The sequence below is a fragment of the Panicum virgatum genome, chromosome 8K (genome assembly GCF_016808335.1).
Source record: "Panicum virgatum strain AP13 chromosome 8K, P.virgatum_v5, whole genome shotgun sequence".
Classification (NCBI taxonomy): domain Eukaryota; kingdom Viridiplantae; phylum Streptophyta; class Magnoliopsida; order Poales; family Poaceae; genus Panicum; species Panicum virgatum.
In genome coordinates, this window is record NC_053143.1 from 29,887,722 (window position 1) to 29,959,810 (window position 72,089).

The window sequence follows — 72,089 nt, forward strand, 5'->3', positions numbered from 1 at the left end:
CCCTCTGATATTAAGGAACAATTCACCTAGTAATCACTAAGCTCAATTCGGATTCCATGGGGGTGATATGCTCAGGTATTCAGAGTGATGTCAACCAGGAAAACTGAGTGTCCAGAGAGGGTGTATTTTGAGTATAACTCTCAACCCAGACGTCAAATATTTTTCAAATTTTTATGGTAAGCTCATCACTTAGTTGTCTACAACTTTCATGTTGAACGATTTTTAGTTTGAACAACTTATAAAGGTCGAAAAATTTCAGTTGTATAGACTGTTCAGAGTTAACAGTTTTACACAGGGTTGATCCAAAAATACAAATACCAGGCTAGAAGGCTTCAAAAATTCTCAAATTTTTACAGCAGCTTGATAACTTAGGAAACATCATTTAGTCTTACTACCCCAAGTCGATTTGAGTAACTTATCAGAAGGTTAAAATTCGTGGAAACCAGGTGGCAGACTTTCTGGATACTCCCTAGGATAGTGTTTTAACTGATTTGCTTGCGATTTCCCCAGAGGTTTATTTGCTAATCTTTTTGAGAATGAATGCAGAACCTATACGTCCTCACCAAGGAAAAAATCGCCAAGTAATCTTGGTCTTACGCAATGACTTTGGTGGCATACATATTACGTCTCTCACTATATAGCTACTCGATATAGCTAGATAGCCTGTAATTCGAATTCAAGTTAGCGTACCTGCAGAAGATTGACAGCATATAAAATGAACCTCTCGTGCCAGCACTCACGAAAGCGTCCCCATACATTACCGATCATTATAGAATCGGCATCCATACTATTACCGCCGTATGGACAACGTTAAGCATACGTTATCGAAACAACGTATTGACTGAGTACCGTTTTTGACGGGGAATTGAATTCCAATTTCGAACCATTACTCCCCATATACTCAACCGAAGTTGGTATATGGGCAGCAGCTCAAGTAGGCCACTGCTTGAGCTCCAGCGTTCGGCTCGCATCACCGACGGGAAGGTCAGACTCCCTCAGCTGACTGAGTAAGCATACCTTCGTGGCGATGATGTAGTTGCAGAATTTAGATTACAGAATTTAAATACTGAAAAGTAATGTGCTGGAAGTTAGCCATACAAAATAAGCCACCTGATTATACCCATAAGATCCCATAGGGCTTTACGTCCTAGACTTGTCCTTGGAGATCCTAAACTCTTTCAAAAACTTTAGTAGTTTTGAAGTCAAGTTTCGATTTATTGTTTTGAAAACCGAGGCTGTCATCTCTGGTAGGCTGTCTGCGAGCTCTGATGCCAGCTGTGGCGGAACCACCCAAAACTACTGGGCCCGGGTGCACTGATCTTCGTTGCTAAGCAACTCTGACCCAATTTCGCACTCACCGGTAGTTCCTCGAGTGAAGCCTCGACAAAAGCCACGCTATTCCAGGATCAGCAGACAACACTCACACGAAGGTGAGCCCAGAGATTACAACACAAACCATTTCATACATCTCAGAGTGATTGCAGCGGAAAGAAAAATTTATTACAAACCATGTTCAGAGTAGCACCGTACTACGGAGTTCCAACTACTCAATTATTTAAGTCTCATGTTCAGCGGAAGCATTAAAGGATAACTAACGAAATAACGTGACGCATCGGTAAAGCCCGTACGAATGCGTCACTCAGCGGGAGGGTGATTAGCACTAGCTGAAGGGCCATCCCACTCAACCGACCAACCCGGAGGCAGAGTACAAGGCCAAGTAAGACTCGCAAACAGATCTTCAAAGTTAGTACCTGAAAAACAGTGCCACAAGCAAGGCTGAGTATACTAATACTCAGCAAGACTGACCCGTCTCCGGATATAACATAGTCCGATAACTAGACATGCAAGGCTTTTTGGTTGGTAGGGTTTGTTTGCCAAAAATGCCGCTAAGTGTTGATCCTTACTTTCAGGTTTTACTTAGCCAGATTCTAGTGGAATTAACCATTCTAAATTTGCAACTAACTCTACTCAAACATGGTAGAGCAACCATTTAATCAACCAGCAATATTATCATCATCCTGTTCCACTTGTTACTCTATGTGACCGAAATTATTAAGCAATCTCATGCCGTGAGAGGCGGACGATTCCGAATCGAATTTCAACCTGGCCAGGGGAACCTAGACCACACGCATGGGGATTGACTTCGCTCCCGCCCACGCTACTTTTCCCCTTTCTTTCCAGTCCGTGGATCCGGGTCACCCTCCCCGACTACAGAGTCCGACCACTCTGCACCCGTACGTCGCGACAAAAACATAAACCCTACTTCTACCAAGAGGGTGAATGGTCGTTCCACTCGCCGGTCCAATCAGGTACTTAAGCTTACCGATTACCATATTTCTCGGTATGTGGCTAGTACTTTCAAACGCTTAACGAAATGAGCCACACACCACGACCTTAGCCATTTTTGACTATACCAGCGGGGTATCACCACTACACAACCCCGCCCGTTGTCCTTACATTTCAACAGGAATTAAAGTCAGTACAATTCCTATTTGCTCGCGAGAGGCAGGAAACCACTCGACTTCTACCGTACCTATTTAGCATGGCAACTAGTCGATAAAAAGATCCGGTATCAACATAGGTTCCTAGGGATCATGCATCTATGGTTTTCGATCAACGCCTAGAAAACTTAAATGCAGAAAAACAAAATATTACAGTACATTAATAAATAGATAGCTGAATGATAATTCGGAAAATAGTGGGATTATGCTTCGGGGCTTGCCTTCTTGGGCACTGTCAGGCAGAAAAACTTCGGGGGCTTGGCCCAGGTCTTGAGACAAGTTAGTACAGTTCAGATTAATCTCCTGCTCCGCACGAGAGTCCGCGGGCACCAGTTCGTAGTCTCCGTCCGCGAGATTAACCGTTTCTATATGCAATGCAAGATTATGAGTTATTCATGGATAACAATTTCTTTCTTTCACGATAAAGTTGTAGTCCACGTAAGTTATTTTAGTGCCGATTTCACATTTCATTGCATGGGCAATCGTTTATAGAGTAGTAAGCATAACTATAGTTTTTCATGAATGAGTGGGGTTTTGGGTTTTCATTTTTAATTTCAACACATAACATGCTTTCATTATTTCTTAACATCACAACTACTAAAGAGCTAGTGATGAACACTAAAGTAACTCAGATTCAAAATAAGTAATTATGGTATAGATTTCAACATTTAACCATAAAGCAAAAACTATAACTAATCATGCAAATGGATTACTCTAGTTACTTCATATTTTTGTACAGAATGTTCCACATGGATTCTGATGCTACAAATTTTATGCAAGCAACTTCAAAGCATAAACTCAGTACTGAAATTTTTCCAGATTTTATACACTTATATAGCAGAGGTGATAAAAAGATTAAAAACGGCAAGCCATTAACAAAGATTAAATCTACAGAAAGTTTTACTAAAGATTTGCTTCTCAAATTTTTACCAGAGACTAGTCCTGAGTTAAACATACTCCAGAAAATTTTTCAAGATTTAACTCACTATGATAAATTAGTTATTCAGTTAATTTAACATGAGTTTGCATGAATTTCTCAAGATGCATCTGACCAGTATTGCATCTGAACTTTTTATCACAGGTAGAACATACTCTAAACAAGATCATGCCCAAAAATAATGACCAGAAACATTGCAGATTACTCAGAACAAAAATAGTAAATCTAGCCCTAAGATGTTAAGCATGATTATTCACCAAGGCAAAACTCTGTAACTGCAGCTCAAAATTTTTAGACAGGAACAAAGAGCTAAAAAGAGACTCCAGAAATAAACATGGATTTTTCTAAGCATAAGAACTATATATGAGGAATTAAGTTGATTAAACAAGCATAAATCATGGTATACAGCAAATGAACTCTAATAAATTTGAAATTTAGAGATTTGCAGGAATTCAGTGGTACAAGGCTGTAGTAAAATTTTCAGAGCAAGTTCATGCACATATTTTCCAGAATTAAATCGAGATTGCTAACAACAGATTAGAGAATCTTGATTGTTCTAACCTGATAACTGTTTTGGTTTGGTGTCATCTTTTTACTGTGATCTTGGCATCCCATTAGTTATAACATATCCAAAAATCAAGGTCATCTGATGAGCAGAACTTCATGAACATGCATAAGGTGATTTTCTCAATCTTTTCCATAGATTAAATTCGGTTGAGTTTCTGCAAATGTGAATGTTACAAAATTTGTAGATTTTGTTACAAGGATTCCAGATCAGTTGAGTTTGCATTTTTCCGATTTTTCTGTGATTTGTTTCGCATTTTAGAAGTTCACTGGTATACACTGTAAAACTTGCAGAGACACCCTTGAACGAAAAAAAGAAATTACAACCGGGTCCTTCGCCGGCCTTCTCCGCCGTGGCATCTTGCCGGTGGTGTTCTGCGGTGCAGGGCTTACCGGGGCTGCCACGGGGAGGCGCGTGGGGGAGAAAGGATCGAGGAACACCTACCCTGGTCGACGTTCGAGCGATTGGAGCACAGGTTCAAGCTCGTCGGCGTTGATGGCGGGTCGGTTGTTCGGTTCGCCGGCGCTGGAGGCGAAGGAGGGCTCGGGGTAGGGGAACAAGGCGCGCACGAGCACCGCGTGAGCTCGTGGATGCTTCTGGGGTAGCTATCGGGCTCGGTCTTCCCCGGAGCTGGCCGGTCCGCGGTGAGCCCGAGCTCGCCGGCGGCGGCGCAAAAGGGGAACGGCGTCGGAAGGGGGTTTGGGCTCGATTCCGCGCGCGTGGAGCGTAACTGGGAGGTGGTGAAGCTATTGCGGTGGTCGGAGGGGGCAATGTGGGGCTGGGCTAGCCGGTCCGCGCGAGCTGGATCTCGGCGGCCATGGCGGAGCGGCGGGAGGAGGAAGAAGGGGAGAAGGGGCGCGACTGCGGGGGTTCTGGGGGTCTTTATAGGCCACAGAGCTCCTGGGTGGGGAAAGGAGTGACTGGGGGCGGTCGATTCGGCCTGGGCGAGTCGACGGCGAGCGGGCGGAGCTGCAGCGGCGCTGCGCCGGCCGGGGGTATCGTGGCGGCTCGGGAAGGGGTCTGAGACGCGTGTGCGCGCGAGGAGGTGCCAAGGGGCGGGCCAGGTGGCGTTAAACGGTTTCCCCGGGTCCATTTGGCCGTGGGCGCGCGGTGGACGAAGTCCACCGGCGGCGTACGGCGGGCGGCGGGAAAACAGAGCACCGGGAGAGAGAGAGATGGAGATGGGGGCTCTTTTGTGATTTCTGAAATTTCCAGGGACCTCTCGGTAAACTAAAATTTTCTCCTAATTAGAGGGCTCAAATGGAAAAGTGTTGAATACCATTTTTGCATAACTTTTCAAGATCTACAACTTTTGTGTTATGCAAATTTTCGTTTGAAACTCACATTTTGAACTATTGGTACATTTACATATTTACACAAAAGGGCTTGAGTTTTATTCAGTTTTTGACTTGAATTTGGCTGAAGTTCAATTGAGCACATGTCAATTGAAACACCTCTCATGAGCCAACAAAAATTTTGTGCACATTTTTGAATTAAATTTTGAGTAGCTTTTCACTCCTTTTTCTTTTTCCTTTAATTTCTTTTGTATGATTTGTCTTTTATTTGATCCTTTCTCTTTAAATTAATTTCTCAAATTTTTCTTTTAACTTTAACTAAGGTACATTGATTGGATTTAAAGGTACTGACACCTGAGGTGTCACAGTAATCGGCTCATGCTGGAGTTCCAACAGTACCTGAAGAACGGGCAGTGCCAGTGGTCGCGTATAGCCTGGCGCCTCCCCAACGTCCTTCCCGTGCGTTGCTCGTACTCGTCTTCTTCCGATTCACGTCGGCGGCGCAGGTTGTACTGGTACTGGTATTTCTCCAGAAGCCGATTAGAAGTTGGAAGCTGATTGCGGATGTGACGTACTTGCTCTTCGGTCACATGCTGCTGTTCCAACTCGTGTTCCTTCTACGGCCGCTTGCCAGAAGCGGCCTCTCTCCTCTGCTTGTCATGGCGGCGCATAGGTCCCACCATGTTGATGTGGAATGCCAAGTTCTGGCCCTTGAACCCGAAGTCTGACAGTTCCACCACGTTAGCTTGTGGGAAGGGCTTCGTGTCCACCTTCATAGTGTGCTGAGCCAGGATTAATCGGCCTTGCTCGATAGCCGATTGGATCTGGTGACGCAACTGCTTGCATTCACCAGTGGCATGAGTAAAAGAGTTGTGCCACTTACAGTATAGCCTTCCCTGCAACTCTTGTGCCGTCGGCAGCTTGTGATTTTCTGGGAGCTTCAGCTGTTTTTCTTTGAGGAGCAGGTCGAATATCTGCTCTGGTTTGGTTACGTCGAAGTCGAAGCCCTTTACAAGCCCCTGCTGCTTGATCCACTTGCATGGGACAGGATTTGCCCCCCGGGTCCACTCTGCCACGGCTACTTCTTGCTCTTCACCCGAATCGTCAGATTCTTCAGCTTGTGCCATGTTTACATGGCGCTTGAACTTGTCCTGGTACAGCTCAGGATGATAATGCTCGTATGCGGTAAGCTTCTGCACAAGATGAGCCAGAGATGTGAACTCCAACTGGAAATCCGCATCCTTGATCGGCTTAGCAAGTCCCAGGACGGCCAGATCGACTGCCTCTTTCTCTGTGATGCGTGACGAGTAGCATCGATTCTTGACCTCCCTGAAGCGATGTATGTACTCTGACACGGTCTCTCCTCGCTTCTGCCTGACTTGAGCGAGGTCGGCAATTCCGGCTTCTGCAGCTTCCGAGTGGTACTGGGTATGGAATAGATCTTCAAGCTGCCTCTATGTCCGAATCGAATCCGGAGCTAGCGACGCGTACCACCCAAAGGCTGGGCCTGTAAGGGATTGGCCGAAGAACCGGACCCTCAATGGATCCGACACAGAGATCATCCCAAGCTGCGTTAAGTATCGGCTCACATGCTCGATGGAGCTGGCTCCCTCCGACCCGTTGAACTTGGTGAACTCAGGAAGCCGGTACTTGGGTGGCAGTGGGATCAAGTCATAGTCGCTTGGATACGGCTTGGTATAGCCGATCGTCTTTCTCTTGGGCAGGATGCCGAACTGGTCTCTGAGTATTGCACTGACCTGCTCCACACTAAGAATTCCTAGGGCCGATGGCTGAGCACTCGTACCAGTAGCGTACTTTGCCAGCCACGCTTGTTTTTCTGCATCTGCTCCAGGAGCTCCTGGGTTCACCATCTGCACTGAGCGTGCTGGACTGACGCTGTCAGGGATGTAGGCGCACATGTAGCCGTACGGAATCTCCTTAGGTGGCTCGGTGAGGAATTGGCCTTCTCCAGGATCACCGCCAATCTTGTGGACGACGTAGATCGGCGAGCTGTGTGGTCTTGGAGCTGCAAATGAGAATGGCAGTTGCGGTCTAGAATGCAGTGCCGCTTCCTCTGTATGACTCCCCAGGGTTGGCCCCGATGGAGAGTACTGGTTCTTGATTATCTCCTGGATGACGCGGTGCGCCATGCGCTCAAGCTCGTTCATCAGGCTCTGAGAGTGCCGATGAAGCGCATGGGCCACCATGTAGTTCATCTCCTGACGCAGGGCTCTGGTGCATTCTTCAGATGGTACAGACAGATCCACATTGTCCAGAGCGCCTTCTGGTGAGAACCCCTTCCACTTGATGCCATGGTTGCGAGTCCTCTCAAAAGAGCCGATGAGATCGGCTTCCAGCAGAGCTTTGATCTCGTCATACTTCTTCCTGTGTTCAGGAGGAAGCTCTTCATATGTGACGGGCTTGGGAGCGGGTTCTTGATCTTGAGCTCCGGTCATCATTGAGATGGATGTTGTTGCAGAACGTCCCACCAGGCGTGCCAGAATGTGTTGTCGACCGAAACCCACCGGCGAGCAACGACGGGCAAGACGAAGAGCCGGGAGGTCGCTAGGGCGCTAGAGGCACTGCTCCCTCATCGACGGCCCGCAATTTCCGTCACGCGCCCGGAGGAGGTGTCGAAACCGGGCGTGCCACCTGATCTATACCCGATCAGGAGGGTGCAGACGTGCTCCGAACAGTTTCCTGCATACAAAGACACGTGTAAACATAAGTCCGAGCCGTGGTCGGCTCCCCGGGACGACTCTTGCATCGGCTTTGAAGAGCCGATCGAGTCCCGGTGTCAGACGGGATCTGATTGTATCCGGATATGATAAGTAGAGCAAATCACTATAAAACTGCTTCAGTCAAATCTAATTGATCTAACCCACGATGGTAACAGCTTCACTGCTAGATCGGAACATCCTACACGTGACTAGGCCTAGCGAACGTAACAGACAACTAAACCACAACCTAAAACAGAGGCCTAAGAACTAGCAAGAGCCGATTCCCGGAACAATCCCTATCAAGGTCAAGATAAAGCATCTACTACGCCACCGGATCGTCCAATCCGTTTGCAAGGCCTAACCTAGCAGATATTATGCCAACTCCTAAGATAAGAGCAAACCATAACAGATCGGATCTACTAAACATAAAAGAAGCAGGGTGTTGCCTCTGTGTGACTAATTCTATGCGACAAGAACTAGCAATAGATTGAAACATGATTGCACAGAGACAACATGATGTTCGTAGATGATAAGCAACAAAGCACAATGGATCTACTAAAAGCCATTCTACAAACATCATGATAATTAGTACTACTCGCCGTCAAAAATGCTTCAGTACGAGTAATACCAAGGTAAAAGTAAGAACAATACTGCCCTGATCGCAAGAGGCGATCAGGGCAGCATGGCACTTACTTGGATGAAACCCTAGAGTTAGGGGTGGCGATGCGCCGAGAGTTGTTGTTTGCGAGTCGTGATGACGCTCTCCTTCATGAATAACAAAAGGTACATATTTATAGTCCGGAGACTTGGGAAACAATCTAAACTAATCTTGTCCCGATTGGACTCTATCTCTAACCTTAAACTGCATCTAAGGATACACGGCCAATATGGCCCAGACGCTCACGCAGGAGCCAATTTACAAGCCTTCCTCATCTTCTGCTTTAAGCCCATCTTGATTTCGGCCCATAAATTAACCCTGTTAATTTATGGCGATAACAATTTCAGCAAGTCAAACAACAGAGATGGGAGCCGCCTCCTGAAGATGTGTATAAGATCAACACTGATGGGGCTTTTAGAGCAATTACAAATCAAGGAGGTTGGGGTTTTGTTGTGAGAAACAGAGTGGGTGATTTTCTAGAAGGTGGTTGTGGTAATCTGCGCAGGGTGGCCTCCTCTTTTCAAGCTGAAGCTCTTACTGTCTTACATAGTGCGGTGAGAGTTTCGCAGCTGGGAATATCAAGAATCATCCTTGAGACTGATGCATCTGACTTGGTCAGGGGTCTGACTTCTACTGATCTTGATCAAAGTGTGGATGGCAGCCTACTCAAGCAAATCTGGGATTTCATTGATTCATCTTTTGATCAGTGTGTCATTCGGCATTGTCCGAGAAATTGTAACAAAGTGGCAGATTGCCTTGCAATGTATGGGGCGAGTGAGGTTAGCTCTGGTTCAGCTGTGTTCATGAGCCAAGTCCCCTCTTTTGTTGCCAACTGAGAGGATCGGGTGCTCTACCCTAAGATGGGGAGGGGGTGAATTAGGCTCTCTAAAAACTTAGACCTATGGCTCCAACTAGTTTGCACAAAACTTAAACTAAAACAAGCTATCTAGATGTGCAACTATGGTTGTTCTAGTGTGAAACCCCTATCCCAAAAGAGTTTAGCAACATATAGCCTTTCCTATCAAGAAACTACTCTATGAAAGTAAAGGCATACAAATTGCTAGTATGAAATGCGGAAGCTTAATGAGCGGGGTAGGAGATAGCAAACTCTTGACGCGGGTGTTTATCCCGTGGTTCGGTTAGCCACAAAGGCACACCTACATCCACGTTGTTGTAGCACTCACTAAGAGTATTGCTACTCGGCCACCAAGTCTCTTCCGTGAACACAATCACAGTCACCTTGGCCCCGGGTTCCACTAAGGAGCTTCTCCACAAAGGATAGGGGTCTCCACGTCCCTCGCACAAAGTGTCATTGCCGCTCCACACCAAGTCAGAGGGTCGATAACGTTGCCGGCGAGCTTCACAGCTCCAAGGGGCCGGCGCACCAAGTTCTTCTTTTGGTTCACTGGAGAACCACAGCACAAGGGCTGAAGGCCTTGCAATCTCACTCACTAAGAGCTAATCCTTTACACAACACACTCAAAGTGTGCTAAGGGCTAAGGATATGAACACTAAGCTCTTGGATGGCTTGGAGTGGTTCTTGGCTGTGTATGTGACTTCCTTGTACTCAAGCCAAACTTCAAATGGCTGGGGGATGCCATATATATAGGCCTCCAAGTCGTGGAGCCGTTGCTCCAACGGTCAGCAGAAATCTGCGTACCATTGGATGAACCGATGCTTCTGCCAGGGATGGCATCGGTTCATCCGGTCACTCTAAGCAACTGAAGTAGCCGTTGGCTTCACTGACACAGTTGCAGCGACCAGGGACCATCGGTTAGACCGATGCTTAGGGTGTCGGTTCAACCGGTCACACACAGCAACTGGACTAGCCGTTGGGCCTCCCTCTTCTACTGACGTCAATACACTGATGCCTCGCCGGTTCAACCGGTGCTGAAGACTTGGCTCATGCGCGCTTGACATTGTCTCTGGACCCCTTCTCAAGCTTCTTCACCATGTCTTCACGGTTATCTTGAGAAGGTTGGACATTGCTCTCTATGTCTTTGCCCTTCAATCTATACAAGTCCTTCATGACGCCATGGCCGACTACTTGACCAAGATGAAAGGTCTTGTTGACGACATGGCCGCGTCGGGAAAAACCCTTGACCATGACGAACTGGTGTCCTATATTTTCACAGGTTTAGATTCAGAGTACAACCCCATTGTGTCCACGATTCTGACGAGGTCTGGTCCAATCTCCATTGGAGAGTTGTACTCTCAACTTATGAGCCTCGATCAACACCTGGATCTGCAACGCGGAGGTTCAACGTCTTCTGCCAATGCCGCCATGCGTGAGCGTGGTTGCGTGCCCTCGCGTGGCCGCGGCCATGGTGGATCATGAGATTGCGGCAGCAATGCGCGGGGCCGAGGCTACAACAACACCACTCAGCCTCGCAACAATCAAGGAGGATCACGACCACCCTGCCAGATTTGTAACAAGGAAGGCCACAACGCCAAATGGTGATGGTATCGTTATGAATACGACGAATCCACAGAGAAGAATGCGGTTGCAGCCGTAAACTCCTATGATGTGGATCCCTACTACTACGCTGATTCAGGCGCAACGATCACATCACGGGTGAACTTGACAAGCTTGTCGTCAAGGAGCGCTACAACAGCAATGATCAGATCAAGACAACAAATAGAACAGGTGTGGACATTACTCATATTGGTCGTGCAGTTGTACACACCCCTAAACAACCTTTACTTCTTGAAAATGTCTTGCATGTTCCACAAGCCTCCAAGAATCTTGTATCTGTTTATCGTCTTGCTGTTGACAATCATGCCTTTTTGGAATTTCACCCCCATTTTTTCTTGATTAAGGATTAGGCAACGAAGCGGGTGCTCTTGCACGGCAAGTGTAAGGGTGGGCTTTCTCCCCTCCCCAACACAACCATTCGACATCATGCCTTTCTTGTGTCCAAACCAACAGTCTCCAGGTGGCACAACCGTCTCGGACACCCCTCCTATCCAATAGTTCAGAAAGTTATTAGTGGTTTTAATCATTTTTGTGTTAGACGAGAGAATAAAGACTCTGTCTGTGATGCCTGTCAACAAGGCAAGAGTCATCAGCTTCCCTATGTTAGTTCATCAAGTCGGTCTAGGTTTCATCTCCCATTAATATATTCGGATCTATGGGGTCCAGCCATTGATTTGGTTGGTCGGAAACAATACTATGGCAGATTTATTGATGATTTCAGCAAATTTACATGGATTTATTTGTTAAAGCACAAGTCTGAAGTTTCCCAAAAATTTCATGATTTTCAGAATCTTGTTGAGCAATAGTTTGGTCGTAAAATTATCTCTGTCCAGTCTGATTGGGGCGGTGAATATGAAAATTTGAGTTCTTTTTTTACTTGCGTTGGGGTTACGTATCATGTGTCTTGTCCTCACACCCATCTGCAGAATAGACCTACTGAAAGAAAGCATCGTCATATCGTTGAAGTTGGACTTTCTTTGCTAGCACATGCCTCTATGCCTTTAAAGTATTGGGATGAAGCCTTCCTCGCTGCCACTTTTCTTATTAATCGCACACCCAATTGACTCGGGATCTCCGCGGGGAGAAAATTATCGATCAGCAGGAGCTGATGCGATTGGCTGAGCAGAAGCAAGCTGAAAAAATACTATGAGATACTATTGTATACATAAAAAGGAGAAAGATAGAAAAAGGGATGCTTCCAGTATCCATAGTTTGGAGTTCATTGGCCGATGAAGGGACCGGTGTCTGTTGAATGGGTGATTCAGGTGCATCAGCCGATTGGAGGGAAACAGTCTGAAAACAAAAAAAAGGTATTTAAATTTTTGTTGGCTGATAAGATTATTGTGAAATTAATGGATTACCTCAGGAACATTGGCCGATGGACTGGCATCTGAAACTTCTCCAAGAGATCCTGAGACTGGCACCTGATTGTCTGATGAAGGTTCTTGGGTTGCACTTCTGGACGATTCAGCAGTTGTTTCAGCTGCTTGAGAGGAGGGTTCTGCATGTTGTTTTACAGGAAGTGTCAGATAAAATCAATACAAATAGATGAGTCACAAAGTGAATATACCAGATTAGGCGATTCAGAAATAGTTTGAAGAGCTGGTTCTTCTAAGATAATTGGCAGGCGAGTGGAGGCCATTGTGCTCTTGGATGGTTGCTTCTGCACGGCTTAGCGTTTTGGCGCCTTGGATATGGTTGTCTTCGTCTTGGTGCGTTTTTGGCCACTAGTTTCGCCTCTCAAAAGAACAACTGGGGTCGGGGAGTCGAAGCCGATGAGGGACTCAATAGACGGCCAAAGATAAGAGATTTGTCGACCGCTATTGCTCACGGAAGGGGCTTCATCAGAGTCAGACTGCATAAAGAAAGATGGACTTAATATTTGCAATAAATCAAATGAAGAAGTACAAAGAAAGGAGAAATAGATACCTCAGCCATTGGAACAGACAATGGTAGCCTGGACAAATATGTTGTGGTGCTACAACACATAAGGTGTCGCCTCCATTCCAACCACCACGAAGCAAATAACTCAGAATAGGAAGGGCTCAGCACGATATCAACGAAATCTTCTAGAGGTAGTTCTTGAGTTAAGTTAAGCACAACATTGTATTCCGAGAATGAATTGAGAGGGGCTCTAGGCTTGACTTTATCGGCGAAAAAGAGACCAATCGGCAGTTGGCCGAGTCCTAACTGACAAACAGCTGTTGATGGATAATAGAACTCATAAGAGATTTGCTGTCAGACTTCCATTCCAATATTAATGGGCAGAATGCAAGGACTTATACAAGCTGCAAATATCTTGGCCGATATGGTATCACTCAATGGAGTATCGGCTCTTAAAAGAAAAGGGATTTCAAAAGCATTCATATCTGAATATGGTTGTCATTAGGGATGCCTTTATGGAAGATCTGGAACCATCTAGCCAAGTCATCAGCATTAAGCAATTGTCCCGGGGTGGCCGATACCGCTTTCTCCAAGAGAGGTGCATCTGCAGCGAATCAGCTGAGCTCCTTCTGTGTAATAATTCGGAAAGCTGAGGGTTTGGAGGTCCAAACCAGCAATCATGGAAGTGTAAAGATGGAGCCATAGTTGGAGGAACCACCAGGGGCCATGCAAGTTGCCCATCGGCTCATCCTTAACCATAAAGGCTGATACTTGATCTAGCATAGAATAAGTAGCTCCCAAAAGGTATTTACCTAATGGGATTTTGTTACCACTAGATAGGTACTCGGTCAAATGTTGAAAAGAATTTGAAGGGCTGATCGGAGAGCCACCAAAAACGAAGTATTCTAGCCACATCATCAAGAAGGCAGAATGCTCACGATCTATCACTGGCCCTGATCTGCGGTGGGTCTCGATGAATCTTTTCCATATGGCGTCCTTGATTGCGAGCTTGTGGCTTGGAGAAATTTTAACAGACCAAGGATAGGTTTCGTTAGACACATTCAAATCCATCAGCATGAATATGTCCATCAAAGTAGGAGTCATCTGGCCATGGCCAAACAGAAAAATGGTTATGGAGTTGGACGAGAAATAACAAACAACAGATAAAACTGGCTCATTTTTGTCAAGACTGGCCAAAGAAAGATCGAGGCAACGGGATATGCCTGCATACGCCCCATACGTCCGATTTGGCTTTATGAATTCTTAAGAACCATGAACGCCAGCCAGGAATAAAAGAAGGCCAAGATCTAAAGCTGGATTGCCATGATTCTAAAGGTGGAGGAGAGTTTTTGAAGGGCATCTGGCTAGTGTCAGTACAGATAAAATCTACGGGATCTGGACTACCCATTGGCCCTAAGTAATAATGAGATGTCTGATGGAATAAAGAGATGATTCTGCAAATTCTACAAGGTACGAAGACTAGTAAGGAAAAGGATATGGCAGATATTAGAAAAAGTAAGAATAATAAATAGTAACAATGAAGGGAGGGGTGAAATGTACCTCTAGGACAGCGGATAAGGAGGAAACTTGACGATCCATGAGGTCCGATGGCAGTGGAGCAGCAAGGGTCAACACCGGTGTTGGGAGGTTGCCGGAGGAAGAAGATCGCCGGGGTCAAAGAGCCGTATGTGAAGAAGATCGCCGGGGTCAAAGAGCCGTATGTGAGAAGCTAAGGAAGCACGACGCGAGGAAGACGCAGGGAGGTGAAAAGACGGCAGACCTCGTGTGAATATATAAAGTTTATGGTGGCAGGTGCGGTTAATGAGAATGGTAAAAGAGGAGATGTTTGGCGCATCAACTAAAGTTTATACCCCAAACAGGGAGCATGTATTGACACTGAAATTGGGACTTGGTGGACCCGCCTGTCAGTGACCAAGAGCCAGCCGAGGGTGAGTATTAAGGAAGGCAAAGAGTCACCCAACTTTCGAAAAAGAGGGCCCACACATGGCTGACATGGCGAAGAAAGAAGGAAGTAGGAGTTGTGCAATCGTGCGCGTGAAGAAGGGGCCCGCAGTTATCTTAGAAAGTTTTTAATTAATATAGAAAGTGTACTTTGGAGTCCAAATAGGACTAGGTTAACACCATCGGATTGTGGTCGTTATGGAGTCTAGCCTTGGGGGTATAAATAAAGACCCAGGCACATTATAAAATATACAACAATCAATCAACTCTCAGTGCATCGCCATCCTTTTTATCGATGGATTTAAGTCACCCACCATCATCTTGGGGCTCCGGTTCTCGACGTGGAGGATACGCGGATTCGTCGGGTAAGTGCGTTTGATTCTTGTAGTTTGACTTGTGCTGTTCAAATCGGCGTAACTTGCTAGTTATCCGGTACCTAGATCTATCCTAGCTTACTGTTTCGAGTATCGATTAAGTAGGGTTGTATGAGACCTAGTCCAATCCCCCGCTGGGTAGTTTGACTTGTCTTATCTAGCACTTGGTCGATATTAGGGTTGTATCCTATTTAGATTTAGCTATTCGAGTCACGGTTAAGGTATTTGGCCGATTAGATCTGCTCTTAGTGGATGGGTAGTCAGTTTGACTTGTCCTGTCTCCTTCGCTTAGTTGACATGTCCTCGGCGAAATAGTCGCTAGGGGATTGGATCTAGTCAAGCTGGGTATCTGGGATTGGTTTTGGCCGTTTATACGTGTAACACCCTAATTTAAATTTCAGCATTTATTAATAAATTTAATTGGCTTTATTTAATTTTCTAAGGTTTATTGTGTTAGTCTTGCATTTAATCTAAATTTTTGTTCCTTAAGTAATTAAAATTTATCATAGGTTTAATTTTTTGTTGTTGCATTCATGCTGGTGCATGGTTTTGTTTTGTTTGTTTGAATAGGAGTTTGAATTCAAATTAAACCTATGATAAATTTTAATTACTTAAGGAGATTTAATGCATGCTTGACCTTGCAGATGCTCCAGGACAGGAGGCAATTGGCAATGCCCAAGTAGGACTGGCTAGCTGCAGCACAAGTGTCACACATTGCCATACATGGATGCAAGATCATTTTGACACCAAGAAAATCGAAGTGCTCATGGATACTATTGTCTTGACTATTCCTAGCATATAGACAAATCATTTTGTAAGCCAAACATGTGATCTGTGCACTAGTGTTTTGAACATAGTGGTTGTAATACCACAAGAGAAGAACCTTACAACTTCTAGGAGTGCTAGGTATAGAAGTTATACTGATCAAAGTGCTGAGCAGCTGATAGATGCCAATATGAGCTCTCAGCTAGGATAAGTGTAATACATTGTGGTTTGTTTGATGTAACATTTTTTGGCTTGCACTAATATAGATGAATCAATATCTTGATGAATGGTTTATATGGTTAATGTGGTCCCTGATATGGTTAAATTAGATTTTATCTTTTTTTTTTGATCCATTTGAATGGTTCTGTTGAACCATCGGTCGGTATTTGTCTCCAAAGGGTGTCAGACGGTTGGTCGGTAAAAACCTGTTGGTCGGTATAGACTTATACCGACGCCACTTTTACCGACAAATAGTTAGTGTCGGCGTAACTTTATGCCGACCGATTGTTAGTCGCTATAAGTTGTTATAGCGACTAGTCGCTACATTTTGTACCTTTTTTTATATAGTTCCAAACTACGATCTTGAACTAGAAACTTTTGTGTGCTATGTTTGTACATGATATATGTTTATGCTTGTTTTTTGAATGAGCATCAAGCGACATGTTGCTAAAATCAAACCATGTTGCTTGCACTCCGTGTATCGCACCCGTAGCAACGCCCGAGCATACACCTAGTATATACTTTATTAGTCTTGGTAGTTTTCCAAAGTGTTCTAGTAATGTGGTGGTAAGGTGCTTCGCGGTCTTCGTGAAGGCCTCCGGACGTCTATTTTTTGTACGATTTAGCACTAAATTCCTACACAAAAAGTGAAATGGGCTGCCAGGATAGATGGACCACTGTGCCTAACGGGCCGGCCCGGCACAGTAGTCCAATTTCGTCGTGCCGGGCCACGGGCCGGCGCGTCCGCACATGGGCTGGCATACGTGCCTGCCAGGGAGAGGAAGTAACAGTAGAGACGACGAGCGGTGGAGAAGATCGGGTAAGGCAGAGCGAAGGGATAAGGTTGGGTAGCGAAGGGATAAGGTTAAGTGATTTTTTTTCTCCGTAGGGGCGGTGGTTTGGTGGTGCCAATGAAAGCTACTGGCTGTGCGAACGGAGGATATGGTGCAGCGCGTCTAATCCCTTTCCCTTCCTAAAATCATTCCCCACTCGCATCTCGCCTGATCTGGACCATGGAGGAGGAGGAGGAGGAGGGATCTAAGAAGGACAACTCTCTGGTGTCGGAAGCAGAGGCGGAGGCGGCGGCGGCGGCGGCGGCGGCGGCCAGCCTCCTCACGGACGACCTCATCATGGAGATCCTGTCACGGCTCCCCGTCAGGTCAGTCCACCGCTTCAAGTGCGTCTGCAAGCGCTGGCGCGACCTCATCGCCTGCCCGGCCCACCGCGAAAAGCTGCCCCAAACCCTTGCCGGCTTCCTCTACACCACCTACCCCGGCGGCTACCGCCACCACCTGGCCGCCGTCTCGGCAGCCACGGTCATCGATTCCGTCGACGCTTCCCTCGCTTTCCTGCGGCCTATGAATTACACCAAGATCCGCCTGGTGGACACCTGCAACGGCCTCCTCCTCTGCTCCTGCTACAACAACAACAACGAGGAACGTCTGGTCGTCTGCAATCCCGCCACCCAGAGGTGGACCGAGCTGCCCCCACCTCCGCAGCCGCAGCCAACCACAGATTACTGTGCCCAACACCTGGCTTTCGATCCGGCAGTTAGCCCATCCCATTTCTGCGTCCTCGATTTCGAGGCCACTGTCAAGGAATGGCATCTCACAGGAGTGAGCATCTACTCATCCAGAACCAGAGCCTGGACTCATAGGGATATTGGCTTGGTTGACAAAATTGTGCTGGTCTCCGGAAGTGTCTTTGTTGGCGGTATGCTGCACCTGCCCGGCAAGCTGTGCAAGGACGGCCGCAACTCCATTGAGGATGACGACAACTTTGTGCTGGTCCTTGTAGACAAGGAGTGCAAGGCATGGAAGACGGTCCGTGCGCCGCGCGGTTTCTACTCCGGTGCAATTGGATTGTCACAGGAGTGCTTGCACTATGTTACTCGATCTCCAGCTCCTCTCACCATACTTGATGACGACAATGAGGATACACTCCTCCTAGCAAGCGAGATTGCAGTCTGGTGCCTTAAGGATTATGATAGTCGAGAATGGGTCTTGAAGCATACTGTCAGGATCGATAAGCTGCTGAACGTAATTGAGAAGGAATACTCGGTGGTTGGGATCCATCCGGACTGCGATACCATCTTCTTTGTTACTAGGGGTGCTTATGATGGCGATTCATGGGATGATGCTTCGTTGGCATCATGGGATATGCGGCGTCTGGAATTCCGTACTGTCATCAACCTTGAGAAAGGCAGTGCTGGTATATATCTACCTTATGTTCCTATGTTCTCAGAGTCAACATTAGCAGACGGAGATGACCTCTAGCTAGCGTTACCTTCAGTTCAATTCATGCTTGGCCATGCTTTGTGAAATAATCGGCTTTTCTGTATGTCGGCTGCATAAAATATGTATGTATGTATGTGGACATGCACTTCTTAATTAGTCTACTTGAATTGTGTCCTTCAAGTTGTTCCGTGGGGCTGAGTTTTACTGTTATCCAGCTTACTTGGCCATAACATGTCATGATTGTGATTGTCCTGAATCCCAGTGTTAGTGAGTGCCACTCGTGAACTTTTTCTTTTCTATGTATTTTCACTCTAGTCGATGTGTTTAGTCTTGTGTAGTTGATGAATTCAGTAGATACTTGAAATGAGCTTTGTCCAGTTGATGAGTTCATCAATTAATGGCATAATAATGAAAAAGAATGCAAACTTTTCCTGCTGTATCTTCAACATGCTGCGAGTGATGTACCTGGTGATGCACTGTTGCTCCCTCTTCACCGAGGATGCGCCGTCACTCTCCAAGGGTTCAGGTAGCCGGTACACTACCACTGAGAGAGCACAAGTGGGTTGGGGTCTATGGGTGTTCATGTTTCAGGCGCTCCTACCTGACGGCTAGGGTTGATGTGGCCCTGACACTACCACAAGCAGAGCAGAAGTGTCCGGGGTGTTTGTGTTTGTCACAGATATAGGCCTTTCAGGCAGCTATTTATTTTACTATATGGATGTTCCTTCACAAAGTTACATAGCCCCTTCATCGTATATGCAGCTTGCAGGCAGAGCATAGTTTGAACCTACAATAATTACGCTGCCCATAATTTTTTGTATATTTGTGTTAGGACAGGGACTTTGCTTCGATCATAACTTTGCAATCTGGACCTACAGTTCTCTTGTAGTCTTCTTTTCATTCCAGTTTATCTATATAATCTTTAATGCCTTTTAATCTTCTGTTCACACTCCACAATCTGGCTGAGTATACTGCCTTATTGGGATATATGCGGTGTCTGGAATTCTATACTGTCCTTGACCTTGAGAAAGGCAGTGCTGGGATATATGTACCTTATGTTGCTACATTGAGTCGACATTAGCAAATGGAGATGTGCTCTACCTAGTGTTACATTCAGTTCAATTCATGCTTGGCCATGCTCCGTGAATTAATCGGCTCTTCTGTATGTAGGCTGCATAATATATGTATGCATGTGGACATGCACTTCTTAATTAATCTACTTGAATCGTGTCATTCAACCTGTTTGTGGGGCAAAATTATACTATTATTATCCAGCTTACTTGGGCATAACATGTCATGATTGTGTTTGTCCTGAATCCTAATATTAGTGAGTGCCACTCGTGAACTTTTTTCTTATGTTTGTTTGCTCTAGTTGATGTATTTGGTCTGGTGTAGTTGATGAATCCAGTAGATAGCTGAAATGAGTATTTCCCAGTTGACGAGTTCATCAGTTAATGGCATAATAATGAAAATGAAAGCAAAACTCTTGCTGCTGCATCTTCTGCTGGGTCTATCCTGTACGAGTATCATGTACCTGGTGAGTTCCCACTTCACTGCCTGAGGCTGTGCCATCATGCCCTCACCATCACTGTTTCTCTCCTTCAGACGGCACAGGATGGTGAGACAAGAGGCCAGCTTCAAGGGCAACAACTGTTGCTATGGCGGCTTGTTGGGAAGCTGTGGCTACTCCATCACGCCTCTATGGTGGCACCACTACTCACGTCAAAACCAATCTCTGGAAGAGGAAGGGGCTAGGGTCCAGGTCGCTGGGACAACAGCACTGGCAGAGCACGAACACAAATACCTCATCCCAGCAATAGTTCTTCCAGCTGCTTGCATGACCAAGATGTGTTGTTTCCTTACAATATCTATTCTATCTTCCTACGCCGCATTGGTAGAACCAGCTGATCCATTCCGGTTACTGTATTAGAATTTAAGAAATTTGATTTTCACAGAGTTACAGTAGATGCTTAATGTAAGAAAAGAAAGGGAAAAAGACTGGGATAGTTGGTTTGTAATATGACAAGTAAAATGTTGATTGCTGACATATAACGCATTTTGTATTGAACTAATTATACGGCACATTGATTTACTGATTCTTATTGATCTCTTTTTCACAGTGGTAAGTTTTGCTTTTGTCATGAAAATGGTGCTTTTTATCCATCAACATGAGTGCAGGATCAGCTTTTTGATTCACACAATAATCATGCCCTTCTGTAAAGAACATTATGGAAGTGTGTTGATGTGAAGTACTTCTCTGTGAATAATACATCCTTCTCCTGGCCTTCAACGCCACATGAATGCAGCAACCTATTCATCACCGAAGCCTCTCCACCATGCGCTGTCATGGATCTTCTTCACCATGCACTGGCAGTATCCTAAGCATCCAAGCAGAGGTGATTTGTTGGTCCATAAATCTTAAATCTGGTCTGAGGTGAGTGCAGTTCATACAAATAGGTGGACACGAATATGAAGGATACACTTGTTATGGTCCCCTTACTCTTGCTATTATACAGCTGTTAAATCTAGACATGGACATATGTTGCTGTCGTGTTCCTAGTGTTTGAACGTGTTCTTACAAATAGGTGCAGTTTGAGTTCATCGCCGTAGAGAAAATTCAACTCTGATTCAATGAAACCCTCTGCCGTGTTCTAGTGTTTGAATGTGGTTCCCTGTGCAGATTTCAGTAAAGTTGGCATTGCCAGGCCAGGAGAATATGAATAGATGGGGTGGAAGAGTAAGCAAAAGTCCAGCAATATTGATCTGGTCCTAAGATATGTCAAGACTGAAACAGAATCATAGTTATCCTTGAGAATGCAGCTTCTATTGTTGTCCACTGCTCTGTAAATTGTAATGGTCCTTTTCCCAGGTTTCCCCTTGATCGAAACAGGAACAGAGTAATCTAAAATAAGCAAGCATGAATTGTCACTCGTAAATCGTATCTCCAGGATCAACAAGTTGCTGAACTAGAGTTTTCAGGTGCTAGAAACAGAGTACATGATTGGCTACTTAAAAAACAAGATTTCGAATTTAACTAAAATTGCTCTATGTTTTGAAACAAAACGGGCAATTAATACTCATTTTATTTGAAAAAGCACGAGAGAATTGGCCAGTCCATTAGTGGGGAACCGTCCGAAAACCATTACAAAGCACCAATGTCGTCATGGAACATGATCACATTGGGCATCACCGGCCGATCTGGCCACCCACATGAAGCACACACACATCGAAGAAAGGCCATAGTCAAGGTTTCCGATATGTATTACTCCGATATGCAAGCAGCAAAATTCTAGATATATTGGAAGTCTAGATATATTGGAAGCACACACAATAGAAGTATATATTGGAAGCACGAGACTATATTACTCCGATATGCAAGCAGCAAAATTCTTACCCCAAAGCCCCTCTGAAATTTCATTAACATCCTAGCAACGAAATTACATAACTTGCAGCAGGTACTTTCATCCTTTGGAACCTTGCAGAGAAGAATCTGTAGTTAAAAAGCGCAAGCGTATTATATGATAAATAATATATGATGATCTTACAGGCGAGCCTCCACTTATGATGTAGTTAGGGGTGGCAATAAAGCTCGTGACTCGCTAGCTCGCTCGACTCGAAGATGAACTCAACTTGACTTGACTCGGTTCGTTTCAATTTGGAACGAGCTGAGCTAGTTTTTTAGCTCGTTAAGATAACCAGCCAACTCGAGCTAGCTCATGAGCCAGCTCACGAGCCTAACGAGCCACACACCTTTAAAACTAAGAAGACACCTCTAGCCCATGAGACTGATGTAGAGATGAGGGAATTTCTAAAATGTGACGGTGATGTCAACGTAGGTGAAGGTTAAGTTGGATTACTAATATTTTTCTCTTATAAAATTTATAATGAACACTTAGTTGATATATTCATGTCAACGACTCCGACTTCAACATCGATGACCACCGATTAGTATGAAGCCTCACCACAAACAACGACGAACACATGTCGGCCCATGCCAACAAACGGCCACACACGCCAACATCAGACAGCTCTGACTTTGACAACGAGCTTTGCAAGAGAAATATGCTGGGTTTGCACAGACCAAGTCCTCTGCAAAGAACACCGGTTGCCGGTCATCGTCGCCACTTGGACACGCTCCACCGCAACTCCGACTCCGCAGCCACAGCCACACAATGTCTTCCAAACCTAAATTCTCAAGGGCTCTAAGATATTTCGATACCATCAGGAAGATACTTTACCTCGGGGCAGAATTCAAACCATAACTCCACGAGGTTTTTGCATCGCGCCTTACTCTATTCTAACTTGGTTGAGATGTGGTGCGCTATTGCGGTCTTCAAAGCCTTCTATGGTGAGGACGTTTGCTGGTGTCCCTATACTGCCAATTCAGTGCAGTTTTCAATCTCCGGAAGATGAAGAATAAGGGAAGGAAGAAGGCGGCCAATATGTTTTTCTATGTACTTTTATTTGTTATTGGTCGTTTTGTCTGTTGTTTGTTGCTTGTACTATCACTACAATAATCGTGTACTGTAGCGGCACGGGGCCAAATCGCGTAGCGGCGCGAAAAAAAGAAACCCGCCGCTACAGTTTTGGGACGATTTTTAGTGGTGGGTCACAACGTGGTCTGCATTTAAAAAATCAATTTTTAAAGGCGGGTCATGTTATGAATCGCTCCTAAAAATAGGATTATTTTTAGGGGCGGGTCACAACATGGCCCTCCTTTAAAAATTGACTTTTAGAGGCGGCCCATGTTGTGGGCCGCCGCTACCAAAAAAACCCATCAAAAATTGACCATCTAACTATATAACAGAGAGAAACCCTAGCCCAAGTCTCCCCACCTCCACTCCTCTGAGCCGTCGCCACCCCCTCCCACCCACTCCTCCCTCTTTCTCATCTCCACCAACCGGCCCTCCTCCCACCGCCGGCCGCCACCCCCCCAACCCACCTTCCTCTCCGGTCGGCAGCGCGGTAGCTCGGGGGCCGGTGCGCCCCCTCCTCTTCCTCTCTGGCCGGCGGTGCGGGGGCTCGGGCCGGCGCCCCCCATCTCCGGCGTGGATCCTCCCTCCATGGCGGCGGATCTGGCATCCTCCGGCGCCGACGCCCCCCCTTACGTCACGCATCCACCCACCACGATAGCGGATCCGGCGTCCTCCGATGCCTGCGCCCCCCTTACGTCGCGGATCCACCCTCAAGGGTAGCGGGCGACGACAGCTGCGGGCTCTCTCCGGCAATGGGCGGTGGCATGCGAGCTCTCTCCAGCGATGGGCGGCGGTGCGTGGGCCCTCGTGGGCCCCGCCTTTTTTTGTTTTCTCAATTAAGCTGTAGCGACGGGTGGTCTCGGTTCCCGGATACCCGCCACTACAGTTTCTCATTTGTAGCTACGCAACCGTAGCGGCGGGCTGCCATACCCGCCGCTACTGTGGGTTTCGGCCTGCCGCTACAGTACTCATTTCCTGTAGTGTATGTTCTGTTTTCCTTAATAAATATAAGATATGAGATGCTCTTTGGGCATCTATTCTCGAAGAAAAAAAACATGGTTGAGTTGTGATGAGCTCAATCTATACATCTCTACTATCTCTACTACTTATTAAATCTCTTAAAAGTGCTTCACGCTCCTCCTGGTAGTTTTTTCGTCCGTTGTTGATTTTCCTTCTTCCTTCGTCTGTGTTTATTTGATTCTGGGTCAGATACAAGGCATGGAGTCCGGTATGGTTTTGATTCCCGTGAATTCTTCTATGCGGTCAACCAATATGGTCCCACCACGTGCCCGCGAGCCGATTTTTTTTTCTATTTTGACCTTTTTTTATCTAAAATTCTAAAAATGACCACCAAACTAAATTCCCAAGATCTGGCCCCTTTGGTCACGTCATAGTAGGGGGCGCGTCCAGACAATACGGTCACACCCATGCATATGGCGTGAGCTAGTGCCACGTTAGACCATGGGCCATCTCGAGGGCAGTGGGCGACCGGCGTTGACCCAGGCTGGGTCACGCCACGGGATATGATGTGACTTAGTCGCGCCCAAATGTTTGGCATGACCCAGCCTGTGTTACCGTGCCCCTCCCTTCCTCCTCTACTTCTTCCTCCTCTGGCCGAGCATTCGCAGCTCTCTCCCCCATGCTCGCCCCCGACTCTCCCTCCATTGGTACTGCCTCATTTTTTAGGGAACACCCCCAAACTCCACGGGCTTGATCCTTGGAGGTACCTCCCTCACTTTAGCCAGGTAGATTTGAAATCCTAGCTAGTATTTGGTTGGTTTAGCTAGTTAGGGTTTGAGTTAGGGTTGTAGTTGGTATGGCGATTTGGCTCGAATCGGTTTGAATCGGAGTGCATGTATCATGTTTGTTTTAACTTTCTGTTAAATAAAATTTAGGTTGCATGCATTTTCTTCCCCCTTTAGTTATGGTAATGACTTATTGGTAATTTTTTTCATGTATTAATTTGGTTTAGGTTGCAATGTCCTCTGAGGCCGAGCGTCACCTTAAGCGTCAGTGGTACCTCCCCACACGTGCAGTGGATGGCCCTTTGCCGCCCCCGCTTCCGGTGCCAATGTGCGAGTGTGGAGAACCGACAGAATGTTGATGGTTTCTAGGTACCCAATTTAGATGTTAAATGAGGTGTTTTTATATCTTATCTAGCTATTATTGATAAGAATTAACCCTGATTATTGCGTATATTTGTAATTGTCTTGTCTTTGAGCATTATGTAGGAAATAGGCAATAAATGGACTAAGAGTATCTAAGGAGGCCGAGAGGAAAGAATATGAGATTGTGCCGATCGGCACATCCACGATGCCGATCGGCACATTGAACACGAGGCCCAACTCGGAGCCCACAAGGAACATGGAAGTCCAAGCCCGTGATCAGAATCGGAGTCGGTTGCAACCAAGTCCAGGAATTTGATAGAGATAAAAAGGAGAAAAGAGAAACCGGAAAGGGGAGCGAGAAGTTAGGAAGTCATTGCGATATAGGGTTTTCAAGGTTGTGGCGGCGGTGATAGCAGCAAGCACCTGCATCACCGCCAGAAAAGAGATCGTGCCGATCGGCACCATCGGCACCTGTGCCTCATTGCACTATTGCCTCATCCAACTGCCACCATCTCCATGGATAGCAGCAGGATGAGTGAGTAGTACTCATATTCTCTCCTCAGGTGAGGGGAACATAGTTATGTAACTCTCAACACTCATGACAATTATTCGATACGTTCAGTATATGTGATATGCTTATTCCGTATGAGATTGTGAAGGAATTTCATATATGAATCCTTTTGGTATGATTAAACATTTAATTATGCTATCAATCATCACATAGTGGAAGAAACCAGTGTAGAGCGGTCAGCCCCTGCCGTGACAGGGCCAGGGTGAACGAAATCACCATGTCTTGTAGAATACTGAACATGTCGAATGAATTAATAAGTGTGAGTTGCATGCTAGTAACCTGAACCTCTGGAGGGAATCCTTTTATTACGTTGATACACCGCCTAGCAAGCTTATTCTTAATTGTTCTTTGTTCTTATAAAACACTTTTATTACATCTAGTTAGTAGCTTAAATAATAGTAGATGTCCCACTTGTTCTCTGTGGATTCGATATAAACCTTGGAATACTCTAAGGTAAAATTGCTATAATTGTACACCGTCCACTTGCGGTATATAAGTAGGTGCATATAAACGACCAACACGGAAGTGAAGCAGTCTAGGAATCGCACGACAATGGCACGTGCATACTACATGTGCAAAGAAAAGTATACCGATGCAACCTCACATCACAATGCACACCCATTGTTGATTTCACCCTTTCCACAAGCTCACTAAATTCAGGTGGTTTCACAAATGTCAAGACTTGCTCTTTCATCTTATCAAACTCATTGTTCTCATTGACAGTCCCACTGGTAAACAATTGAATAACACAATTCATCTACACATATCACAACACAATGTTGTATTAATCGTTGCAAAAAGCTAAAAATACATGTACAACTAACTAAAAGGAAAGATAATGCATGAAACCTAAATTTTACATAATAGAAAGTTAAAACAAACATACACTATCTGTCGGGTACCATAATGTGGGGCACCATAACCTAGGAACTAAAGCTCCCCCAAATGCGCAAAACGCAATCAGGCAACCGGGCCAAATCCCCCCTGGGGCAGTGCCATCATCTATGCTTGGATGCCCAAATCCTCTCCAGGTGTAAAAAGCCCAAACACGTGCTCGGCCCACGGCCCAACACCAAGGAACGGCTCTTCCGAGGCCTCACAAGCCGCAGAGCAACCTCCGCCTCGCCCGAGGCCTCCCCGCCGAGGCCCCCAGCAGCAGGGGCAATCTCTGCCTTGCCCAAGGGTAAAGGGCCACCCTCGGAGAGCAGGCAAACTCTGCCTCGCTCGAGGCCCCCTCGGCCGAGCCCTCCGTGGGGTCTTGGCACGGGGGGAACTCCGCCTCATTCGAGACCCCCCCTCGACAGACTGGGGCTGTAACCCAACCACTCGACGGGACGGGTGCATTTATTGCTAACCACTCCGTGGCTTGGAGTGGGTGTCAGACAGCGTCAGCAGAAACGCCGCACAGCGGACATGACCGGAGTCCCGTCCATTTGCTCCGATCACTGTGCCGTTACTCCCGGCGCTGTGTGGACCTGTAGCGCGCTGTGCGGACATGTCTGGTGCTGCACCACCACTATGCTACCAAATCTTTGTACCTTCTCCTCTGTAGGACCCTCGGCGGGCATGGGCGACAACACTCGAACACAGTACGGCTATTGACCGGGGCGAGGCCGCCGTCAGCAGCACCCTCGGCGCCCTGCCCCATCAAACGCGGAGGACAGCGTGCCCCGCAGCTACCGCCACGCCGTCCACTAGCGCCATAGGACAGGGACACGTCTCGGGCATGGTCAAAAGCTTCCAAGGACAACGACCACACCCGGCACCATGCCCTACAGTGCTCGGTGATAGGAACCACCAACTGTTGCCCCCGATTCAGGGAGAAAAGGACAACTCCAGAGATCACCCATGCATGTAATCCGTCCCTCCTTGAGCTTATAAAAGGAGGAGGCAGACCCCATCCCCGGCAAAAAGAGAAAAAAGGAGGAGAGTGGGCGAACTCAGACGAACTCTCTCTGAGCACACACACACTCGCGCTCACTCCCCCTCCCATATTGGCACTTGCCTCAATCAACTCTAGCACACACAAAGACTTGGGAGCTTCTCTCCCTCTCTTGCTCAAGCTTGTACCCCCTACTACAAGCACCCCCGTGCAAGATAATACAGTGCTCCCCTCTCTGCTGGACGTACGGCCCCATCGGCCGGAACTAGGATAAACCCGGTGTCATTGTGTTTCTTCTTGCATCAACCATCTAGAGACTGGGACACGCAGCATTATCACTAGTTGGTGCTAGGCCGCGAGGTCCGGATGCCGACAATTGGCGCACCAGGTAGGGGAGCTGCGTGACAATCATCCTTTGTTCCCACTTGTTCTCTAGATGGCGGATGAGTTGTGCCCGCTCCCGGCAGGCACGGTGATCTGGTTCGGGAGTCTCAAGTTCAAGGCAACTGGCAACAGTTACGGCCTGGAGCTCCTCCCGGCCAGAACTAACCCCGATGTTCCGGCGCCGTAGCCTCGGCGCAGGAGGCACTCGGGCCAGCACGCGCGACAAGCGCGCATGGAACAACGCAGGGCGGCTCACCTCAGCTCCCCCACGTGGGTCGAAGCTAGCGTGCCACAACCTGACGCCGCGGTGAAGGACGTCACCTCCTCATCACCAAAGGGAACAGTGACGCTGACAGAGGGGGACGCATCTAGACCGCCGCTCTATTCTTACGGGATGCGAGCTCATGCCGCGACCTACGCGTCATCCGTCAGCACCAACATGAGCGCGTATGGGGACTTGCCCGGGCATCATTTGCTCTCGGCCTGCAACCTCATCACGTCAACACCTGGCAGCTCGTACCCCGACTCTGCGGACGGGGGATACATCTCTGTTCGCTATCGTGTGACCCCAGAGTGGGACTACTCCGGAGTCCGTGATCTCTGAGCCTTTTTGTTGTTTCAGGCTGCGGCGGACTACTGCCTCACCTGCTTCGATGAGTCTAGAGATGGGGATTACGATCCCACACGCGAGTGCTTCATCGTCGAGCTGGAGGAGCACGACAACAACGCAGCAGACGCGGCACACGCTGTGGTAGACGCGCCGGTAGCGCCTGCATCACCCAGATTGGCCACCCGGTGAACTCGGGACTGCGGCAGGCACAGCTAGCGCAACTCCAGGAGCTTGAGACCAAGCTTGGGGAGGAGCATCGGCAAACGTAGAAGTTGCACATTGTGCTCGAGCAGGAACATACCTGCCGCGGTGCGGGAGCTCGAGAGGCAGGACGCATTGCCCGGGAGCGGATAATGGTGGATGGCGGCGAAGAAAGCCCCCTGTCCTTGAACAGGGCCAGCCAAAAGATCACCGCTGCGGCTATTCTACTCCGAGCTATGCCCGAGCCCTCTATGCTCGAGGGTCGCAATCTGTGCAGGGAAGCGCAGGCTCTCCTTGAGGATGCTGCAGTGCAGCAGGCCGAGAGTTTTGCGTCTCGTATGCGGTCGGCGCCCTCGGCAAGAGCAGGTGGAGTTGCACAACAAGACTGCGAGGTCTCAGTGCACACCCCATCGGCAAACAGGGACAGGGCACCCACGGTACGCCCGGTGATCGGGGCGAGGGCACCCACGGTGCACGATCGTGTCAAGATGCCTCCAGTGAAGGGGCGCCTCCGGGACACGCGCGGCAATGCCAACGACGGTGATGCTCGCAACATCCTGAACCAGAAGAAGAAGGACGGTGCGGCTCACAACTACCATCCTCGACGTGGCGGCCGCTATGACAGCAAGGAGGATAGGAGCCCATCACCGGAGCCCCGGGTACCCGCGTGTTTAGCCGGGAAATCCGCGCTGCTCTGTTTCCCCCACGCTTTCGGCAGCCCACCACCCTCACCAAATACTCGGGAGAGACAGATCCCGGGCTCTGGCTCAACGACTACCGCCTGGCTTGCCAGCTGGGCGGTGCGACTTATGATGCCGTCCTCATTCGCAACCTTCCTCTGCACCTTGCGGATTCCGCGCACACATGGCTCGAGCATCTACCCGCCAGCTAGATCCACGACTGGTCCGATCTGGTCAGGACTTTCATGGGCAACTTCCAGGGCACATACGTGCGTCTTGGGAACTCTTGGGATCTTCGAGGATGTCGTCAGCAACCCGACGAGCCCTTACGTGACTACATCCGTTGCTTCTCCAAGCAGTGCACCGAACTCCCCAGCGTCACCAACTCCGAAATCATCAGTGCCTTTCATTTGGGCACAACATGCAGGGATCTCATGCACGAGTTGGGACGGAACCCTCCTTCCAGCGCGAATGAGCTATTTGAATGTAGCAACCAACTTTGCCTCCGGTGAGGAGGCGGTCGGTGCTATCTTCGACAACGAGAAGGGCAAACGCAAGGGGGAAGCGCCCGCGGAGGGCAACAAGACCAAGAGCCTCGCGAAGAAGCCCAAGCAGGGCAGGAAAGGGAAGAAGAGGGGCCAGCAGAACCAGTGCGGTCAGGGGCAGGAGGAGGACTCTGACGAGGCCCTCGCCATCACCCCCGATCGCAAAGGTCCCCGAGGACCCCGTCGAGGCAGTGGCCTGTTCGACGACATGCTGAAGAAGCCATGTCCTTATCATAAGGGCACGATCAACCACACCCTCGCGGAGTGCGACATGCTCCGCAAATACTTCAACCATCTCGGCCGCAAGGACGAAGCCAAGAAGAAGGACGCGGAGGACAAGGGCGGAGACGGTTTCCCCTCGGTGGAGAACGTGTTCTTCATCTTCGGCGGACCAACGGCGAATATGACCACTCGACAACGCAAGCGAGAGCGCCGAGAGGTCTTCTCCGTCTACAAGGCTACACCGTTGTACCTCGACTGGTCAAAGGACACCTTCTCCTTCAGCCGTGAAGACCACCCTGACTACATCCTGAATTTGGGTCAATACCCGCTCGTCGTGGATCCGATCATCGGCAACACTCGGTTCTCCAAGGTGCTCATGGACGGGGGCAACAGCCTCAACATCCTGTACGCACACACCTTGGAGCTCATGCGGATCGGCCTGGTAAAGCTATGCCCAAGCACGTCACCGTTTCACGGTGTTGCACCGGGAAAGCGAGTCAACCTGCCCGCCTGCTTCGGCACGCCGGCCAACTTCCGCAAGGAGGTGCTCACCTTCGAGGTGGTGGGGTTCTGTGGAGCGTACCACGCCATACTGGGATGGCCATGTTACACCAAGTTCATGGTGGTCCCTAACTACACCTACCTCAAGATGAAGATGCCGGGTCCGAAGGGCGTCATCACCATCGTCCCGTTGTTTGAGCACGCCTATGAGTGCGACGTCGAATGCGTCGAGCGCGCCGAGGCCCAGGCAGAGGATGAGGCCCTCGCTGCCAGCTTGGAGAAGATGGCGAACGAAGCCATGGACTCCTCGCACCGACACGCAGGCAGTTTCAAGCCTGCCGAGGGTGTCAAGGAGGTGCCCCTCGATCCAAACTGCCTCGACGACAAGGCGTTGAAGGTCAGCGCCACCCTCGACAACAAATAGGAGGTGGTGCTCGTCGACTTCCTCCGCGCCAATGCCGACATCTTCGCATGGAGCCCCTCAGACATGCCTGGCATACCGAGGGAGGTCACCGAGAACTCCCTTGACATCCAGCCCAACTCCAAGCCGGTGAAGCAACGCCTGCGACGCTTCGACGAGCTCAAGTGCCGGGCGATCGGCGAGGAGGTGTACAAGCTTTTGGCGGTCGGATTCATCAAGGAGGTATTCCATCCCGAATGGCTAGCTAATCCTGTATTAGTTAAGAAAAAGAATTGAAAATGGAGGATGTGTGTAGATTATACTGGTTTAAATAAAGCATGTCTGAAAGTTCCGTTTCCTTTGCCACAAATTGATCAAATTGTTGATTCAACCACGGGATGCGAACTTTTATCCTTTCTTGATGCTTACTCCGGTTACCACAAAATAAAGATGAAAGAATCTGTTGCGGCTTCTTTTATCACACCCTTCGACATGTACTGCTATGTCACGATGCCATTTGGCCTTAGAAACGCCGGAGCTATGTACCAGCGGTGTATGCTCCATGTGTTTGGGGACCATATCGGGTGGAACGTAGAAGCATATGTCGATGACATCATTGTGAAATCTAGGAAAGCCAACGACCTGGTAGCCAATCTCAAGATCGCGTTCGACTGCCTTAGAGCCAAGGGGGTAAAATAATGCACCAGCATGAATGCACAAACATGTTAGCCCTAAAATAAATTTTAATTACTTTATGAAGCAAAAATAAATTATAAATGCAAGGCTAAGCAAATTAAATCATAAAAACTTAAATAAAGCCAATTAAATTTATTATTAAATACTGGAATTTAAATTAGGGTGTTACAAATCCTACCCCCTTACAGGAATCTCGTCCCGAGATTCTGGGCTGGCTAGCAAAGAGATCAGGATAGGTCTTCCGTAGCTCATCTTCTCGGTGTGGTCACTCCATTGCATTCTGCATGTCTTGATCTTCTTGTCCCGAGTAACTCTCTCAGCGGTCTCTAAAAAAAAAATTTCACCGGATGCTCGGTATAGGTCAGATCTTCTTGCACGTCCAATTCTTTCAACGGTGCTTGTTCTTCTGGCACTCTCAAGAACTTCTTCACCTCGGATCTGCATAACTCTTCTGCCTCGTCTGAGCAATCCTCAAATTCTCCCGTACTATCTTTTGGCCGGGGTGTCATAGCATCCCCATTCCCGAGGGTAGGGAGCTGCTCCGGGACATCCACGCCAGAGTCTGCGGCCATCACGCGGTGCCACGCACCCTCGTGGGCAATGCGTTCAGGCAGGGCTTTTACTGGCCCACTGTTGACACTCACTAACGATCATTTCCAGGCGTCAACTTGATCAGAAAATCATGAGAGTTTGCATTTCTTACACGCATCTTTATTCAATAAAGTCCCTAAACCACACTTTACATTTTAGAAAACACAAGTTGTGTTTTTGAGCTAAAACACAAGTTGTGTTTTTGAGCTAAAACACAGGTTGCAAGCACACTTTGGCCCGACATAAAATCACAGAAAATATCAGAGCGATGATTCAGGCTCAAATTGACCAAGTGTAGCCCAAGAACCCAGTTCAAACCATTCAAGACAGGCCAAGACCAACAGGATTAGGACAAGGCAGCCCAGGACAGCCTGCTGGAAGAAGCTGGGGGCGGTTGGGAGCCTGGGCAGGCCGACCGACCTACCAGGTCAGCCGACCTGGCCCGTGGGCCCCACCGCCTCATCCACGCCACATGGCGCCTCCTCATAGGTCCCCTAGGTCGGTTGCAAGGGTCTCACCTCGTGGCTCCCTGCTATAAATACAAGGGGGGTTAGAGATTATGACACACACACACACACCACACTTCCTCTCCTCTCTTGCTCATCTTGCATAGTCTTTAGGCTTAGTGGAGTTTAGGAGAAGTCTAGGAGTCTTTCAGTCGCCGGATCTGCTTGAGAGTCTGGTATGGGTTCATCTCTAGTTCTCTCTTGTAATATTCGGTTGTTTGTAATAGAATTAGACTATGGTTACTGATATCTGCTCGAAGTATGTTCTGAGTCATCGGATATATGCTTCTTGATATGGTTGTGTTATTATTCAATGCTTGCATTGTATGATCGCCCTGTGCTTGAGATGGTGTTGTCGTTTAAAACCCACCAGCGAGTAGCGACAGGCAACACGAAGAGCCGGGAGGCTACCGGGGCGCTGGCTGGCACCGGTCCCTCGGTCAACGGCCCAGATCTTGGCACACGTCGACGCTTCCAGAGATGCAGGGCGTGCCACCTGACCTATTCCCGATCAGAAAGGTGCGAACGTGCTTTCGACGATTTGCCTGCATGCACAAACATGTGTAAATATTAGTCCAAGACGTGGTCGGCTCCCCGGGATGACTCTTGCATCGGCTTTCAAAGAGCCGATCGAGTCCCGGTGTCGGATCAGATCTATATATATCTGGATATCAATGGATAAAGCAAATAACTGCAGGAACTGCTTTGGTTAAATCTAGCTAATCCAATCCACGATGGTAAAGCTTGACTGCTAGATCGGAACATTCTACATGTAGTTAAGCCTAACGAACATAATAGATAACCATACTTTAACCAGAACAGAGGCATAAGAATAAGCAAAAGCTGATTCCTGGATCAATCCCCATTAAGATCAAGGCAAAGCATCTAATACGCTGCCGGATCGTCCAACCCGTTTGCGAGGCCTAATCTAGCAGATATTAAGCCAATTCTTAAGTATAAGAACGAACCATAATAGATTAGATCTACTAGATAGAAAAGAAGCAGGGTGTTATCTCTACGCAACTAACTCTACGCAATGAGAATTAACTTGATATTAATACATGATCACGTAGAAATAACATGATATTCGTAGATGATAAACAATAAGAGCATAATAGATCTACTAAAGGTCATGCTACGAACATCAGGATAACTAGTACTACTCGCCATAAAAAACACTTCAGTACGAGTAATACCAAGGTAAAGGCAAGAACAATGCTGCCCGATCGCAAGAAGTGATCAGGGCAGCATGACGCTTACTTGGATGAAACCCTAGAATTAGGGGCGGCGGTGCACCAAGGTGTTGTTGCAAAACGTGATGACGTTCTCTCTTTTACGAATGTCATAGGGTACATATTTATAGTCCGGAGACTTGGAAAACAATCTAAACTAACGTGTCCAAATCAGACTCTATCTCTAATCCAAACTGAACTAAATCTAAAGATACATGGCCCAAACGGCCCAAATACTCACGCAGGAGCCGATTCACAAGCCTTCTTTAATTCCTGCTTTAAGCCCAACTCGCTTGCGGCCCATTAATTAACCCTGTTAATTTATGGCGATAACACATGCCCCCTGGTTTTGGCAATGATAATTCTAAAACCATTCCGTCGCTTCATCTTCCCGTTGATCCTCATTAAAACGCACTACAACCACCATGGAAGACGCAACATCTCTGCAGCTGGCTCCACGCAGAATGTGAAAATGCCGATCCATCTTCCATTTTTTTACTACTTAATCTCACCCCGAATCGACTCCTTCCACCACAAACTCACCTTCCTCCTAAAGCCAAACAGCGCAGAACACCCAAACCTACAACAGCCATGGCGATCTCCTCCTCCTCCGGCTCCAACTTCATCGGCTCCCTTTCCTCCCCCTCTTCCTTAAGCTCCTCCATCTCCTCCCTCGACTCCATCCCTGAGAGCCAAGAGCCAACGCCGGAGTACGACCCAACGGCGGCGCACGAGATGCTCGCCCCTCTGCACTGGGATGCAGAGGAGTTTGACTTCGGGGTCGTCTCCGAGGACGATGAGCCCAAGACTGATGGCGAGGACCTCCGACTCGTGTTCCAGGAGGAGCCGGAGAGCGACAGCGACGACGGCTTCTCTTGGGATGGAGCCGATTCCTCCTCAGAAAAGGAGATCGGCTCCTTCTCCAGCAGCGATGACCCGACGGTTGGAAATGCCTTCCAGTTCCTCGGGTCCTCTGAAGAGGACAGCGAAGAAGAAAGCAACGGCGGCGGCTGCCGGAGCAGCGACGTTGAGACCTGTGGCGGCAGCAGCGCCGATGACGACGGCGACGACAGCGACGGCGGAGACGCGCCGGCACGAAGCCCCAAGCGCCGTAGGTACCTAGGTACCTACAAGCGGTAGATGTAGGTAGTACTGTAGGAGTAATACTGCAGAGCCGAAGGATTCGTCCTTTGTCAGATCGGCTCTTTTGCTTGTAAGATTCAACTTTCAATGAAGTCTCTTATCTTTTAACCTGCTCGCTCGGATCACTCCCCAAAAGCCGATGGCACTGCACCAGGATTTATTAATATCCAAGAGCCGACGAAATTCAAAATCGGAAGCAACCCACATAAGAACAGAACATCACTTCCACTCTGAATCCAACTCGAAATAGACACTACAAATCCGAGCGCAATTTGAGAATCCCGCTCCATAAGTTCGAGCGAAGACTCACAAAGTATCCAAAATTCGAACCAGAGCCCGCAAAATAATCAAACCCTAAGTCAGCAGATCCGAACCATGGCAGACTCCGTAGCTCAAACAGCGAGTTCTTCAATCGACGATATGGCAATCTGCGGCCTGAAGGTAATATTCAGCATGTCCTTTTAACTTTCTTCAGCTCGTTAAAACTCCGAACGAATTAAACTCTAAAATATGACACCATATATAAATTTCTGAATCTCTGAACTCCAGGTGTCAGACATCCTTTTGCCGCATCCTTCCAATCCCAAATCCTTTTGTCTTGGCCCACGAGTTTATGAAAATCCCACAAATTTAATCTCCTGTGAAGCGAATAGAATCCCTTTCGTAAGTCAAGACATTGATTTAAATTCCTGGGCCGACTAATTAAGAGCCTGGCCTAATCCACCCGAGAGCTGGACTACATGGTATAGCAGAGTAGCAAAAACTCATATGCCCTTGTGGCAGGAATTGAACAAAGCTGATGCACTTAGTTTATCATTATCGCCCCTTGACAAAGATGAAAACCTTCTGAAGACCATCAGCTATTTTTGGTCCGACGCTCTGAACTGCTTCCTCTTTGGTCACGGACCCATGACCCCTACTCTGCTAGATGTTACCATGATCACTGGTCTAGACATTGGATCCCCTAATCCTACTGCCCACAGAATGGTAGAAGTCCCCTTCAAACTTTCATCCAAGACAGACTGCACAAACTGGAGTACTTACATGAACCAGCACATGAAGACAAAAGTTTCAGTAACTAAAAAGGAACACACAACCTTTTTAAATCTTTGGTTAGAACATTTCATTTTCTGTGGTCCTTCCTTAGCTCCAACTAAGAATTACCTTCCTTTGGCCTACCATCTGGCCCATGGTAACCGCACCGGCCTAGGCAAACTTTTTCTCGGAGAAACATACAGATGTCTCCACCTGATGACAACTAATTTGTTCAGCCAAAGGAAACTCAGAACTGGAGGCCCTTGGTGGTTTATTCAGTTATGGGCACAACTCTACTTTCAGCATCAGATCCCAAACTTTCAAAGCCTAACCAAGAATTCCTTCCCTGACGAGAATGGCAAGCCAATTAGATGCACCAGCTATGGCCAAACCCTATTCAGCCTTCCTGGTAGTAAACTGAACTCGACAAATGCAGCAAACTGGTTTAGAGTTTTCTACAAAGGTCTAGACAATCCCCTCTACTTTCCATTCACTGAATCTGAAGCCTTTGAGAACCCAACTGCCTTTAGGCTGGATAGTTTTGCCGATGACGACAGCACTAGGCATCTATATTCCCTAATGATTCGACCCGGCTTCCTCCCTGTTGGCATAAGTACTTCCAACAGAATTATCAAACCAGGTTATGAAACCTATCAACCAGTCATAGTAGCTCGGCAATTTGGCTTAGGACAAGTCCCTCTCCACTTCCATATTTACCACTTGGTGGAGAGTAGAGCCGATTTGCCCGATGGTCTTACCAGCTCAAGATGCTACAGCATGTTTGACTACCTCCACATTCCAATACCAGCCGATCTGTCCTTTACTCCCTCGTCAATCGACTTTAGCACATGGTGGGGAATGTGGAAAACTCATGTATTCAGAAAAGCTTTAGGCCCTCTACAGCAGAAAATTGATCCTGAATATTCAATCCACGTGGAAGAGGTACTGAATCCATGCACTTATTATTTCTAAGTCCTCTATCCCTTTACTTGGCTAATCCTGCTCACCTTGCTTATAGCAACAAGATGATCCAGAACCCGTGACCAGTAATGGGGAGCCATTCGACTTCCTTCCAACCGCCCCTAATGTTCTTTTTTGCAAGGGATCGCTGTCAATGAAGAAAGTAATAATGACTGTTCAGCCAGACTTACCCCAGTCGGCTTCTAAGCGGAGACAAACCTCTGTAAGTGTTGCCCCCCGAGTCCCGACTAAGAAAAGGAAGATCATCGCGAGACGAGTTATCAAGAAAACAGCACAACCTTCCCCGAGTCCATCAGAATCTAACACCAACCAGGTAATTCATCTTTTCGAAACTTCTTCCTTATACATATATATTCTGGTTAACTGTAATCCTATTTCCAGGACACAGCTGAAGACATCCTCTGTACTGGAAGGCCAGCACAACATGAAACCACCGTTCATGAAGCCGACACTGGAACAACTGAAACTCCCGATGCTCTGATGGAGGTGCGTAACAAACAGGCTGACATAACCGATGCCCTTGTTGTTGCCTCAAACCCAACTGGACCGATCACACTCGGACCGACCATTGCTTCTTCCTCAGAACAGGTAACATTACAAGAGCCGATTCTAAATCAGCCGATAACTCCATTAATGCACTTTTTTCCCAAAACTAACTCCAATATCTCCACAGGGCTTTAATATTTCAGATTTGCTCTCCTTTGACCCAGCATCAATGGGTCTGATCGCCCGTGGAGCGAAAGTACCATCTTCACGGCAGCCGATTGACCTCGCAGATCAGCTTCAACACATCAAAAATCTGCTATCTGCTCCAATCAGTACCCTGGTTGACGATTCCAGCGAAATAAAGGAAATCCTTGAGCAGATAGAATCCCAACTCCCAGAGTCACTTCAGTTCAAGCTCTGGCCATCCGGCCATCTTCCCTTCTTTTGGGCAGAGGTGAAAGTAGCACAACAGAGAATAGAGTTACGTCACTCTCAAATCCCTCTGAAAGCCAACATCGCTTAAAAGTGCAAAATGCTCAACCAGAAGAAAGCAACTCTGGACGCCAAAGCCGATATCTCCGCGAGTACGAGGCGACTCAATATCCTGGAGAAAGAACTGGTGGAACTTGAAGAAAAGGTCCGCACCACCCAGAGACTGATTCAAGAGGAGAAAGCCTCGATTGCAAACTCCAAGCAAGAAGATACGGGTAGAGTTCGCAGAAATAAGCACCTTGAGTCAACAAATAGTAACAGGTGCTGACAAGGACGACGAAGCGATCATAGCAAGAGCCGACGCCGTACGCGCAGAAGCCATCCATGCCATAGAAGGGTTTCTGAATTAGTAGAACAATTCAGAAAACATTTAATGTTGCCTGTTAAATCTGAAACTCATACCCATTAACAACATCTTAAGTCAATGGTTACACATCAGCTGCCTTGCTTCTCATATGTATATTATTTTCTTTTTTTTTACCGGCCAACTCAACGTGTTGGCCTCTCTCTCTTTTTTTTTCACCGGCCAACTCAACGTGTTGGCCTCTCTCTTTTTTTTTTACCGGCCAACTCAACGTGTTGGCCTCTCATAATACAGCCAGATGGATTTCATCGGCTCTTGTCATTCGCCTTCCCACATGGTCGGGAAATATTTCTTGAGGTGTTGGCCATTAACAGCCACAGAAACTTGACACCATCCAATTCCTCAAGCATGTATGCATTTCCAGGCAAGACCTGATCAACCTTGTACGGCCCGTGCCAAGTTGGAGACCACTTACCATACTTTCTATCTTTAGTTCCCAATGGTAACACTGCCTCCCAACCCAGGTCTCCAACCTGGAAATCTTTTGGCTTGACCTTTTTGTTGTATGCACGAGCAGCTTTAGCCTTGTTTTCCTTAATCTTCTCCAGTGACCAAAGTCTCAGCTCTATAAGATCCTCGACGTTGTCGCTCATCAAGGCTACATATTCCTCAGCCGACAGATCATTCTGGAACTCAACACGCCTCGATCCAGCTGTGATCTCCCATGGCAACACAGCGTCTTGACCGTAGACCAAATGGTATGGTGACGTCTTGATGGATCTGTGACACGAAATATGATATGCCCACAAAGCCTCTGACAACACCTCATGCCAGCGCCTAGGATATTCATCGATCTTTCTTTTGATCAGCTTGATAAGGCTTTGGTTGGATTCTTTAGCCTGTCCATTAGCCTGGGCATAATATGGGGATGATCTCATCAGCTTAAACCCCGTGTCATTGGCGAACTTCATAAATTCCTCCGATATAAAGACCGATCCTCCATCGGTCGTAATGGTCTGGGGAATCTCGAACCTATGAATGATGTGCTCTTTAACGAAACTGATCACATCTTTTGACGCCACCGACCTTATGGGTACCGCCTCTACCCATTTCGTGAAATAATCCGTAGCAGCCAACACCCATTGGTGACCCTTGCTGGATGGCGGGTTGATCTGGCCAATCACATCCATGGCCCAACCCCTGAATGGCCATGGCTTAATGATAGGATTCATTACTGACGCCGGCACCATCTGAATCTTGTCAAATATCTGACATGCCTGACATCCCTTGTAATATTTGAAGCAGTCCTCAAGCATGGTAGGCCAGTAATATCCCGATCGCCTGATCAGCCACTTCATCTTATGAGCCGATTGATGAGTACCGCAGGCTCCCTCTATCTCATGTAAAAGCCGATTCAACTCTGAAGGTCCCAGACATTTAAGCAGCAGTCCTTCTAAAGTCCTGTAGAACATATCGTCCCCAATCAGAACATACTTCATAGCTTTGAGTCTTATCCTTCTGTGTGCCCCCCGAGCCGAATCCTTCAAATAATTGAAGATATCGGCTCTCCAATCTCCAGGTTCTAGAGACTGAACCTCTACATCGACCCCATCGGCTATTTCCTTGTACCGAAAGCCATCTGTGCCAAGTCATTGGCTTCATTGTTCAGAGTCCTGCATATCCAGTGGAAATTAATGTACCTGAATTGTGACATCAACTCACGGCACTGCATCCATATCGGAAAAGGGCCTCTCTCTCATACCTATACTCTTCCGTGAGTTGAGAAATCACCAGCTTCGAATCTCCAAATATTTCCACCGCTTCTGCACCAGCTTCCAGGAGTAATTCCATCCCTTTGCGAACGGCCTCATACTCTACTAAATTATTGGTGCATGGAGTAGTCACCCTGATGGAAAAGGAATAAGTCGCCCCTCGAGGCGATACCAAAAGAATTCCCATGCCGCACCCATCATCGCATGCCGATCCGTCAAAAAACATGGCCCAGGCACGTATAAACAGTGCAGCCACATCGGTGCTAACCCTGTCTGCAACGAATCCGCCAGTGCATGTCCTTTGACTGCCTTCACGGGCTGATATCGGATATCAAACTCTAACAACGCAAACATCCACTTTACGAGCCGGCTTTTTAGAATGGGAGCCGACAGCATGTGCTTTATGACATCCGATTTGCAGATGACAATCGTTTCCGCCGAGAGCAAAATATGACGAAGCTTTGTGCATGTAAAGAATAAACAGAGGCAAAGCTTCTCGATCTCGGGATACCTGGTCTCGGTGTCTAACATGCGCCTGCTGAGGTAGAAAACCACCCTCTCCAGGACATCGTGCTTCTGAACTAACACCGAAGCAATGGAAGTGTCACCGACGGACAGGTACACGTAGAAATGCCTGTCTTGCCGGGGAGGAATCAATACTGGAGGCTTCGATAGATATTCTTTGATTTCATCAAAAGCCCGCTGTTGTTCTGCCCCCAGTGAAACTCATCATCAGACTTGATTTTCACCAAACCCATGAACGGCTCGATGCGCCCAGACAGATTGGAGATAAATCGTCTGACAAAGTTGATTTTGCCGATGAGCTTCTGCAACTCTTTCTTCATAGTAGGCGGCCCTATTGTCCTTACAGCTTCTTGACTCTTCAAGATGATCTCGATTCCCCGTTCATGCACCAGGAATCCTAAGAATTAACCGGCCGATACACCAAAGGCGCATTTCTTTGGGTTCATTCTGAGCCCAAACCTTCGAGTCCGCTCCTAGACCTGACGCAAATCTTCCAGATGTCCCCCAGCCGATGTGGACTTGACCACGACATCATTAATGTAGATTTCTACCAGTTTGCCGATGAGATCATGAAAAATGTAATTCATGGCGCGTTGATACGTTGCACCGGCATTTTTCAATCCAAAGGTCATAACCAAGTACTCGAACAAGCCGACCGCGCTTGGTACTCTGAATGCGGTCTTGTTTATATCCTCTAGGGCCATGAAGATCTGGTTGTAGCCGGCATTACCATCCATAAAGCTCATCATTTTGTGACCGGCAGCTGCGTTGATCAATGTTTCCGCGACATGCATCGGATACTTGTCCTTTGGCGTTGCTCTGTTGAGGGGTCTAAAATCCACGCAGACTCGCCATAGGCCATCCTTCTTTTGTACGGGGACCACACTGGAGATCCATTCTGCATACTGACATGGCTTGATGAACCCTGCATACTACATCTTTTGCACCTCTTTCTGAACCTCCTCTAGGATTTCGGCCTTCATCTGACGTGCTCGTTGTTGAAACGGCCGAAATCCTTTCTTAAGCGGGAGCCGATGTTCAAAGATGCTTCTATCCAGACCGGGCATTTCAGTATAATCCCATGCAAAACAGTCCCGGCATTCTTTCAATAGTGCTATCATCTGCTCACGCAAGATCGGGTCCAACCTTTTGCTGATAAATGTCGGTCGCGGCTTATCCCCGGGACCGATATCAACTTCCTCCAAATCGTCAGCTGATGTAAGCCCGTACCCTAACTTGCCATCGCCTGAAAAATCAACTGTGAACGCAGGCAACTCGTCGTCATCCGCCACATCGACAGCAAACACGGAGAGATAACAAGAAATTTTTTTTCGGCCAACCGCACAGGTTGGCCGTTTCTGTATTTCCATTACCATTCGAAACTGAATTCTCAGTAACTGACCAACTACTAGAGCAGGCTATTGTTTGTACATAATGTAACAGTTTCAACTCCAAATAAGAATTATCTATTTTTTGGGGCCGGTCGCTGGGACCGGCCACTCTAATCCTGCTGAATTCCGTAGCGTGCCAGGATGTGTTTACTCTGTGAGGCCAGTGGATAAGACCAGCCTCAGCCCATTTTTTGTCGCTTCAATCCGATCACAGTCTTCCAGCACAACCCCTGAGATCGGCTCTTGTCCTTCCGCATCCCAGACGTTCATGTCTGCGAGCGAAACCTCGTTGGAGTCATCTGCATGGACCACCTCCACTTCATCGCCATCCCATTGGACCAAACACTGATGCATTGAGGAAGGAACACAATAATTGGCGTGAATCCAATCCCTCCCAAGCAGCACTGTGTACGTACTCTTACTATTGACGATGAAAAACGAGGTCGGGACTGTCTTGCGGCCAACTGTCAATTCCACATTGAGGACTTCCTTTGCCTCCGACAGTTGGCCGTTGAAATCATTGAGCATCACATTGGTCTTGATAAGATCAGCAGAAGAACGCCCTAATCGGCGCAGCACCGAATATGGCATCAAATTGACTGCGGCGCCAGTGTCGACCAACATCCTGTTCACAGGCTTGCCGTCAATGAGGCCCTTGAGATATAATCCCTTTAGGTGCTTGTAGCTCTTTTCGTTTGGCTTCTCGAAGATGATTGGCTGGGGGCCAAGATCCAGCTGTGCGACAGCCAATTCCTCCGGTTGGGGTGCCCGAAACTCTGATGGGAGCACGAACACCATATTCACATCAGCCGATGGCTTCTCATCGGCTTTTGGCTGCTTGGGGCGCCACAACCTCCTTGGAGGGCGCCTTTCCGCCCTTCGCGGGTGCCTGAATTGCTCCGCGAGATCCGGACATGCCTTCCTCAGCATGTCGAGGTACCATGCTTCCGCCTCTTCGAGATTGCGTAAGCACTACACTCTGCGCTTCGTGATGATGATCCGAACGGTTTCCTTCCTTGATAGCATCACTCGATTAGAAGTATATCGAGCATCCCACTGGAGAAGATAGGTGGTGTCGTGGTTCTTCTAATCTTGTTGCCTCCAGCTTTGGTCAACTTCAAATCATTATCTTTTGTGTACACAGCCTTCCAATCATCCTTTGACATCATCATCACCTTCTTCGTCGGTTGCTACTGCCTCTGTTCTCGTTGAATTCCCCTTCATCCGGTGCAGAACATGTACCAAATTTCTCCTCCATTGCAAGCTGCATCAAAGTATCTTTCCAACAAGTGGTTATTCACCCCAATTAGACTCCGGATAAAGAAGTTATGCTCGTTTTATTACAGCACTGCAATCTGTCCAGAGGGATTTCAGAACGCGCAGCGTTGAAAGATTTTACCATAACTCTTCACACCGATCTCCAAAGTTGATGGTTCTTGATCCGTTGGAAAGAAGACTTGATGGAGCTTCAAAATAATCTATTATTTTCTCATGGTACTTCTCTGATCTTGGACGAAAAACTCATCACAACAGTAACACTTCATAGATGATGATGATTGCACGATTTTCTTCGCGGGCATGCTTCATACCTATTGCTTGAACAAACAATTCTTCCCAAAAACATCAGTCTTTAAAATCAATTGACACGGCGGCGTACCTTATTTATCATCTTTTGCATTGGGGAGTGGGGACTCGATAGCGGATGCTGGGCCACTAACAAAAGTTAGCACCTACCACTAAAGAGCGAATCTTGATGTTGTTGCCGTCATGTCGATGTGGACGTTGTCGATGTTCCATGTCGAGGCTCCTCGATCATCTTGTTGCCGATTGTTGAAATTTGTCAAAGTGGATTATGGACTTCTCGAAGTCCAAGTTTGGTGTCTAACTTTTTCCACCTGCTTTCAAGGACACAAACAAAAAAACAAGGGTATATGCAATAATAAAAATTAGGGTTAGTCCAAAAAAACTAGATAGATCGCCCTAGGGTTCGAGTTGCAGATCCCCGGCAACGGCGCCAGAAAAGCTTGTTGACACTCCTTAGAGCCCCAATTTACGTACCGCAAGCGCACGGATCGTGGTAGCTTTTCCCTTAGAGTACTCCCCCAAGGTTTATCAATCCGTGGATCGGAAGTGAACTGACTAGGGTTTACCATCTAATCTATCGAACCTATCCTAAACATGAAGCGAAGATTGCATATAAACTGAACACTTGATAGATATGAATGAAGCATAAGTGTTCATCGCACCCACAACCGTAGATGAGATAACACAACCAAGAAGCTAGGGACTATCGTCTCTAGGTACAGTTCTAGTAAAAAAGGTGATCAAAACATAGATTGCATCTCAACTAAAGGTACATGAAATCATCTTGCCATCGATCCTATTCCACATCATGTCGTCGCTAGGGCTTTTCCCTCCGCCATGCTATCACCACACCGGGGTAATCAACCAACTAGCTAAAACACGCTACCTCAACGTATCCGCAAGATATAGACTAATCACCACGAATAGATCTAATCTTACTATGAACATATGGATGCATCACATATGAGAAAGAAAGCATGCATTAAAGTAGACCAAAGTCGAGATAACTAGAATAAAGAGTAGATTGATATCACCATCGTGTGTGTACATACCACGACAAATGTTGGGGATGACTCCCGAACTCCACCATGGCACAACCTCGCAGGGAGGCCATGGCGGCTAGGGGTGGCCTAATCCATCTCCTAGGTACCCTCGAAGACTTGCGGCGGCCGTCAGCCTCATCCGGTCTTGGCCCTAGGTTTTCGTCGAGTTCTGGGTGGATTGATGCTGCGAGTTGAATAAAGTGCGAGCTATTTATAAGCCGAGGAAGCCACCGGTCGAAGGAGAGGCCGAACCGCCTCAGAAACGGGCTAGGCCGGCCGGCCTACCCCCTTTCATGCTCGCCTCGGTCTCATCTTTTGCGTGTAGACTCCTCGCATCTTCTAGAGTTTATGTCCTTCACGATGGCATCCCTTTGGACGTCGTTATCTTGTAGATATCTTCGAGGAAAGGATAGGATAGGGAATCCTTCCTTAAATCTTCATTTGCTTTGCTTAATCCCGAAGTATCTAGATCTCATCTTTGTGGGCTCAGTCCTTTGGGCTCTCTTGGAGGATGGATGTGCGTGAATGGGCTTCGAATCAACATGGGCTTTGGTCCTCCATTTGGGCTTTGGCCTTCGTCTTTCCCCATGTCAGCGCTCGATCACGGGCCTCGTCATTTCATGCTCCAAAATAGGCCAAAAACCTACAAAAACGAAGTTCTTCCAAAATATATGTGCAAGTGTGAAAATGACCAATAATTAGGCCGGGGTTAGGACGGTTAGTGATTTTGATATTAAATTCATGCCATTATCAAAGATAAACAAGGGATAAAATGGATACTTAAGGAGCGCCAACATTCCCCCCATGCTTAAACCTTGCTCGTCCTCGAGTAAGTCTAGGAGCTTTGCTTATAAAGAAATCAGCGTTGCCCCTCAATGTCCTCTCTGCACTTAGTCATACATAACAAGACATATTGCTCTCTCAAGTATTTAGCATTTAAGTTCATGTTGTGACCGGCTACTTTTTCATTATGGGAGATAGACTAGCAATTAAAGAACAAGCCACAATAATAGATAAATGCAATGCTCTCAAACTTAAGCGAACTTCAAACCTTTACCTTGTTTCATCGTGAAGAGTTTTCAAAAGAATGCATATCAAACATAAGTGAGGTTCTCTTGCAAAAGATCATGGAAATACTCATCTCATCAAGTCTCTCAAGCCTACATTAGATTGTCTTCAACCTATTCTACTCATATATAAAAGTGGAAGGCTTATGTGGAGCTTGGTAGGTAAAAACAATCCTAGCAAAACATTATATCTGAAATATTGTCAAACTAAGACAGCGATCTAATGGAATTACCGAGACTAGTCAAAAAGGCCATTGGAAAATAATGTTGGAGAGGGAGAAAGATGAAACACACACATTTAGATAGGTGGACATGTGCAAGTGGCAAATGGATGATCCCGAGACACAAATGAAGTTCTCGTTATCGGATTGCACATGGTTGAAAGATTTGAGTATGGAATAGTTCTTCAAAGTAACTTGGAAAATTAATGAAGCCAAATCTCTTTTTTCTTTTCTTTTTCTTTTCTTTTCTCCTTTTTTTCATTTTTCTCTTTCTTTCTCTTTTTTTCTTTCTTTTTACTCCTTAGAACTTTTGATAACATAGAATACTTACCCAGCCATCCCCCCATGCTTGAACGAATGCTCGTCCTCAAGTATGAATAGTGGGAGAACCAACTAGTTAGGGTAAGTATCTCAAATTCACCTTCTTCTTCGTAGAACCTCTTGAATCTCCGGGGAGCCTTGTCTCCCAAAACTTTTCTTTATATGGTGCCCTTGATTCTTTTGATTCCGTCGAAATGATAATCCATACTCAAATTGGGTTGTGGTCAAGGAGGTAATCACAAAAAGATATTTTTGCTTTAGGGTGGATATCCAGCGAGGTTTGCAAAATTTCCGAAGTAGAAATTCACAATGCATGGATAAATAGGCTAGCAAAAAGAAGGTTACACAAAAAAAAACGAACTGACCAGCTTCTTAGTCTCATACCAAAGAAATCAATCTTAATCCAACTCATCAAAATATAAGTTTGCAATCTAAAGGTTTCATCATGACAGAATATGTATGTATAGGCTTTGGTAGGTAGAACTTTGCAAGAGATTCACAAATGTAGATAGCATAGAAATTAAGTTTTCAAATTAAACAACACAAGGTGTAAGGTCATCGGTAGACTTAAATCAAAAAGCAATATGTGGGTCTAGAATTTAGTCATTTAACATCCACAAATAAAAGAGCCGGTATTTAATCATTTTAATTCCATTTAATTGAGAGCAAAGGGTCAAGTCATATACAATATAGCATAGGTAAAACAAAGCAGCAACTTTCATCACTTTTCCATAAGCAAGAGCATATAAAAATATCATCGTGGTGAGCTCAAGGTGATGGTGGTTATCATTCATTGAAAACAAAAATAAATCTAGGTTATACTCCTAGTAGCCATGTTATTATAGGGAGAGATATACAAAGGTTGCATCTATGGTTGAAGGCATATATGTACAAGCATTTAGAAAAAGAGAGAGTTGAGGAAGAATTACCGTCCTTCTCGATGCTCGTAATGAAGTGTAGCGCAGCCTCCCCCATACTTAAGCATTGTGCTAAGCATGGAAGAAGAATCATGAGCATCTTGTTGCAACTGTGATTATCTTACTCCATGAGATCTTTCTTCCTTGTCCACAAAATCCTCCCCCATGCTTAGCATGATGCTAGGCGTGGAAGGAGAAGATGGACCATCTTGCAATTCTTGAAGTTCTTCACTCATGTGTATGAATATCATCTTCAATGTGTCTTTACCTTTGTTGCCTCAATTTCCTTCAACTTCTTCTTATACTAAGTCATGGTCCCAATCCTTGCTTCTCATCGTCGTCGCCTCCTTCAATTCCTCGTTGTCCCATTGCTGCCTCATCTTCACGAATTTTTATTTTAATTTCCAGAACAGAACATATACTGAAACTTTGCTCCATTGCGAAGTGCATGAATTTTTCTTTCCAATGAGTTCTTATTCGCCCAAAATTGATTCCGAACAAGAGAGTTATGTCTATTTTATCCCAGCGCTGCAATCTGTTCCGAATTTCAGAACGCGCAGCATTCAAAGTTTTTGCTATATCTCCTTGTACGGGTCTTCAAATTCATTGATTCTGGATGCGTTGGAATGGGAATTTCATGGAGCTTCTGAATATCAACTTTTTATTCCTTGTATGTCTCTGTCCATCCGCAAAATTTGATGAAAACAGCGGGCCTTGCTCTCGAACTTTGGAGATGTTGACGAATTTGATTTCTTCTTTGATCACGAATTCATGGGAACACTTCTTCATGCTTGCAAAACATTTTAAACACACACTACCCCCGGGGTGACGGTCGTGAGTAGAAACAAATGCCAACAAATCTACCATTCCTAAGATCTCAATTTATGGCAAAGTTATCTTAGCGAAACTAGTGAGTGTACGTGTGTGCTAGTGTAAATGCAAATGAGAGAAAGATATATAAACAAAGACAATGTTTACACCTAGTTCTAAACACCATGTTTACAACTAGGTTGCCAAACTTCTCCATAGCCAAAAAGACTTATTTAACTAAGGTCAAAACACCATGTCTATCCCAAGATCAATAGGCCTTAATAGCACAAGAAAAAATAAAGCGCATTGCAAAGCTTATAAACCAACCAAATGCAACCTCATAGCTTGGTAACTAAATGATGATGATCTTCAATCATGTCTAAACACCATGTTTACACAAGATTGCAAAAAGGAAAATGCTCACGTGAAGCATTAACATGGATATGAAAGCTTTCATCAATAAAGTTGAGACCAAGCTAGCAAAATGAGTGCATGAACAATGAAATGGATGCAAAGTGCAAATGCAAAGTTAGCAAAAACAAGCATTAGCAGGGTTGAAAGGACCTTTCGATGTTGTTCCGCAACTAGCTTATTCAAAAACAATTGCTAAGAGTGACAAAAAGCCTTCGCGACACTTCATAAGAAGTGAGGCTTTTGTCAATGAAAAGGTTATTTATCGAAAAGGACCAAGCAACCGAGCTAACAAGGTTTTAGAAGTAGGTTTATGGATTTCCTATATTTTTTTTGCTTAAAACAAAAATTTTGAAGAGAGAGTGTTGGGTATAGAAATTCTATCTAAGGTGGTTTTTTTTAAAAAAAACTAGAGAGAAACAAAAGTTAGATTTTTTTTGAATGAAAAACATAACCTATTGTTTTAGGATTGCTCTATGAGTGGTTTTCCTAAGGGTTTTAGGATCTCAAAAGCGAGGCTAGTCAATGTTTTTAGAAAAGTTTTTTTTTAAATGCAACATGCAATGCAATGCAAGGGTGAGACGAACAACATGGTATGCAATGCAACACGGGGTGGGTGAACAAAATGATATGACATGATGAGGTGGTCTAAAACAAAACAAAAAGTTAGCCTAAGTTAACTAGCCACAAGTTTAGAATCAAAGGGTGGTGCAATGCTTCATAAATCTCTCTAAAAAGACACAAAGAAAAAGACTCAAAACGCTAATAGGCACACAAAAAGGTCTACAAGTTTCCCAAGATCAAATAACAAAGTGCTCCCTCAATAACATTTAGAATGAACAACATGAAGTTGTGGTTTTTGTTAGAGCAACGGTACAATGTTACTTGACATTCCGATTAAAGAGTGCAATGTAGACGGTCATATTAATATATATAAATAAAATGAACATGTTGCCTCCCGCAAAGTGCTTTATTTAAAGTCATAGAGCTTGACTTTCTCACATACCTTCTCATTGATGTGAAGCCATGGTCCTTCGTGCGAGAATCCGAAATGTCCATGCAGCTTGATGTCGCCTCTTGTAATCCATCGTGGTTTGCTTGCAACATCTTCATTTGTCGAAAGTCGACCGTTTGTGTCTTCATTTGCCAATATCATTGGGGTTCTTCCTCTGCTCCAAGCCTCTGAATTTTATCATGTACGCTTGATGAAAGCATCGCCCAAGCTCCCCTTCATTGTTGTCATCGTCATCTTCTCTATCTTGTTCTCATCGCGTTGCTTCTGCCTCTTCTTTGTGGAATCTCTCTTATATACTCAATAGAACATATACCAAAATATAGATCTATTGAAATGTTTATGAAATTACCTTTCCAACGAGTGGTCACTCATCTTAAACCGAATCCAAACGAGGGAGTTATGCCCGTTTCACTTTTGGCGCTGCGTGCTGTCCAGAAATTTTCAGAGTGCACAACCTTCAATGTTTTGGCCATACCCGCTTGTAGGAATCTCTGATTGACTTGGTTATTGATTCGTTGGAACGGGAACTTTGTGGAGCTTTTGAATATCCAAAAATATGCTGCTCTTTGCTTCTGAGGTCGGGCTGGACATTGATGAGAACAATATCTTCTTGTGAATTCGCCCGAAGATGTCAATGATCTCGATCATGTGGTCTTTGGAGCGTAGTGTCCTACGTCCTTGGCTTCAAGGTCATCACCATTGATTCACCAGCGAGTATCACGGCTCCAATGGTCTGTCTCCATGGTTCTTGCTTTGCCTAAGGTGTCGGGATCGAAGATGCTCCTGTGCTTCGTGATGATGATCCGAACGGTTTCCTTCCTTGATAGCATCACTCAATTAGAAGTATATCGAGCATCCCACTGGAGAAGATAGGTGGTGTCGTGATTCTTCTAATCTTGTTGCCTCCAGCTTTGGTCAACTTCAAATCATTATCTTTTGTGTACACAGCCTTCCATTCATCCTTTGACATCATCATCACCTTCTTCGTCGGTTGCTACTGCCTCTGCCCTCATTGAATTCCCCTTCATCCAGTGCAGAACATGTACCAAACATCTCCTCCATTGCAAGGTGCATCAAATTATCATTCCAACAAGTGGTTATTCACCCCAATTAGACTCCGGATAAAGAAGTTATGCTCGTTTTATTGCAGCGCTGCAATCTGTCCAGAGGGATTTCAGAACGCACAGCGTTGAAAGATTTTACCATAACTCTTCACACCGATCTCCAAAGTTGATGGTTCTTGATCCGTTGGAAAGAAGACTTGATGGAGCTTCGAAATAATCTATTATTTTCTCATGGTACTTCTCTGATCTTGGATGAAAAACTCATCACAACAGTAACACTTTATAGATGATGATGATCGCACGATTTTCTTCGCGGGCATGCTTCATACCTATTGCTTGAACAAACAATTCTTCCCAAAAACATCAATCTTTAAAATCAATTGACATGGCGGCGTACCTTATTTATCATCTTTTGCTTTGGGGAGTGGGGACTCGATAGCGAATGCTGGGCCACTAACAAAAGTTAGCACCTACCACTAAAGTGCGAATCTTGATGTTGTTGCCGTCATGTCGATGTGGACGTTATCGATGTTCCATGTCGAGGCTCCTCGATCATCTTGTTGCCGATTGTTGAAATTTGTCGAAGTGGATTATGGACTTCTCGAAGTCCAAGTTTGGTGTCTAAGTTTTTCCACCTGCTTTCAAGGACACAAACAAGAAAACAAGGGTATATGCAATAATAAAAATTAGGGTTAGTCCAAAAAAAATAGATAGATCGCCCTAGGGTTCGAGTTGCCGATCCCCGGCAACGGCACCAGAAAAGCTTGTTGACACTCCTTAGAGCCCCAATTTACGTACCGCAAGCGCACGGATCGTGGTAGCTTTTCCCTTAAAGTACTCCCCCAAGGTTTATCAATCCGTGGATCGGAAGCGAACCGACTAGGGTTTAACATCTAATCTATCGAACATATCCTAAACATGAAGCGAAGATTGCATATAAACTGAACACTTGATAGATATGAATGAAGCATAAGTGTTCATCGCACCCATAACCGTAGATGAGATAACACAACCAAGAAGTTAGGGCCTATCGTCTCTAGGTACAGTTCTAGTCAAAAAGGTGATCAAAACATAGATTGCATCTCAACTAAAGGTACACGAAATCATCTCGCCATCGATCCTATTCCACATCATGTCGTCGCTAGGGCTTTTCCCTCTGCCATGCTGTCACCACACCGGGGTAACCAACCAACTAGCTAAAACACGCTACCTCAACGTATCCGCAAGATATAGACTAATCACCACGAATAGATCTAATCTTACTATGAACATATGGATGCATCACATATGAGAAAGAAAGCATGCATTGAAGTAGACCAAAGTCGAGATAACTAGAATAAAGAGTAGATTGATATCACCATCGTGTGTGTACATACCCCGATGAATGTTGGGGATGACTCCCGAACTCCACCATGGCACAACCTCGCAGGGAGGCCATGGCAGCTAGGGGTGGCCTAAGCCATCTCCTAGGTACCCTCGAAGACTTGCGGCGGCCGTCAGCCTCCTCCGGTCTTGGCCCTAGGTTTTCGTCGAGTTCTGGGTGGATTGATGCTGCGAGTTGAACATAGTGCGAGCTATTTATAAGCTGAGGAAGCCACCGGTCAAAGGAGAGGCCGAACCGCCTCAGAAACGGGCTAGGCCAGCCGGCCCCATGGGCCTAGGCCAGCCAGCCAGCCTACCCCCTTTCGGGCTCGCCTCGGTCTCATCTTTTGCGTGTAGACTCCTCGCATCTTTTAGAGTTTATGTCCTTCACGATTGCACCCCTTTGGACGTCGTTATCTTGGAGATATCTTCGAGGAAAGGATAGGATAGGGAATCCTTCCTTAAATCTTCATTTGCTTTGCTTAATCCCGAAGTATCTTGATCTCATCTTCGTGGGCTCGGTCCTTTGGGCTCTCTTGGAGGATGGATGTGCGTGAATGGGCTTCGAATCAACATGGGCTTTGGTCCTCCCTTTGGGCTTTGGCCTTCGTCTTTCCCCGTGTCAGCGCTCGATCACGGGCCTCATCATTTCATGCTCCAAAATAGGCCAAAAACCCGCAAAAATGAAGTTCCTCCAAAATATATGTGCAAGTGTGAAAATGACCAATAATTAGGCCGGGGTTAGGACGGTTAGTGATTTTGATATTAAATTCATGCCATTATCAAAGATAAACAAGGGATAAAAGGGGTACCTAAGGAGCGCCAATAGTCCCGATGGGGAGTACTGGTTCTTGATCACCTCTTGGACGATGCGATGTGCCACGCGCTCGAGCTCGTTCACCAGGCTTTCTGAGTGCCGATGAAGTGTGTGAGCCACCATGTAGTTCATCTCCTGGTGCAGGGCCCTGGTGCACTCATCTGACGGTACGGACAGGTCAACGTTGTCGAGAGCACCTTCGGCTGAGAACCCCTTCCACCTGATGCCGTGGCTGCGGGCCCTCTCGAAAGAGCCGATGAGATCGGCTTTGAACTGAGCTTTGACTTCATCATACTTCTGCTGGTGTTTGGGAGTCAGCTCTTCATACGTGACAGGTTTGGTGACCGGCGGAACGGGCGCTTGGTTGTGAGGTCCAGTCATTCCGGCGGTGGACGTTGTTGCTGAAGGGTCCCACCAGGCGTGCCAGAATGTGTTGTCGGTCAAAACCCACCGGCGAGTAGCGACAAGCAACACAAAGAGCCGGGAGGCTGCCGGGGTGTTGGCTGGCACCGTTCCCTCGGTCAACGGCCCAGATCCTGGCACACGCCGACGCTTCCAGAGATGCAGGGCATGCCACCTGACCTATACCCGATCAGGAAGGTGCGAATGTGCTTTCGACGATTTGCCTGCATGCACAAACACGTGTAAATATTAGTCCGAGCCGTGGTCGGCTCCCCGGGACGACTCTTGCATCGGCTTTCAAAGAGCCGATCGAGTCCCGGTGTCGGATCAGATCTATATATATCCAGATATCAATGGATAAAGCAAATAACTGCAGGAACTGCTTCGGTTAAATCTAGCTAATCCAATCCACGATGGTAAAGCTTCACTACTAGATCGGAACATCCTACACATAGTTAAGCCCAACGAACGTAATAGATAACCATACTTTAACCAGAACAGAGGCCTAAGAATAAGCAAAAGCCGATTCCCGGATCAATCCCCATTAAGATCAAGGCAAAGCATCTAATACGCTGCCGGATCGTCCAACCCTTTTGTAAGGCCTAACCTAGCAGATATTAAGCCAATTCTTAAGTATAAGAACGAACCATAATAGATTAGATCTACTAGATAGAAAAGAAGCAAGGTGTTATCTCTACGCAACGAGAATTAGCTTAAGATTAATACATGTTCACGTAGAAATAACATGATATTCGTAGATGATAAACAACAAGAGCATAATAGATCTACTAAAGGTCATGCTACGAACATCAGGATAACTAGTACTACTCGCCATGAAAAATGCTTCAGTACGAGTAATACCAAGGTAAAGGCAAGAACAATGCTGCCCCGATCGCAAGAAGTGATCAGGGCAGCATGGCGCTTACTTGGATGAAACCCTAGAATTAGGGGCGGCGGTGCACCAAGGTGTTGTTGCAAAAAGTGATGACGTTCTCTTTTTTACGAATGTCATAGGGTACATATTTATAGTCCGGAGACTTGGAAAACAATCTAAACTAACGTGTCAAAATCGGACTCTATCTCTAATCCAAACTGATCTAAATCTAAAGATACATGGCCCACACGGCCCAAATACTCACGCAGGAGCCGATTCACAAGCTTTCTTTAATTCCTACTTTAAGCTCAACTCGCTTATGGCCCATTAATTAACCCTGTTAATTTATGGCGATAACATATGGTTAGTATTTTGTGCTTATAACTCTATCAACTACTCTAGTATTCGTATGTTTGCTCTAGTGTGATGTCTGTCCATCCGGAGGTTGGGGGCTCTGCGCAGGACACTAGAGTATCCCTTACTAGTGTAGACATGGTGTCTAGATTAGCTAAGAGTTGCTGGATGTCAACTATACCCACGGTTTGTAGAGGTAGCCGACAGGTGGTGATAGCCCTGTCCGAGCCAGAGTAATCCTCCACGTTCGGTATGTCAGTAAGAGTACATAAAGCCGCCGGGGTGTACGGGCTCCTCCTATTGCTTCGATAGTGGTCTCCCTATTGTATAGTTTAATCTCTGATGATCTAACCAATGAGATAGTATAGATATAGCTATCCTAGCACAGTTGACTTGAGCTTTGACTTCTACCTTGCTCCCGGCCTAGAGCATCTTTTATCTTTCTTTCATTTATTTATCCAAGAGGGTAGTTTGTGTGTGTGTCACACTACCTCCTACCATGTTATATATCTTACCCCTGTTTATACATGAGAATATCCAATCTAGATAAAGTTCATCAACTAGTCTATATCTCTTCACTCACCGCCTTCTCTGCGGAAATATAAATGACACCCCGGTATACTCCCGGGTAAAATGCTACAGCGGTATTCCGTGTGCTTGCAGATTTATTCGTGGTTCATGAAATACTGCCACCCAAAATTGGCGTCTGCGGGCGTCATCACTACTTTCCCGGTGGTGACGTTGGTAGGCGCCAACAAGCATTTTTGGTGTCGTTGCCGGGGAAGGCACAGATTGAAGTATATAGACAAAGTTATGAACAAAATCGAAATTGGTATTCGCTTGCTAAACAGGCTAACTTGGCTCTGTTTTCTTGTCTTTGTTGATATGAAAACAGGGTAGTGTATGACCGATTTTGACTTGCCGCAAAACTTTCATTCCGATCCAGAGTCACTTTTGAGAAGAGTTCGACCTCGTATCGTACCTCCTCAAATCTCACTCTTGGTAGCTGAACCAGTCATTGCATCGTCATCAGCATCTCAAGCTATGGCCCAGAAGACACTCCGTGATTACTCTGCTCCGTCTGCTAACCAGGTCCCCACTGGGCCCGAGGTTAACACTAGAGAGGAAAATTTTGAGATCAAGACGGGTCTCATTACGATGGTGCAGGCTAGCCCTTTCTGTGGCAAGGCCAATGAGGATGCCAACGCTCATCTCCAGCAGTTCCTGGAGCTCTGCAGTACTTTTGTTATCAAGGGTGTATCACAAGATGCAATCCGGCTCCGTCTGTTCTCGTTCTCTCTTTTGGGGAGAGCAAAGCAATGGTTTTATGCTAACAAGGCTGCTGTGGATACTTGGGACAAATGTGCCAAGGCATTCCTCTCGAAGTTCTTCCCGACGGGCAAAACCAATGCTCTTCGTGGTCGGATTTCGAACTTTCAGCTGGCATCAAATGAGTCAATTCCTGAAGCTTGGGAGAGACTTCAGGAGTACATTCTAATGTGTCCGCACCATGGAATGGACAATTGACTCATTCTATAGAACTTGTACAATGGGTTGACTCAGTCATCCCGTGATCATGTGGATGCCGCTGAGGGTGGAGCTTTCTTCTCGCTAACTATTGAAAGAGCTACATCATTGATCGAGAAGATGGTGTCCAACCAAGGTTGAAGCAATGATCGCCTCCAACCGTGCCAGCGAGGTATGCACTTCGTCAAGGAGGCCGACATGCTCGCTATGAAGATTGATCTCCTCCTCAAGAAATTTGAGGACTATTCCCAATATAAGACTCAAATGCAAACACTTCATGCCTTGGAAACTTGCATGACGTGCGAGGTCTGTGGGAATGTTGGACATTCAGGCGACAATTGCCTAGAAACCCAAGAGGAAGCTCTATTTCTCAATGGCAACAATGGGTTTCATCCACAAGGAGGTTAGAGGTGGAATCAACTATGCCCATACTACCAAGGAGGTAATGACAATTCAAATTCTTTCAATCCTAACCAGCCTACCATAAGAGATCTTGTCTACGGCCAAGCAAAGATCAATGAGTCCCTTCAGAAGAAGTTGGCCGCTATAGACAAATCTATGGAGACCATCCATGCCAAGATGGACGGATTCTCCACCGCTATGAAGAACCAGCTGAGTTTCAACACGACGCTAGAAACTCAATTGGCTCAGCTAGCTGCTGCTACACCTGCTGCTGAACTAGGGAAGATTCTGGGGCAACCCGAATCAACTCTAGAGAGCGTAAATGTCATCAATGCTATGTGGAAGGAGCCACTTAGTAGGACACCCCTCAGTTATGCAGAAAAGCTCACACACCCAAGAAGAGGTGCGTGGGGCGAGTTAGCAGCCACAATAAGAGAAGATCCCAGAACCCTAGTGATCAGCTGCTCAATCTTTGATTATGAATTTGATCACGCCCTGTGTGACCTTGGAGCCAGTGTCAACATCATGCCCAAGGTAACATTCGAAAAGCTAGGCTATCCATCAATTTCCCCTACTACTATGTGTGTTCAGCTGGCGGATTCCACGATAAGATATCCCGAAGGAATTGTGAAAAGGCTTATGGTAAAAGTCAAGAATACCTACATATTGGTGGACTTCATAGTCCTTGATATGGAAGGAGATCTTGGGATTCCGCTCATACTTGGGCGACCATTCCACAAGGATACAAATGCCAGAATTGATGTAGGGACAGGAAGAATCAGTCTCTGTATCATGGGAAAGTCCATGAAATTCAAGTTTCAAAACAAGAGGGAGGTATTTCTGATTCATGAGGATAGTGAGAAACAAGGGTTATGGGCAGAACCCGGTTGGGATGATCAAGATTATCATTCCCCCTCCAACCCAGTTTGGGAGGATTGGGAGATTCATACTCCACCAACCGAGCTAGTGGAAGACGACCAGAAGATCCCGGACTTCATCACCAATACAGTATGGGAAGATCTGGAAATCGTCTACCCGACATTCGAGGATCCTATTCCTGTGCCGTTTATGCCATCAAAGAAGAACAAGAAATGGCGCAAGAAGAACAAGACATCATTGACCGCTACTACTTCTCCAGGTACGGATGAAACGGCCTCAACCTGATCAGGTATGGAGAAAGGTCCTGCTTTTCGGACCCTAAACCAAGAGTTAGCTTGGGGGAGGTTCCCTCCCCTAAGTCAACTGTATCCCTTTACTTGCTTTTGAATAAAATATAATAAAAACTTTCAAAAAAATAAAAAATTACTGCTTTATTTCCCTTTTTCATCATGCGCGGTAAGAATGTTTTAACTCTTTATGACAAGTTGAAAGGATGAGTTTTGCTTTGCTCTACCATGTTTGTTGTGCCTAGTTTGAAAATGAGAGTTCTCTTGAGTTTAAACCTGTTGGTTATGCGAATATCTTGCCAATGAACCTGAAAGTTCCGTGGGTTGCATATGCTTGATCCAAGTCTAAGTTGTTGTGAGTTTAGATATGGTAAATAAAGTTGTGCAAGTTTGTTCTAGTGATGCTTGAAATCTGGAGTTGTTTTCAAAAATCTAAAAAGGCAAGTTCCCCAGAGATATGCAATGTCCTACCAGAGCCATATGTCATATTCCATGAAAAAACTTACACATATGCTGCTTGATGTTCTATTGAGTTTTGTCAAATTGTATGACCCTAGTGAGATACTTTTCATGCTTTCTCGATCATAAGCACGTACACATCCCATCCTTTTTGCTACATTCCTACACTGGGAATTAGCACCACCATCCATCCATTCCACATTAATAAATGCTCCATGTCTTGGCGATCTCTCTCGTAGAACATCCCTGCAATGAAATAAAGTCAGATTATGGTTGCCCCCAAAAGAGAAAAGATGGCATGCCAAAGAAGCATGATCCAAAAAAAAGAGAGAAAAGGGGTAGCCATGTCTCAGAAAAAAAAGAGAGAGACAAGGGATGATTCGAGAGAGAAAACCATTGCCTCAAGGAGTAAGCCACACCCATCCATCCATCTATCCATCCATTCATACACTTGCACCTTTTGATCGAGATTGCATGACTTGTTTCTCCATGGATCATCTCTTTGACTTTACAATATATGGAATGCAAGTATGCCCCATTCTTATCCTACCTTGAGCTCCACAAAAGCTTTGTAGTAGTAGGAGAGATCAATGGCGAATACTGCTCTGGTAAGGAAATACAAGTTGAGTGCCTCGAGAGAGTTATCCTGGGAACTTTGCCATATTTTCAAAAAAAAATCAAAAAGTATCTCCAGATGGATTGTGGATCTATGAGCAAGTAAGTACTACTCTATGCACCATTCTAACTCTCAACAACCCAAGACAAGGAGATAGCTAAAAAGCCCCATGAAGGAGTAAGGTGATTGTGCAAATGTATGATAGCCAACTCATTTAAGCTTATAGATGAATCTCTTTGCTTCAGATTATGACATGACAGGTAAGGTACGAGTCAAAGTGATTTTCTGTTCAACAACCTGATTTGTCCTACTTTGCTCGGGACGAGCAAAGGATAGCTTGGGGGATCTTGTTGACGCTCACTAACGATTATTTCCAGGAGTCAACTTGATCAGAAAATCATGAGAGTTTGCATTTCTTATACGCATCTTTATTCAATAAAGTCCCTAAACCACACTTTACCTTTTAGAAAATGCATGTTGTGTTTTTGAGCTAATATGCAGGTTGCAAGCATACTTTGGCCTGGCATAAAATCACAAAAAATACCAGAGCGATGATTTAGGCTCAAATGGACCAAGTGTAACCCAAGAACCCAGTTCAAACCATTCAAGACAGGCCAAGACCAATGGGATTAGGACAAGGCAGCCCAGGACAACCTGCTGGAAGAAGCTGGGGGCGGTTGGCGGCCCGGGCAGGCCGACCGACCTACCAGGTCGGGCGACCTGGCTCGTGGGCCCCACTGCCTCATCCAAGCCACATGGCGCCTCCTCATAGGTCCCCTAGGTCGGTTGCAAGGGTCTCACCCTGTGGCTCCCTGCTATAAATACAAAAGGGGGGTAGAAATTATGACACATACACACACCACACTTCCTCTCCTCTCTTGCTCATCTTGCATAGTCTTTAGGCTTAGTGGAGTTTAGGAGAAGTCTAGGAGTCTTCGAGTCGCCGGATCTGCTCGAGAGTTTGGTATGGGTTCATCTCTAGTTCTTTCTTGTAATATTCGGTTGTTTGTAATAGAATTAGACTATGGTTACCAATATTTGCTCGAAGTATGTTCTGAGTCATCGGATATATGCTTCTTGATATGGTTATGTTATTATTCAATGCTTGCATTGTATGATCGCCCTATGCTTGAGATGGTTAGTATTTCGTGCTTAGAACTCTATCAACTGCTCCAGTATTCGTATGTTTGCTCTAGTGTGATGTCTGTCCATCCCGAGGGTGGGGGCTCCATGCGGGACACTAGAGTATCCCTTACTAGTGTAGACATGGTGTCTAGATTATCTAAGAGTTGCTGGATGTCAACTATATCCACAGTTTGTAGAGGTAGCCGGCAAATAGTGACAGCCCTGTCCGAGCCTGAGTAATCCTCCACGTTCGGTATGGGGGGTAGGAGGTACATAAAGCTGCCGGGGTGTACGGGCTCCTCCCGTTGCTTTGATAGCGGTCTCCCTGTTGTGTAGTTTAATCTCTGACGATCTAACCAATGAGATAGTATAGATATAGCTAGTCTAGCACAGTTGACTCGAGCTCTGAATTTTACCTTGCTCCCGGCCTAGACCATCTTTTATCTTTCTTTCATTTATTTATCCAAAAGGGTAGTTTGTGTGTGTCACACTACCTCCTACCATGTTATATATCTTACCCCTGTTTATGCATGAGAATATCCAATCTAGATAAAGTTCATCAACTAGTCTATATCTCTTCACTCACCGCCTTCCCCGCGGAAATATAAATGACACCCTGGTATACTCCCGGGTAAAATGCTACAGCAGTATTCCATGCGCTTGCGGATTTATTCGTGGTTCATGAAATACTGCCACCCAAAATTGGCATCTGCGGGCGTCATCGCTGCTTTCCCGGTGGTGACGTTGGTAGGCGCCAACACCCACAGCAGCCGATGCCACGGAGATCGTGTGGACTTGCGAGGGCTGCCAGTTCTACGCCCGTCAAACACACCTTCCGGCTCATGCTCTGCAAACCATTCCCATTACATGGCCTTTCGCCGTGTGGGGACTAGACCTCGTCGGACCGTTGCAGAAAGCGCCCGGGGGCTTCACCCACTTGCTGGTGGCAATCGACAAGTTCTCCAAGTGGATCAAGGCTTGACCCATCACCAAGATCAAATCCGAGCAGGCCGTGCAATTCTTCACCAACATAATCTACAGGTTCGGGGTCCCGAACTCGATCATCACGGATAATGGCACCTAGTTCACAGGGAAGAAGTTCTTGGAGTTCTGTGACGACTACCACATACGCTTGGATTGGTCGGCTGTGGCACATCCACAAACGAATGGCCAAGTAGAACGTGCCAACGGCATGATCCTGCAAGGCCTCAAGCCAAGAATCTTCAACAAGTTGAACAAGTTTGGTCGGAGATGGCTCACGGAGCTACCCTCAGTCATCTGGAGCCTAAGAACGAACCCAAGTCAAGCCACGGGCTTTAGCCCATTCTTCCTCATCTATGGCGCCGAGGCTATCCTCCCCATTGACTTGGAGTATGGGTACCTGAGGCTTAAAGCCTACCAAGAGCAGTAGAACCAGCAAGCCTGTGAGGACTCGCTGGATCAGGTGGATGAGGCTCGAGACGTAGCACTCCTACACTCGGCACGATACTAGCAGTCTCTGCAATGATACCAGGCGCAGAGAGTTCGACGTCGAGACCTTAACAAGGGAGACCTGGTGTTGAGGCTTCGGCAAGACAGCCGAGGGCGCCACAAGCTTACCCCACCATGGGAAGGCCCGTACAACGTTGCTGAGGTCCTCAAGCCTGGCACCTACAAGCTAGCTAAAGAGAAGGGCGAAGTCTTCACCAATGCTTGGAACATCCAGCAGCTACGTCGCTTCTATCATTGAAACTCTAAGCTGTTTGTACATACTTTGTACTCATATTTTAAATTCCCGAGAACATAAAGAAGTACGCTTTACTTACAAATTCTTCGGGAATCATTCGAACCATCGGGGGCTCGAATGTGCGCACAACACTGAGAGAGACTTGGCTTTGCCCTCGGCAAAGCCAAGCCTCCCTCAGGGGCTATAATAGGAGGAACCCCCCAAACGTCCCCAAAATGCCGTTGTTTTTTCGAAAAATTTTCATATCTAAGTCTCTCGAACACTTAGAAAAATGCGGCTCCATCTGGGGGAGGCATAAGCAACTATGGCACAAGGTTGGCCGAGCCGCGGGACTGCCTACGCCTCTGGGATACGGCATCCCCACTCACCTCCCTGCGCTTAAGTAGTTTGTGAATGCGAAAATCCTCGCAGAAATTTTAAGCCTCTTGTACACTTAGAAAAATGGATGCAAGGCGTAAGCAACTATGGAACAGGGCTGGCCGAGCCATGGGACCGCCTACGCCTCCGGGATCCGGCATCCCCAGTCACCTCCCAGTGCCTAACTAGCTTATGAATGCAACAATCCTTGCAAAAGTTTATCTAAGCCGCATATGAGAGCACAAAAATATAGTAGATAAAACGATGCGCAAATACATGAAGGCCTCGAGCGGCCACACCGTTAAGATTATGTCTTTGTTCCTTTACATAGGAAAATAAGATCAAGGCAAAATTCTAACTTATCTACTTGGGTTCCATAGCCCAGGCTATCTACAGGTTGTCTTCCCCATCACGTGCACCCTTGTCTTCGTCGTCCTCGACGCCAAGGAAGAGCTCGCCCTCGAAAAGCTCAGCCAAGGTGGAGGCAGCACCCTCGGCAGCTGCACCGGCTTGCTCAATAGCGTCAACCTTGGCAACATCGTCACCGTTGGGGACGATGTACCCCGTGGCCAACTACTCGAAGTTGACAATGTAGTGCGTCGAGACGACGCCAAGGGCCTTCTGGACACCGAGACGGAGGGCGCCCTTGAGTCGCTCGGCCAGTCGATCACCCAAGGACCTTAGGAGACTGGCCATCGAGCTACCCGACGAGCTGCCCTCGCCCTCGAGTCCCTGGCACACGGCCATAGCAGTCCCCCTCTAGGTCCTCGTAGTCCTTCTGCACTAACGAGTATGCGACCTGGAGGACCTCCTTCACCTCTGTCTCCTCCATCGCCGCCTTCCGCAGCTCTGAGCGAAAACGAAGATAAGTCTCGGCAAAACCAAGTTAACTTGAGCTAATTTCGATAATTACCCTCGGTGCGCTGTGACACCCTAGGTGTTCAAAAGTCATTAATGGACAAAATTAGAACAAAGGGGAGAATTAACGTGAGAGCAAATATTTATTAAAAGCAACAAAAGGCAATTTAAATTCAAATTCAAATAGTGGCTTCGCAATTTGAGGGCAATTAGAGAAGGATCTAACTATATTTCATGTACAAATAATCTCACCAAAATAATGTACACAAAAATCTGGTATAATTAGTGGCATGTGCTCAATTGGAAGTGGGCCCAAATTCAGCCCAATTAAACAAAGCAAATTGAAGCCTTTTATGTAGTTTTTGAATCTTTTAAATTAACTCAAAAACCATTGCTCGAATGAAAAAGTGGCTAAAATGAGAGTTGTAGATCTCGAAAAATTGAACAAAAACGGTATTCCAAAGTTTTTCATTTGAGGTCAGGTTGAGGGAGAAAAGTTAAGTTTACAGAACTGAATCCTGAACTTTGATCTATTTACGAAATTGCCACTATCAGCATCTCTCTCCTATCCTCTCACGCTGTCCGTACGCCGGCGGCAGAGAACCGCCCCGGGAACGGCCAAATGGGCCCGCGCACCCCTGGTTTCGCTCGGAGCCGTGTCGCCCTGGCTCGTCCTCTGCTTGCCAGCGCGACTACCGGTCGTCGGTCTCGCCGTCGACGCCTGCGCCCCCAAATCGACCTTCCCCAGGCCGCATTGCCTCCCAGGCGAAGCAAACTAGCTTCCCAGCTCACTCCTCTACCCATCCCAGGACTATAAATAGGAACCCCAGTCCCGGCGTCGTGTTTTTCCCCTCCGCCCACATCTTCCACCGCCGGTGAGCTCGAGCTCACCGTGGCGCCGTCGCTCCGCCCCCACATTGCCCAAATCAGCCACACCATTAGCTTTGCCTCGTCCCCGTGAAGCTCACAAGCCTGGCCGTTCAGCCCCATCCCCACTGGAGCACCGCCACGGCGAGACACCGCCGCCGCCGCATTGCTCCTCCGCGGTCCTGCCTCCTCCGGCCATCTCCCGTCGAGCCGAGCACACCTACATGTGCGGCTCAGCCCCCTCATCCTTTTTCCCTACGGGGCCCCCCTGCCGGCGACCCTCCTCACCGGGAACCGCCGCGCCAGCCTCTGCTCTGTTCGGCCTGGGGCTTCCCCTTAAAAGAAACCAAAGTTCCAGGGTTGAAAATGCAGAATATGCTAGAACTCAAAACAACAAACTTTGAAAATACCTAGAAATTCGCAAAAAAATCAGAAAAATGAAAATCCAATTTTTTTGGAATTCTTGCAACAATATTTACAAGTTTTGTTACATGAACATCTTCAGAATCTGTCTACATTTTACTCTAGGAAAAAGATTAGATTAAATAGGCTCTAAATATTCTAGGAGTTGTACTGGCTCTAAATGTTCAAGGAGTTCTACTTAGTAACTTCAGGTAATTTTTGGATGGTAGTTAGTTTGGGCTATATCTAGCTTGCTGTAAAATTTTGGGCAGCAGAGAAGAGGTTTAACTACATGAAACTTTAGTCTTTGATAGATCTAGAGTAAATGTTAGCATTTTTGTTCTGGTTGTTCTAGGACAGTTGTGTGCATGAAACTTTTTCCACAAGCTCAAGATGCTAGAAGAACAACACTGCCAAAGTTGGGCCATTTTTAGAACTGATTAGCTATTTATTTGATTTTGGGCTTAGATAATGGTACTATATTGAGATAAATAGTTATAATATCAGGAAAATTTTGAAAATTACATAAACACTTTCAATTGAGTATATAAACCTATAAACAAAGTTTCGGTACCAGATCTTGGATAGAACAAGAGATAAAAATTACTCTTTTTGTCAGCTAGTTCAAATAGTTAAATAACAAACTAAAGTTTTATTTGGATAAAAATTCTCAAATTTTTACAGTAGCAATCTTAGGCTTATTCTAGACTCTGGTAAAATTTTGAGGGCCATAATTAATATAGAAATATCTGTACACTTTAGTCTTGTTTAATAGGAGTTAAGTGTATCTTTTTTATTTCTGCTGTTTTTTGTCTAGAAAAATCATTGTAAAATTTCAGTAGGTTAATAATATGATCTATTCCACTCTGTAAAATTTTGGGCTACAGAAAGGGTACAGTTTAGTCTGTGTAATTACATCTTCAGCAATGCATGCTCAGTTTTGGGTAATTTTTATGGCTAGATGCATTACTATTTCTACTTGAAAATTTTACTAGGAGTAGCTGAGTAGATGAAGTACCTTACATAAAATTTGTAGCGCCATAAACTAATCTTAACTTATGAAGTTAAATAGTCAACCAACTGAGCGTTTACTTTTAATTTTAAACCGCCACACAACTCACTTTATGAAGTAAAGTTAAGTTGATAACTACTCGATAAACGATTGCCCAGTAAATAAAGTTAACTAAGATCACCACAACAAATCATCTTATGTTGGACTATAACTTTATAGTGAAGGAAAGAAATTTAATTTGTGCCATGTGGTAATAAGAAGTATTTTGCATTCATATAGAATCTGCCAATCTTGCTGACGGTACGTATGAGTTGGTGACGACCCACGAGAGCGAGCCAGCCGGAGCTGAGGTGAATGCGTTTGATCTGATCCAAGACCCGAACCAAAGTTCGGAAGAGCCCAACGCTAGCGGTGCCCAAGAAGGCAAGCCCCGGTGCATCTAATCACCTATTATTTTCACATCTATGCAATCTTTACTGTACTTTATTTTGTGCATTTACATTTAGGAATTGGTTGAAACCATAGATGCATGATCCTAGGTTCCTATGGTTTGTTATCCGGCTGAATCGACTAGATGCTCTGCTAACTAGGACCGATAAAAGTCGAGTAGTTTTACTACTCGCGAGATTATAGGATCTGACTGTTACCACATATTGCCAATATAAGGATTATGGACGGGATCATGGGACCCCATCATAGAGAGAAATATGGATAATGTCGTAGTGTGTGGTACAAGTTATTAAGCGTTTGAAAGTACTAACCACGTGCCGAGGAATATGGTAATCGGTAAGCTAAAGTACCTGATTGGACCTGCGAGTGGACTTTACTTTCACTCTCTTTTGGATGAAGTACAGGATGAGCGCAACATGCGGGTGCAGAGTAGCCGTACTCTATAGTCGAGGGGAGTGACCCTGATCCACGGACGGGGAAGAAAGGGGAAACAGTTGCGTGGGTTACTTGGCTTCCCATGCATGTGAGTTAGGTTTGCCTTGCAAGGTTAAGAAACTCGATTTGAATTGTTCCGCCGCTCACGGACAATGAGATTGCTTAACACTTCTGCTACATAGAGTAACAAGTGGAAGATGATGATGAGAATATTACTGTTGTACTAATTTAGGCAACATGCTTGATTAGTTATAGATGCTCATCTAGAATGGTTAATTGAACTAGAATTATGAAAGCTAAAATTTGAAAATAAGGATCTACTCTTAGTCGCTTTTTCGGCAAAACAAACCCCTCCAGCCAAAAAGCTTTGTATGTCTAGATAAGTGGATTAAGTTATATCTGTTGACGGGTAAACCTTGCTGAGTATTAGTATACTCAGCCTTGCTTGTGGCATTCTTTTCAGGTGATGACTTTGAGGATATGATCGCTGGTTTAACTTGGCCTTGTACTTTACCCCCGGGTTGGTCTGTAGAGTGGAATGGTTCCTCAGCTGGTGCTGATGCTTCACCTTCCGAGTGATGTCTCGTATGGGCTTTATCGATATGTCAAGTTATCGTTAGTTGTCGTGTTTTTCCCTTCCGCTGAATAAATGAACTCTGATGAACTGTAGTGATTGCAACTTCAGTAGTACTTGTTTACTTTTCAAAACTGCTTTGTAATAATTGAATTCCACTGCAAGACTCTGTGATGTAAGAAATGTTTGATGTTGTACTCTCTGGACTCACCTTCGTGAGGTTTGCTTATTCGATGCCGGTTTTTCATGGCTTTAATCAAGACCTTACTCGAGGAGTCGCCATTTTAGGTGGTTCCACCACAGCTGGTATCAGAGCTAATATGCAACTTATCAAAGAATACGACAAGAATTTCTAACAAGAAATCCTTAAAACTTGATGTCAAAATATGAGGTTTGCAAAAATGCATTGGATTCTTAAGGACAAGTCTAGGAAGTAAAGCCCTAGGGGAGAATGGGAAATTAGTTAGGTGGCTATTAAGGATATTATGATACTAACTTAGTGCATATAGATCATCGATCTCTTCTGCAGGTACGCTAACTCAGAACCGATGAACTTAGAACGACTAGTCAATCGGCTATATAATTAGTGAGAGTCGTAGTAAATATGCCACCAAGTCAAAGCGTAAAAGTATTTGGAAATCTTTCCAAGATGTGAGGACAAATAGGGCATGCATGCATTCCAAATTCGAAATCGAAATCGAAAAGGAAAACTCCAATGGTTCAATTGGAATGAAAATTCCATAAGGACTTTCAAGATGAGAAGGCATATTCTGCTGTAAACTGAAGAACTGAAATTTTTAGATCTGGAAAACAAACTCATATGAAGTTGAGTCTGTGACAAGAATTATAGCAAAACAAGTTTCCTTTATGCTGTAAAAATTTGGGAATTTTTAGAGCAATCTGCAGTAGAGAACCTGATGAGTTTGGAAATACCTGTTTTTCTGTCTAGTTGTAGCAGTCTGACTAATTAAATTTTTCCACAAACGTAGAGGCACTTCCTGAGAAAACGTTCAACATAAAAGTTGTAGATAACTGAACCAAGTAACTACTGAAAAATATTGAGAATTTTTAGACAAGTGGTTAGGGTCTGGTGCACGAAATACTAGCTCTCTGGAAGTTCTGTTTTCTGGGTTGACAGACAGTCAATAGCTTAAGGTTATGATTATCTTAGGCTCTGATTTAGACTTGGGCTTGACTAGTAAAGTTGTGCACAATTATCTTAGGCACCTCCTGGAAAAATTTGAGAATTTTTAGATCATACCTCTAGAAGATATACAATTGTCTTTGCAGTATCCAGAATCTGTCCAACTGTTCTCATGATCTGTTCACTATCTTGTCTTTATATCTAACTTGCCGCTGATCCTTCTGTCTTGGGCAGATGGAGGACCCGATGCTTGTTATGGTGGACGAGCAGGGCCACATTCACTCAGCTTGCCTGCACTAGGAGGGCATGCCTCGCCTGTTGTGGGAGATGTTGAGCGCAGCAGGATATCCCCACCCACCGATATATGAGGGCATTGACTTCGTTGAGAGGGGTGTTGTTGGCGCTCCTTAAGTACCCGTTTTATCCGTTATTTATTCTTGATAATGGCATGAATTCAATATCAAAATCATTAACCATCCAAACCCCGGCCTAATTATTGGTCATTTTCACATTTGCACATATATTTTGGAGGAACTTCGTTTTTGCAGGTTTTTGGCCTATTTTGGAGCATAAAATGATGAGGCCCGTGATCGAGCGCTAACACGGAGAAAGACGAAGGCCAAAGCCCAAAAGAAGGACCAAAGCCTATGTTAATTCGAAGCCCATTCATGCACATCCACCTTCCAAGAGAGCCCAAGGACCAAAGCACGAAGCCGTAAAACTCTGGGGACTTAAACAGAAGATGCTGGAGCTTGGACGACAAGCACCCCTATCTAAATCGTGGAGATAATGACGTCTAAAGCCCACATGTAAAGGTGAAGAAAGTCAAAATATCGAGAAAAGCCACATGGAGGAAGATGGGCTTGAGATTTGGAGATTTACCCATGAGATCAACTCAGCCCGAGAGATATTAGCGCAAACAACATGATCTTTCGATGCGGATTCAGAGACTTAAACGGCCTCTAATGGAAAAAGGTTGAATACCAAAGTTGTGGGCCTCGATGAGAGCTTTGATTTGGACATATGGAAGGCCCAATTCGGGTCAAGGAGCTAGGAGATATGGCCCCCGAAATACCTGCTGCGCAGACAAGTCCGAAATCAGACAGATTTTCTTCCGAGGTTGTTTTGGGGATCTTATCTTCGTTTCCAAGGAAAGCAATGAATACCAAAGTTGGAGATAATTTCGTGGCACATAATCTGGACACCGAATTTTCATTATTTAGAGTCCGGACATAGGAGATATGGCGTCGGCAATGAAGGATTGCGAAACAGGAAAATCTGGACGAGGCTGATTTTATGGAAACCAAGTTTGCTTCTCTCCCAAGGAAGATCTCGTGCAAGGCAAGGTGGAACACGCCCCAAGGCTCCCCAAGGGCATAAATACAACCCCCTAGGCGCCCAAGGGGGGGATCCAATCCACCCAGAACTCAACGAAAACCTAGGGTTAAGACCGGAGGGAGACGACGGCCGCCGCAAGTCTTCGAGGGTACTAGGAGATGGCTTAGGCCACCCCTAGCCGCCATGGCCTTCCTGCGAGGTTGTGCCATGATGGGGTTCGAGAGTCATCCCCAACATTCGTCAGGGTATGTACACACACGATGGTGATATCAATCTACTCTTTATTCTAGTTGTCTTGACTTTGGTCTACTTTAATGCATGCTTTCTTTCTCATATGTGACGACATGATGTTAAATCTACTCTATATCTTGCGGATACGTTGAGGTAGCATGTTTTAGCTAGTGGTTGATTACCCTGGTGTGGTGACAGCATGGCGGAGGGAAAAGTTCTAGAGACGACATGATGTGGAATATGATCGATGGCGAGTACCATGGGTGTCTGGGGTAAAGCTTTGGGAAACCTTAGGCGTCGACACGCACCTCGCACCGGCGACCTTGGGAAAGTAGGCCGCTTGCAAGCTACCTTTCTGAGAGATGATTTCGTGTACCTTTAGTTGAGATGCAATCTATGCTTTGATCACCTTTTTCACTAGAACCGTACCTAGAGACGATAGGCCCTAGCTCCTTGGTTGTGTTATCTCATCTACGGTTGTGGGTGTGATGAACACTTATGCTTCATTCATATCTATCAAGTGTTCAATTTATATGCAATCTTCGCTTCATGTTTAGAATAGGTTTGATAGATTAGATGGTAAACCCTAGTCGGTTCGCTTCCGATCCACGGATGATAAACCTTGGGGGAGTACTCTAAGGGAAAAGCTACCACGATCCGTGCGCTTGCGGTACGTAAATTGGCGCTTTAAGAAGCGTCAACAGGTGTGCGCCGCTGCACAGTGAGGCTGACAATTCCGCTGCACCCGTTCAACCCTCACTGGCCAGCTATCTTCACCCAGGTCATAGGACACCACCTCCTGGAATGCTGGGAGCGGGCAGCCACTGCCGCCCTTACTACTTTCTGTGAGCAGCACCGTTTGGAGGTGGCGTTGACTCCATTTGGACTGATTCCTACAGTCGATGAGGCTGATCCTCTATGGCAGGATAGGATGAACGCCGCACACATCATTGCCGCTCTGGACCCTGCTGGTATAGTTCGCACTTTGGCTCGGTGCATGAATGCCATGTACCATCTTCAGGTTGCCCAGGGCAATGCTATTGCCCAGCTAGCTACGTTGGCTCAGACCAACCATGAGAGGATTAACAGTAGAGATGAGTTCATTGTGGATCTCAATGCCCAGTTAGATCAGGCCGATGAGCAGATTGACACACTTGAGACAACTGTTGGAGAGCACGAGGCCATGATTGGCTTCCTTGAGGAGCAGGTTGGGGCTCTCACCTTAGAGCTCAACAATGCTCATGAGCAGCTCCACTTTCAGCAGGCTCAGCAGGACGCCCTTCACGCCCCACCGGATGTGATGGACGTGGACGGTGAGGAGGAGCCTAAGGAGATACAGAAAGTTTCAAACTTAGACTTTGAGGTTGTAGCACCTCTGCCGGCACAGATGGGAGCACACTCCCCGGTTGCTAGCGACGCATCCGTCAACAACCTCGATGACTTTTAGAGACTGACGGCAGTTAGGCTTTTGACTATACTCCTCTTATTGTAGCCTAGAATTTTGGAAGGTTGACATAGGCTAACTTAGAGTTGAGATCCCCCTTTTGCTAGGAATAACTTGGTAGTGAGGAAGATTAGTCAAGTAGACTAGAAATGGAAGCCTTGATGGTTGTACATATATGTCAGCAGTGAACTGACCGGATGCAGAAACTTGTTCGAATTTTTATGTATCTTTATCTGCAAATCTGGGCTATGTGATGAATACCAAAGTTGTTCCAAATGTTGTTATCTATCTTCTCGTCAAATTTCAGCTTTATCCGACTTGTGTAGCTAAAGTTATAGACAACATACCGCCGCTCTGTTTTCTGCAAAACTGAAATTCCAGAGAGGGAGAAACAGAATTTTTCGACCCACTTAACCTCTGAATCAGGCTTCGAGTTGAATACCAAAGTTGTAGAACATGAAATTATCTATTTTCTGTAAAAAATTTCAAGAAGTTTTGCTGGATAGAACGAAAGTTATGAATTTCTTCATAACAGCTGATGCTGCACAAAACTGTGTACATAGCATTCGATGCGTTCTATTCCACTACATCTTTGTTCATTGCATCTTGGAAGCTATATGAATCATATTGCTGATGCTTGAACTCATATATTTCAGATGGTGGGAGGTACTCATGGAAACCTGGGTGGTTTTCAAGCAAGTGGTAGTGGTGCACCGCCACCGCTGCCTCCGCCACCGAGTTTTGCAAAGGTCCTTGCTGCACAAACCGAGTTGCTTCGCCAAATTGCCCAAGGGCAGCAGCAGCGAGGCGGAATCATTGACAATCAACCTCAGTCCGCCACGTACTCGGATTTCTTTGGGACATAACCTCCTTTGTTCAACAGGATGGAGGAACCTCTTGATGCAGACGCTTGGATTAAAACAATCGAATCCAAGTTTGCCTTGTTGACAGTGCCATGTTCTGAGGCTAACAAAGCCCTCTTTGCCGCGCAGCAGCTTCGTGGCTCGGCACGTTTGTGGTGGGACAACTACAATGACATGCTTCCTGCTGATCATGTTGTCACTTGGGATGAGTTCAGGACTGCTTTTAGAGCTCATCATATCCCTAAAGGTCTTATGGATAGAAAGTTGAATGAATTCTTGGCCTTAACTCAAGGTACTCGCACAGTGATGCAATATGCTCAGGCTTTCAATCAACTGTGCCAATATGGTGGTTATCATGTGGATACCGATGCTAAGAAACGTGATCGCTTCCGTCGGGGTCTTAATACCAAGCTGAAGGAGCATCTCAATCTTGTTCGAGTTGATTCTTATAATAAGCTAGTGAACATGGCAATTACTCAAGAGGAATGTATCATGGCTCATAAAG

General features: G+C 46.2%; 1 protein-coding gene and 2 non-coding genes across 3 annotated transcripts; 2 read left to right on the forward strand and 1 right to left on the reverse strand.

The window, feature by feature from the left end:
- The first annotated feature begins 10,771 nt into the window (after window positions 1-10,771).
- Window positions 10,772-10,910, forward strand: LOC120646571. Its single transcript, XR_005664475.1, has one exon. It is a non-coding gene; the product is annotated as a small nucleolar RNA Z247 (small nucleolar RNA).
- Window positions 10,911-17,247: 6,337 nt separating this feature from the next.
- On the forward strand, window positions 17,248-19,032 carry LOC120644385 (F-box protein At5g49610-like). The gene has a single exon (XM_039921012.1). The coding sequence runs from the start codon at window positions 17,370-17,372 to the stop codon at window positions 18,630-18,632; it is 1,263 nt and encodes a 420-aa protein (XP_039776946.1). The 5' UTR covers window positions 17,248-17,369; the 3' UTR covers window positions 18,633-19,032.
- Window positions 19,033-55,998: 36,966 nt separating this feature from the next.
- Window positions 55,999-56,105, reverse strand: LOC120646531. Its single transcript, XR_005664436.1, has one exon. It is a non-coding gene; the product is annotated as a small nucleolar RNA R71 (small nucleolar RNA).
- Window positions 56,106-72,089: the final 15,984 nt, after the last annotated feature.

Coding starts and splice junctions, on each gene's coding strand:
- LOC120644385 (XM_039921012.1), top strand. CDS start 17,370: ATGGAGGAGGAGGAGGAGGAGGGATCTAAGAAGGACAACTCTCTGGTG.